At 39.0% G+C, this 72,089-nt stretch overlaps 1 protein-coding gene across 1 annotated transcript; it reads left to right on the plus strand.

Moving 5' to 3' along the window:
* The first annotated feature begins 24,274 nt into the window (after positions 1–24,274).
* PI15 (peptidase inhibitor 15) lies at positions 24,275–52,676 on the plus strand. The gene is made up of 6 exons (XM_069854243.1): positions 24,275–24,449; positions 24,994–25,335; positions 42,777–42,895; positions 43,177–43,309; positions 43,463–43,578; positions 46,567–52,676. The coding sequence occupies exons 2-6, from the start codon at positions 25,063–25,065 to the stop codon at positions 46,700–46,702; spliced, it is 777 nt and encodes a 258-aa protein (XP_069710344.1). The 5' UTR covers positions 24,275–24,449; positions 24,994–25,062; the 3' UTR covers positions 46,703–52,676.
* Positions 52,677–72,089: the final 19,413 nt, after the last annotated feature.

Genomic DNA, 72,089 nt, shown 5'->3' on the forward strand with positions numbered 1-72,089 from the left:
GCCCTTGGAAAATTCCTTTTCCTTTCTCCAGTTTTCATTTTCCTTTCCTCTGTTCCCTTCAGCTACCCATCTTTTCTGACTACTGTATCCCTACTTACTGATTTTATGAACCTATATTTCTTACCCTGCAGTCCATTTCTGCAAGTCCTTCACTCTCTTTCTCAAACATGGGTTTGAGAACACTCTCTTTCTCAAAATGGGGTGTCATGAGGTGCTTCTTTTGATGTAGGCAAAACATGTAGGCAAACTTCTTGAGTAATCACGACACATCAGAAGACATACACTGATGGACCAGAAAGTACTATGCTACCTCACAGAAATGTTTTACTAAAAAATACAAGGAAAAATAATGATGTAGGTGGAGTGTGCAGAATTGGATAGATGATACTTATCAACACTGTCTGGCTTTAACTAAACAAGGGTTAAAAACTTCATCACCTAGTGGCCTTGCTAGCAGCCTGTGCACTAGGAGTAAATACTCTCAAGTCATGTTCTGTGCCTTTGGGCTGACTTTGCTGGTGTCTTCCAAAAGAATCCATTTAACTCCCCATCCCAAAAACTGGCGTGTAACATATGCCCTAAGTTGCAGGAACTGTCACAAACAATCCTTGTTTGTTTAAAGAGGATTTTTTCTTGAAAAATATTTCTTCCACGAAGGGGGCTGATGTGTATTTTTATAAACTTTAACTAAACGATGCATTCTGAAAGTACATTTTCAATAAAAATAGTTTACTTTGGATTGACACAGCATTCATGTTTTTTTAGCATATTAACAAAGTGATCTAATATTTCTGAGTCCTTGAGCATGCCTCTGTTATTTTTTTCTGTTGCAGAGAACATATTGAGACAAGACCATTTAAAAAGACATTTAAATGACCTGAGGGTATGAAAAATTCCTTATTCCCATTTGCAACTTCTGTTTCTTTCTCCTCTCCAAACCAGGAGACCTTGACTCTATGTGATGATGAATTCCCTAACTGCCTGCTTCTTGTTCACTTACTTACCTCTGGCTGATCCTCTTCTCTAGTCCTAAGCCAAAAGTATAAGTCTGGTTATGGCCATCTTCCAGCGGGCCCTGGAGAGCAGGAAGAGTCACTAGCACATAAGCAATGTATAAGCAATGAAGCACATTTGAAACCTTACACAGAAGTAAAGACACTGCTGCTGCAGCACATGCCTAAGGCTTTGAAATGTGTGCTTTCTTCGTGACAAGTGTACCATAGCGTGAGAACCTCTGGTCTGAAAGTGCAGCTACAGTAGCTGCTCTGAATACAATAACAGCAATTGCAGTGCGGAGAAGTAAGAATGTGAGTGGAATAGCAAATAAACGTATACAGAAAACAAGATGTATGCTTTTATATTGTAAGGGGATTTATTTTCTTCCAAAGCATTTCCTGAAAACAAAATTAGGCTGTATCACAGCCGGCATATTTCTGTAATCTATTTTTATCACTGTAGACACTAGAGAAACACAAAAACTGTCTAACATTCCCGGCTCTATTGACTCAGCCTGAGCCTTTTGGAACCACTTTGTAGACTCATGCAATGGGTGATACTTGATTTGATGCAATGTTTCTTTTGACCAAGAAATCATAGATCTAAATCCAATCCTGGCCACAGAAAACAACATGTGCTGTTACTGTTCAGATCTCAGTTGCTGAACAACAACAGGACAGGTTATTTTCCATGTAACCGAGACATGAACAGGCTCACATGTGGAGAGCTCTACATGCCTGGTATGTAGGCATTAACTTACCTATAGTTTACTGAAATAAGATTTATTTGATTAATTCTCAGGACAATAACTAAAGCATTTTGAACTTGTCATATAAGAAGATTCATGCATATGTGAAATATTTTTTACGAAACAGCAATAATTAGCTACAGAATTGTATCAGTAACACTTCAGCACTTATTCCTACAGTTTATCAGTTCTTTAACTGTGAGTGTATCAGCAATAAATATAAAACTGAAGCCAGTAATTTTTTAACATGCATCCTAATCAGAATTGTATTTAGCTTTTCAAATAAAATCTAACTATTGCTACTTAAAATAATTAAAAACAAACAAAACCCAAGACAGACATGGAGCCATTTTGTTTCATCATATAAAAACAACTGCAAAATATAAAAGTAGTTCATGAAACAGAGCGTTTAGTTAGCTTCACATCTTTCCTGGGCCTGGTACTACTGAGAAATGTCATGTTCCCATCCTCAGATTCTCTTTCATTCACTTGGCTTTGAAACAGCATATTGATGAAATGGCAATGTGACCTGATTAGGCAGGCTTTATTTCATAAAAATAGTAAGTTATATATGTGAATTTAGAGAAATAAGAAGGCACCTCCCTTTCCCAGTATTGTTGTATGCTTTCACAAGCACAACTTCTGGAGAGGTAATAAAATAAATAGATTGTTTTTAAACAGATGTTCTTGTGCTGGTCTGCATGGGAACAGCTGATCTATGAGGGAATAGTCTAAGACCCAGTACAAAAATAATATTTAAGTTGGAACAAGTAGTCTTGTGATTTACACCTAATGTTGCTCTTACTCTGACAGACAGCCAAATGTTACAGAGAAAATATCCAATATGTGTTCTCATTTTGAAGCAGCACAGAAGATTTGTAGCAAGAAAAGCATGAAGGGTGAAAGACACCTTACAGGGTTACCTTTAAGACACAGTTCAGTGAGATATAATGGGCTTGTTGACTACTGTTTGTACAAACTACTCTCAAACTTTTTAAAAATCATATATATTTTTAGTAACTAATCTGGCTTTAAGGTTAGGAGTTTCAAGGGTGTCTAAGAGAGCTAACTATTAAATTCCTTCTGAGTTTGATTCCTGAAGTACCATTCAAAGAACATGACCCAACATGACTCCTAGGAGCTAAGAGCACAGAGCATACTGCTGGATCAAATTTTACATCAGCTTCTAAATCTCTCCTATACCGTGCTAACTGCTAAAGCTGCACTCCAAAGAGAGAACACCTTCTCTGCTAAAAGCACTCTTTCAGTATTCAAAGAGTAGAATGACAATCTACCAGAGGGAAAATCGAAATGGGGGGCCATTCTCTGAAATGGTGAATCAGTGATGGAGGATGTTGTGAGCACAGAGGACAGAAGTGCAAGTGAGCACAGGACGTGTATGGGAATTTAGAGGAAAGGTAGGACAGTTGATTCTGTGGGTCTTCTGTAAAACTGGAGGAAGAAAATGTGTCCCAGCTAGGGCCATGCTAAATGGAGGGACAGACCTGTTCTCCACTGGCTCCAGTCTGTAATGCTGTGGGGCTGCCAGTCAGCATGCAGAGAACCTTATTCAAGGCAGCAAGCATGATGTTCCGATTGGGAATAGGCTATGGACTAAATGTGATATGAGATTTCACAGAATTATTCAGACTAGCCCACAGAGCAAAGTAGTAGAAAGGAGTTAAATTCCCCAAACAGACCCTCAGTTAGGGACAATCTATAAAATTCCATCTCAGAGCTGGTCATTAGAGTACTAATATATAAATGAAGGTGTAACTATGGAAGCATTTACAACTTTCATTTCATTTCTGAACACCCTGCCATGTGGTACACATATGAGCTCAAAGCTTGACGTGATGCATGTTAGTATAAGGGCCTAGAATGAAAAAAGAAAGAAATAGCCTGCATTGAAGCAAAGGAGAGAAACTCTTAGCTTTATTTTATGAAGTCACACATTTCTTAGAGCTCTGCAAGGAGCTTCTGCAGAGGTTGACTTAGAGATCAGGTCTGGTGGCAGGTCCTAATTTAATTGTCTAACTACTGCCAAATCCCTCTGGGGGTCACATCATACAGTGACAGTACCTTGGACTCTAAGGAAATATTTTGATAGTGTTTCTGGAGTGGCTAGTGCAGTGCATGACAAAAATGCCTATGCCCCTGCCAGTATGGAGCCAAATCAAACATACATAAGCCTATATAAACCTCTAGGGATACCCTAGACTTGATCTTATTATCAAACTTCCAAAAACTCAAAATATTACAACTTCCATTTTCCTTCCTTTTAAAAAAATTGAATAAAGTTTTTAGAAGAGAGAGGGGAAATTATAAGTGGAGAGAAAATGTCTTGTGATCCTTTAGCTAGACGTCTGGAAATCAGTTAGCCCTTGAGACAATCTTGGACTAGAAATCTGATTCCATTATCTCCTTTGTCCACAAGTCTAGTTCATATAAATACAGATCAAAACCCAAATTCTACCTTTGAAGACACAGAAATATATTCCAAATATTTTCAGCTGCCTTTCTTGTTTGGCAGGAGATGATAACCTTGGATGGAATTATCTTTCCAGTCTGCACTAGTTTGCAGTTTGCAACAGAATGGATTTTTTTTTGTTTGTTTTGTTTTTCTTTTTAAAGCAAGGATATTTCAGGAATGTTGGTGATTTGAATGGCAAAATGCTTGGGACCACTTTGCTTCCTGTTTCCTCCTCCTTCGTCTATAATTCCATAAGATTGCCACCAGATGGCCAAAACATCCAAATGCTCTCTGGGCACTGTTGTCCAAAGTGCTCACAAGAATGAGAGAGAAGTTAGAATTTGCCATTTGAGTTCTGTGTCATAGGCTTTGTCATAACCTAGGGTACAGTACAGGACATTTCTCATACTTCTAGCACTCAGGATTTAAGTAACGATCCCATCTATAAAGATTGAGGGCAAAAATGTTGATGATTTATGTCTTTCAAATGAACAAAACTTTTCCACAACTTCATCTAGAGGACAAAAAATGCTACCATATTCTTATACTCATTCACAATTCTTTCTCTGATCTAACTTGGTAATCCAAGTGTTGTTTGTCATCTCAGGTCAATTGCTTTTATGTTATTCAACATGTCAAGTGCCAAGAAGATATTAAATAAAAACAATCCTTTAAAGTCATGTAGTATACCAAAATACTTATGCCTACATTCTCATACAAAAAGTGTAAAGTCCTTTAGGTAAAGTTACGAAATACAAAAGAAACAGTATTTGAAGCTAAATTTTATTTGTACAATGAAATACCTAATCGTTAGTATTGGCTGAGATAATACCTCCAGTGAGAATCCAGTAAGAATTGTTCTCGAAAAACGCTCTTTTGGATTAATCAATAATAACAAAAATACAGAAAAAACAAAGTAGCAGACTAGGAAGAAATTTGCCAACACAAAGAGGTCTTAGCAGAATTCAGGTCTACTAACATTCTCAGATCATCTTCATCCAGAGTTGTGACCAGAAAAAGTGTGAGTACATGCCACAGTTCACACTGGGGCCTGAGCTCCTGAATCACCCCCACTAGGGACTTGGGCACAGTATGCTACAAGTTTATTCCAAACCACTTGCCCAGTGGTCTTATAGGGTTAGGGAAGGCTGGTGAGCTTCTGAGTCTCACCCTTTCCTGGGATCAACAGAAGAAGAGAACATGATGGCTGACGAAGGCCCATTATCTGCTGCTTCAAAAATCTATCTTTTTCTACTGAATACACAAGGAGACTCAGGAGACTGAGGAGATGGGGGAATTTGACAAAAGTTCCCTCTCAAATCACTGGTGATAAACCAGAGTCCTCTTCTGAAATGCTCTTCTCTATCCACTAACTAGCAAGGGAAACTAGGGCAAAGAGCTTCACTAGACCATGATATCTTATGTCAATCTCCTAAGATCCTAGCACGGATATATAAAGTACAAACTAAAATTGGGTGATGTAACCTCATGTTGATATGTTGATGTTATATATGATATTCTTTCTCAATCACCCTTCCCTCACGGCAAAATAGTATTTAGAGTCTTATGTTTTTAAGATCAAAGACGTGTCTTGTTCTCCTGTTAGAATTTACTGAGGTACGTAAGAGTGATGATAAGGCTAGTTCTCAGGGGGGTTTCACTCCCAAGTTTTTGGACTAGACCCCAGGAAAATATTGCATCCGGTGCATATGAAGAAAAGCAATAAAATAATAAAGTTTCAATTAAAATACTATCTTTCTTTGAGTTTAAAAATGGTGTCTTAGTCATAGGTCTGATTCCTGTGTTTACATTTTGAATCATTTCTGCTTGGTTTATTGACAAAAATAACATTTTGCTACACTTTATTTTCTCCTGAGCCAGAAAAATACAAAAGATAGAGCTGCACATTTGGTTCTGTCTTTTCCTTCCCGAATCTGAGATCCTGAAGATTTTATTTTGTTTCATTATAATAAGCAGCAGTGTAGGCACTTTTTAAAGAAAGTGCAAGATTTACCCCTTGCTTTCCTACAACAAAACTTAAGTGGTAGAAAAGTGTCTCTGATCTCTTAATTTCATGTAGAAAGTTTCATTACCAATGATGGCACTGCAAGAAAACCCGAATAAATTGTGGAGTACATCTAGAGTCTAGGGAGTATCAAGAGTGACAGAGACAGTATTTCTGCTCACTTTGGAAGTCATTGTTATCCAATAAACAGGAGTCTCATGCTGTCTTTTGCAGCAGTAAACTTTTGAGTAAAGTATACTTGAAATGAAAGCATGAATTTCAGAAAAAGTCCTTAGAAACAGGTCTCAGGATTACTCAGAAGATTCATGAACTGTTTGATTAATAAAATCCCAGTTTAAGGCTAGTGATTGTGCAACAGTGGCTTTACAGAACTCTGGTTATTATTGCCTACTACCTCTACACTTTAAGCTATATTACAGTATAGGGACAAAATTCACCTGAGATATGAATTTTGACAGTACAGTAGCATTCAGTAGTTTTTTTGGATGAAGCTTACAGTACTTTGGTAAGAAGTTGCAATTTTGTGATAAGGCCACTACACTTTAATAAACAGCCCAAAAGATGGACCAGTCAAAAATATCCACATATAGATGGAAAATGCTTCTTCCATAATAATTACCTGGATTTTAGCAGGTAATTTTAAACAAGGAAATTTAGTAGTCATTTAAAATGGCTTTCAGCAGAGAATTAAATGTCGTTTTTGTCACACTGATATCCAGCTTTGGAAACTGTCACTTCAGACTGCTTTTGCCACACGGTTTCTCCTTGTAGATGGAGTTTGAGCAGCGCAAACCTCCTTCTAGTTGTCACTTGGGAATGTTACTTTAGTGCAATAATTTTCAAGTGATTACTTTACTTCATATTTATGTAATTTACATCTGAATATGGCCCTGAGTGCTGTTATTAGTTTGGGATTATACTTTTTTAGATTTTAGTAAATGCATGTGCTAAACTCGTACAGAGTGTGTTTAAACTGTCTTCTCAAGTATTTTTCAACTTCTGAAGGTGCAAAGTTGCAATTAAGTGCCAAAAGAAGAGCAAAAAGTCCTGTTTCTTACAGTTGCTAACCCAGATGTGAAAGCAACAGCACTGAACTCCAACACAGTAAACTGATGAGCTTGGAACTCCAATATAGTAAACTGATGAGTCTTAGTAAAAGACACAGGTTTCAACTGGTTCAAAAAGAGATTAAAACATGAAAGAATAGAAATGATAATTTTCAGTGCAAAATTTGGTGTGATATAAATGACATTTATTTCTTTTTCAACTTGTTAACACCATCTTATTATTTAAAATTATCTATTTAGAAACATTTTAGGATTAAATGACAAGGGTATTTCCAGTTAGTCTTAGTAAAACGTTGGTGCTTCTCCTTAAGCCAGTTCATGCGTCACACTGCTTTCATTTGTCCAGCTGTTAATATAAATGATGATCTGTTGAAGTGTATCTCTCTTGGCAATACATAAAGCTGACAAAGATTTCTGGAGTGTTGCATGCATTTACTTTATGAACAAGTACACCATTCTGTGTACCAGCACTCATTGCATTGCATTAGACAGTCTTGCAAATACCGAGTGGCCTTCTGAGAGATAACTGATTTCGTTACAAGGATCTAAAGCTTGCAGTGATTGCAGCTTCTGCTTTGTCAAGGCTCAAAAGCTTCTTTAAAATTTTTGAGATGGAGAAATTAAGGCAATCTGAGAAACAACATGGGAATGAATGGCTTCCATCTTCTTTGTCCTTTGAACTGTATCAAGACTTACTGTAAATATCTGGAATAAAAATATAGTCACATTTAACAACAGACATTCTTTGATTTCAGTGTCACCCAGAAAACATCATTAGCATGCGGTCTTCTCTGCTCTTTGAGCAAAATTTGGCTACCATTGGTTAGTAACCAATTTCAGAATAATGTCTGGTGAGCATGGCTGGGGGCCAGAAGTATGTTTTATGGAAAAACTTTTGGAACTGCTAATTTACCCTGGCTGATGATCAGCTCCACAGGGTAGAGGTGGATGCAAGATCAGTTCCTGACTGATAAAGACTGAGGCCAGTACCAGGAAGGTGCTATTTATATGTGGGTTGGAGTACCGTGTTTTCACTCTCTTTTTAAATCTTTGAATTGATTGAAGACTCTTCTGTTATATTGGACACTTTTTCATGTCTTAGAATCATAGAATATTTAGGGTTGGAAGGGTGAAAGATGAAAGATCATCTAGTTCCAACCCCCCTGCCATGGGCGGGTACATCCCACTAGATCAGGTTACCCAAGGCCCCTTCCAACCTGGCCTTGAACACCTCCAGGGATGGGGCAGCCACAACTTCCCCTGGCAACCTATTCCAGTGTCTCACCACTCTCATGGTGAAGAAATTCTTCCTAACGTCTAGTCTAAATCTGCCCCATTTATACCCATTCTCCCTTGTCCTATCACCACAAGCCTTTATGAATAGTCTCTCTCCAGCTTTCTTGTAGGTCTCTTTCAGTTACTGGAAGGTCACTCTAAGATCTCCTCAGAGCCTTCTCTTCTCCAGGTTGAACAAGCCCAATTCTCTCAGCCTGTCCTCATAGCAGATGTGCTCCAGCCCTCGGATCATCTTCGTAGCCCTCCTCTGGACCAGCTCCAACAGCTCCATATCCTTTTTATGCTGAGGGTTCCAGAACTGGACACAGTACTCCAGATGAGGTTTCACAAGGGAGGATTAGAGGGACAGAATCACTTCCATCAACCTGTTGGTCATGCTTCTTCTAATGCAGCCCAGGATACAGCTGGCCTTCTAGGCTGTGAGCACATTGCCGGCTCATGTCAATCTTCTCATCAATCAGCACCCCCAAGTCCTTCTCTGCAGGGCTGCTCTCAGTCATGTCATCCCCCATCGTGTACTGAAAATGGGGATTGCCCCAACCCTACTGTAGGACCTTGCACTTGGCCTTCTTGAACTGCACCAGGTTCTCACAGGCCCACTTCTCCAGCCTGTCCAGGTCCCTCTGGATGACAATCCCATCCTTCCGGTGTGGCAATTCCACCACTCAGCTTGATGCCATTTCCAGACTTGCTGAGGGTGCAGTCAATCTCGCTGTCAATATAACTGATAAAGGTTTTAAACAGTATGGACCCCTGAGGGACACCACTTGTCACAGATCTCCATCTGGACTTTGAGCCATTGACCCAGACTCTTTGAATACGTTCATCCAACCAGTTTCTTATCCACTGTACCGTCCACCCATCAAATCTACATCTCACCAATTTAGAGAAAAGGATGTTGTGGGGGACCATGTCAAAGGCTTTACAGAAGTCGAGACAGATCACATCCGTTGGTTTACCCGTGTCCACTACTGTGGTTACCTTATCATAGAAAGCCACTAAGTTGGTCATACAGTACTTGCCCTGTCTTGGAAGCCAAGACATTACAGCATATACTTCAATAGTCTGTGTTTGCTTGTACGGATGATTTTCTTAAAGGAGAACACTAAGACTAGAAAGAAAGAAAATGCTTACTTTTGCATTCTTATGACATGTTTCCCCAGTTGCCAGTCCATCCTGTTCTGTAACTATGCCACAGCAATTTTATTTATATAGCCTTACAGAATCATGCTGAAAATCTAGAAAAACTTTTTTTTGAATATGAACATCATTTCAAATAATGCTTTGGAATGGAAAATGTTGTAAGAAAAATACCCATAACTTCACATTTTCTATGTCACTGTATTTATGGCACCACAATTCACTGATGGCAATTTTAGAGAGATTATAAACACAGCAGTCAGAGCTTAATCATTCCCATCAGCAGTTTTTTCACTCATCCTCAAGTGTCTTTAAATGTACCATCTTTGAGCTGACACAATGAAATCTATCAGTATTGTGCCTATTTGTAGACGAATAAGGCCCTTGACTCTAAAATCGGATGAAAAGCAACATGCAACACTAGAATTTAAAATAACTAGAGGAATGTACATGATCATCACATAGTAGGTGATAACGTATAATGATTTTTGACTGAGAGAGAAAGTGCACAGGCATGAGGAAAGGTTCAAAGTATGATTAATTAGAACATGAAACGGTGGTTCAGCCAGTTGTATTTGTTCCTGTAGGTCAGCAATGAATCACTAATCCAGCAGAATTTTGGAGGATCAGATTTTCCCGAAAAAATGAAAATGGAGTACCTGACTAAGTATAGCCATTAGAGATCACACTGAGCACTACAGAAGACTGCGGAACCATAAGCAGGAAAAGGAGACTGTTAGCCTCATGTTTCCTCTGATGTTTAAGCTGTGTTTCCTGGATGTTTTTGTTGTATTCTAGCTTGGGTAGTTGTATTTAGCTTTCTTATATTTCCCTGATGACTGACAGGAAATGTTCTAGGTTTTGATTTATTTGGGTTTATTTTGGTTTTGGATTTTTTTCCTGCTGTTTTCTGCTGAAAGTATTTTGTGCTGATGGGGACACAGTTGGCTTTGGCACAAAGAGATGGAAAAACAGTTGAAAATTATGGTGGTGGATTGTCAGGTTTGTATTTGAGTTTGGCAGTCTAAGAAAAATAAGATGCTCAACCTCCTATTTGTATCTGGAGTTTGCACTTGAAGTAACTGCTGATCAATAGCTGACTTTCTGGCAGATCTAGCTGCTATGATTTACACTGGTATCTGACTTACGAGATTTTCAGCGTGACTTAGGTGATGTAGACACCTTTGATGGTCAGTTAACTGAAACTGCGAACAAAATTGTAGGCAAAACTTGTCCGGGATCCACCAATTGAGATGACTCTTTCAGACTGAACAATATGCCTTATCCCTGTTCTTCTGAAAACTTTCTTTCATTCCTGTTGGCTAGAATATAGTTCATTTTGTGATATGTTGTGTATTACTGAAATTCCATCCCAGTCGATGTAGAATATGAAATTTGCTTAAATAAATCCTCTGTCTTCTCTCTAGTGCATTGACACTGACTGTGATTCATCACACTTGTAGATTTTGAAGAACCGGTAAAGTCAAGTTGTAAAACATTTTTAAGGTGAACCTTTCTGATCTGGGGCTCTTCTTTCCAAAAAAACTTCTGTCAAAACAAAATTACCATTCTTAACATACATTGAGATACATCATATCATCCTAACTTCAGTGTTCCTTCCCAGTCTTAAACATCTCTTGAGGGTCAAAGTAGATGAGAGCCAATACCATTTGTCTTATATAGGTACAAATTAAGTTACAATTTCAGCTAGTCTTGGAGCTGCATTAGAACATTTTGAGATCATGAATGGTGCCTATAGCTTTACCTTTCTCCATGAGTACAAGTGGTATCTCCCCATAGGTTACAGCAGCACTGATTCTCTAACTTCTGCATCAATGATGATCAGGTTTTTTTTCTAGCATTCAGGATATATTTGCTCTGCTTTCTCATTCAGAATTGAAAAGATGTACTGTAAGACATAACAAGCTCATTAAAGGGTTATGACCTCTGTAATTAAGGAAATTCAAGGTGCAGTTCCAGGTACAAATATAAGCTGATGTTATATATGGATTAAACTACTTCAGTTATTTAATATACCAACATAACTTTCAGACTTAATTAGGTATTTTAGATGTACCCCTCTACGTTTCTTTACATCACTGTTTTCTTTAACTCATGCAGTGTTGGCTATTAAAAGTCTAGGGTTTTGCAGTTGGTAGAAACACCTGATTTCAGGGGTTAAAAATCCCAACAGGAGGATGACTGAAATAAGAGTGGCAGTTTCTTAGTGTATTCCTGTATATGACTTGTAAAAGACTTCTTAATCTTCCTAGATTATGGTCATTATGCAGTATAAAATAGTTATTAGCAAATTAATAAAAAGAACACACACAGTAACCATGAACTGAGGCCAAATGAAACCCCAGTGTAATCAGTGGAATTTAATTGGTTTCATACGACCTATTCCTACCTCCACTTTAGCTGAACTTAATCATTTATGTAAGCACTTGAAATAATTTTGTGAAATCACACTGATTAGCACTACATCAAAACGTCTGATAAAACAATGGCTTTGCTTTATTATATTAAAGGATTTTAACATCAGAATTGACTATATTTTATGAACTTTAACTTTGATCAAGAAACGAATGTAATTTTCTTACCAAAAGATCAGCATTGCTGTATACAGCTGGAAAAAAGCTTTCAGAAGGGCATCAAAGAATAATATTGTTCTCTGTCTCTTGTTAATACAGAATGTGGAATTCCAATTTGCATTTGCATCACTTGGCAAACCTGCTGTAAAAACAAACTCAACACTACCATTCCCCTTTTTTAAAATATTTTGTCTAGTTGTATTATGAGAGATCTTTGTCAGAGATCTTTGCCTGAGGTCAAAGAGGCCATTGTATTGCCTGTATTCATAGAAGTGTAAATAATCTAAGAGAACACAGAAGATTGACATGAGTTGAAGGTGTCTCCTTTAGTCTTTGCCAGTGTTTTCCAAATTGAATGCAGATGTGTTTAGAGGAAAACTACTGATGACAGGACTGATCTCAAAATTAAACTGTATAAGAGTTAGTCTTACAGTGACAATGTTTTCAATTCAGGTGATATAAATATTTGACATGCATCTCTTCAAATCTTATAGCCCCAAGGAATAAGTGCTATGAAATCAGTTGTAACAAATCAACAATAAAACCCCCACATTTGCTCAAGTCCAAGATTTTTATTCAGGATCAAGGTCAATACAAATGTTGCCATAATTTCTGTTTAGCAGTAGAAAATGCCTTTTATCCATTCTGCCTGCCTCATAAGGTACGTTTTCCTGAGAGTCCCTTCAGTTAGTGGTTCACTGACAACTAATAAGTGCCATTCATCCTTCTTCCCTAATGAACATTTACATTAAGATGCTGCAAATTTTCTAACAGCTGGAGTCCCACATGCCTTGCCTGAAACGGACCTAGTTCACTGCAGTTTTCCAAGCAGATCACAGGACTGAGTTTCACTTCTTCTATTGATTTTAATAAGAAACATAGAAACAGATGTGAAAATTCTTTATATGAAAGAACGCTCAGTTTAAACGCAGCATTAGACATTGTTTGCTTTTTACATAGTGTAATTTCCACCTCTTTGTTGAAAGTAAGAGCTTTTATATATTGTTTAAGAAAACATTTTTTGAACCACATTTGGTCCGTGGGCTGCACGTTTCAATTTATATAGAAAATACAAAACAAATGAAGAAAGTTGATTTACCCAGGATCCAAATTGACTAGGGTTTCTTCTCCAAAATGTCAACACTCAGGAACAAATCTATGTAAAAGGCAAAAATTCCAGAGGTAACTAGCATCAAACATATGTCTGATGCTAATGGCTTTCTCTTCATGTCATTATAGAACTTGCTTGAAATGCTTATAGCAGCTTTACTTAACAGAAAACAGTATATAACCATAAGCAGGAAAAAGAGAATGCAAGACTCTTGTTTCCTCTGATGTACATCTGATACCTTGCTGAATATTGTTATAATTTTCACTCCACAATGACTTGAACCATAGGGAAGCAGATGGAATGAAAAGTGAAAAGTCCATAGAGCCCAAGCTCTATCCTTCACACATCTGCAAAGGGGGATTCCTCAACTGAAAGGCTTGTGATTGCAGGGACAATATCATCTCAAAAGCATACAAAAAAATTGAAAACCTTTTGATTACTAATCCCTCCTTAGAAGGAGAGAGTGAAGAAAATTACCCAGTTTTTTTCAGAGTGAAGAAATATTACCCAACTTACATGAATCTGCTCTTTACCACAGGATATAGGGTATTCTGTAAAATCTGAGTGTTCACATTTCTAACCATCTTTGTTACACTCACAACAAACTAAATCATAGTCACAGGACTCAGAGAAAACCTTAACAGTTGCTCTTTCTTCTATAAAAAAAGTCATCTAGATAGCAACTTTGTGGAATATAACTGTAGCTGGATAAGTAGTCTATGATTTTTATTGACAACTAGAAAATGAGAGTGGTGTTTTAAACCTAGAGCGGTTCAAATTAATGGGTTTTAATGTCATTTGCCTACTTCGCCTATTGGCAAATCTAAACTATACCACATAGTGAACAAATAATTTTACTTAGTCTAATGCATAGCCCTGAAAGCATAGCATAGCAGGGTCTTCAAGTTTTGGGAACCAAAACATGAAACATTGCTAGAAATAAGAGTAACATGACCTAAGTACAAAGACAGTTAATGAGTTCTTCCTAAAATGGAAAACAAGCATTCTGTAGATAGAGGGTTCTTTCCCCTGGTTTCTAGTGTCATATATCACAGGGTTGAGATGAAGTTCAAACTCAGACAAAGTCAATATCTTTGACCTTCTCTTAGCAAAACAAACACTTATGCTGAGTGTCAGTAACAGCTCTAGCAATGAATATTTTTTTTTAAAGGGTAAAGTCAGGGACCTTGCTCTTCCTTGCTTTCTGAGGGTGAGTTTGTTCCACTGCTGGAAAACGGCACTTTCAGTCAGCTCAGAAACTGAAGGATGTCAACATATAAGTGTGGTGAAAGCAGCTCCATGGCAGCTGAAGAAGGAAGGGTTTGGATCACAACAACCTTGTAGGTAACTGAAAATATAAGCCGAGTTCTTGACTAATGACTGTACATCCTGAAGGAGGAGAATCTTCCAAGAAGATAACATTCCACCTATGCTTTATATTATGCTTAAATAAATATTCCTGTATCGTGAAGGTTTCTTCTGAGTTTGTACAAAAATTTAACATTGACATTTTTGTAGAATTTCTTCTATGGCAAATGTCCTTTTGGCTCTTCATTTGCTACTTTAATTGCTCCCTATCTTCTCATCTTTTTATTATAAACCTGTCAGGTAGACCTTCTGGGACAATTCTAAGCCTTATCTTTCTAAGACTTTGATTCACCTTTACCTTTAGTAAAGAGAAATCATCTTTCTCACAAATCACTGAACTTTACCTGTGTTACAGGATTTGGGATTTATCTCAACCTGTTTTTTAAAAAAAACCCCACATATGGCAGTGCATCTCACTTATAATGAATAAAGGATTCATCAAAGGGTTGTTCCAATCTCAGGTGGTAATAATCTCTGCAATAATTCTTGACTGTTGCAGAAGAAATGACATTGGTTGCTGCTGCATTAGGTTCTGTACAGTGTTGCAAATACTGTCTGGATGTTTACAGCATTTCTAACCTATTTTTCTTTACAGCTGCAGTCTAGCATTTTCCAAAATAAAACCTCTGTCCTAAAGCAGGACACCATTTAGGATTATAGGTGATTCTACACTATATGTAGTCTTTGGTGTTTCTTGAAAAGAAGAATTGTTTCCTTCTTCACTTTGTTTTTGCCTTACAGTCTTTGTGAAGCTGTCACTCGACTTGATGCTGGATACTTCTGTAGCGTTATGCTTTACAATTCCAGTCTACAGTAGTATTTCCTTCCTTTTCTTACAAGAAATTGATCTGGCTTTGTTCTGCAATCATAGAATAACTCAGATCGGAAGGAATCTCAGATTTGAACTCAGGCTATGTTGCTTAAAGTTTTGCCCAGGTGGGTCTTAAAGCTCCCCAAGAATGGGGATTGTCTACACTCCCTGGGCAACCTGTTTTGCTGCTGGACTATCTACATGACAGCTTCTTAATAAATTCTGTTTCAATTTATATCCATTTCTTCTTCAGAGACTCAGAGAATCATAGAATATGTTTGGATGGAAGGGACCATGAAGGTCATCTAGTCCAACCCCCCTGCAGTGAGCAGGGACATCTTCAACTAGATCAGGTTGCTCAGAGCCCCATCCAATCTGATTTTGAATGCTTCCAGGAGTGGGGCATCTACTACATCTCTGGGCAACCTGTTCCAGTGTTTCCCTATCCTCAGGGTAAAAAATTTCTTCCTTATATCTAGTCTGAACCTCTCCTCTTTTAGTTTAAAGCCACTACCCCTTGTCCTATTGCTACAGACTCTCCTAAAAACTTTTCCCCCATCTGTCTTATAAGCCCCCTTTAAGTACTGAAATGCCTCACTAAGATTCCCTTGCAGTCTTTTCCAAGTTGAACAACCCTGAATCTCCCAGCCCCTCTTCAAAGGTGCTCCAGGTCTTTGATCATTTTTATGGCCCTCCTCTGGACCTGCTCCAACAGCTCCATGTCTTTACTGTGCTGAGGACTGTTGTTCTGCTGTGTACTACTGTGAAGATAATAGCTTCATCTGCTCTGTTACGTCCTTATAGGTTCTGCCAAACTACTATTAGGTGTCCCCTAAAGTCACCTCTCCTCCAGGCTGAACAAGGCCTACTTTTAGGCTCTTCTCAGGGCAAATGCTCTAGCCCCTGATCATCTTTGTGGCCCTCTGCTGAAGTCATTCCACCTTACTGGTGTCATTCTTGGATTGGGTGGGATGTATGTGCAGAAATGAATACACTACAGTATTCTAGACGCTGTCTAAAAACTGCCAAGTAAAAGTGAATAAATACTTCTGTTAATACATCCCAGAAACCTGTCAACCTTTCATGCAAGAACACGCTGCTGGCATACATTAATTTTGCCTACCAATAACCCAGTCCTTTTCTACAGAGCACCCTGACAGAATCCCAATGGGCCCAGCTTGTATCAAGAGTGTCTTCCCAGCTGAAGAATTTGGCATTTGTCCTTGCAGAGTTCCTGCTGCCCCATTCCTACATTCTGTTTGTCATTTTTCCAGCGTTTTCCAACTTCTTCACTTCCAACCAGTCAAACATAGTAAGGCTCCTCCTCATTCTGCGTAGTTGGGATTCAGTCCCTCATCTCTACTGTCACTCCATCATCTTCCTAGATGCAGTGTAGTCTGCTCTTTGTCCCACACCTCCTTAGTGTGGTGATCTGACTTCTCATCCAGTGCATGACTCCTGCAAATGAGGACATGGTCTCCTACCATGTCAGACTGCAGGCTAGGGTGTGGATGGCCACATCCTCTCTTCAGAGCTCTGCCTGGGTCAAGACCACTGCTATGCCAGAGGAAGCTGCTTCAGACAGCGTTGGGGACAGTGCCCTACGTTTTTTTTTACCACTGTCACGCTGTCTTCAGTTGCCAGCTTCCCTCCACTTGTCCAGCTGCACAAACTTTTGTTCTAGGAGCTACAGCCAGGCCCTGACAATCATATGGGTCTCTTCCTAGCACTAGTTGGCTACTTGACACTCCCAAATCGGAAGGCAGCTGAAGATAAAAGATATATGCACCTTTTGGCTACAAACAGCTACCAGAAGGATTTAGAAACTGCTAGATATGGTAGAAGAAAGCATGGAGTAACTACCTTTTCCCCAGCAACATCACTTACTCCAGATTTCCCATACGATTTCTTAGAAGTGCCCAAAGATACTAGAAGATTAGTCAGAAGATCTAGAAGAACCTGGAAACTACTTTACAAAGTAACATGTTGGCTAGGTTCAGTTTGGCATATTTTAATTAGTTATCATTTATGTTAAAGACATTCTCCTCTAGCAATCTTGTTCTCCATTTTGGGTCTCTGATTCTTATTGCAATTTAGTCTTGTACTAGGGATTCCATAAAGCCTCATAATCACACGTTTAACTTAATAGTGTCAAATTTGTTGGAAATGTTTGAAAAGTTTCATCCTCTCTTTGAGTTTTAACAGCAAAAAGAGTTTTCAAAAGCCTTGTTCTCTCTAGAAGTTCTGTTTTCCTAAAGTACTTGTAGTACAGCCTGAATAACTGCCACACACCATTTCATTTTGTTAGAGTAATAGGTGTTCCTTGTGCCTCTTGCCCAAGTGTATACATATAAAAATTCCAAATTCTCTGCTTATCTTTTTTTTATTTTTAAGTTCATTTATTCATCCTTAAGAAGAGATCAAATCCATGCTTAAGTTTTCTGCTGCATTTCTGGGGAATTTTTACTGCATTGACATGTTTAGCTTATTAGCTTATCACCTATTAGTCATTTAATAACTCACCTCTTCGGCTGTCAAGTTTTGAGAAACTGCTTTTTCCTCTATTTCCTTAGATGGCAGTCTGTATGAAAATTACGTCAGAATGTCTTCCTTGTAATGCTGAGCAAGTTAGTAACAAAAAAATAAAAAGGTAGTGAAATTGAAAGAGATGGTTAAAAATCACAAGACTGTGTTCTACTGTTTAGTACAAATAGATGAGATACAAGAAAGACAGACAGATAGACACACTTAGACACACAGATAAAGAAACTTGCCTGAAGTTATAAGCAGGAAATTACACTGCCCAGAGTGGCAAAGAAGGTCAGCAACTCATCCAGAAATTGATGTTACATTTTCTGCCTTGAACTGGTCACAAAACCATATTGTCTTCAAAGTAAATATTTAGAAACTTCTTAAGGTTTAAATTTAATTTCCTTATGTACTGATTTTGGCTGGGACAGAGTTAATTTTCTTCATAGTAACCAGCATGGGGCTATGTTTTGGATTTGTGCTGAAAACAGTGTTGATAACACAGGGATGTTTTAGTTACCGCTGAGCAGTGCTTATACAGAGTCAAGGACTTTTCTGCTTCCTACAACAACCCACTAGCAATTGTGATGAGGATGCAAAAGAACTAGGAGGGGACACAGCTGGGAGAGCTAACCCCAACTAATCAAAGGGATATTCCATACCATATGATGTCATCCTCAGCATATAGAGCTGAGGAAAGAAGAAGGAAGGGGGGGACATTCAAAGTGATGGTATTTGCCTTCCCAAATTATGATTACACATGATGGAGCCCTGCTTTCCCACATATAAGACTGAACACCTTCCTGCCAATGGGAAGTAGTTAATGAATTCCTTATTTTGTTTTGCTTCCGTGTGTAACTTTTGCTTTACCTGTTAAAACATCTTTATCTCAGCCCACAAGTGTTCTCACTTTTACCCTTCTGATTATCTCTCAAATCCCATACAGGGGAGTGAGCAAGTGGCTGTGTGGATCTTAGTTGCTGGCTGGAGTTAAACAGCAACATTTAAACAAAGTTTATTTGGGCATATTCAGGCCAAACATCACTTAGAAGGTTCTTTTACTCACAAAAGTTGCATATGAAAGAATATGAATCCTCTAAAGGTCAGGGAAAATACTGCAGAACACACATACTCATTCTTCAAAACCAGTGCCAAGTTGCTACGTATCTTTCCATTCAGAAAAGAATTATTGGAAGTTTTGAAAATGTCACAATACTACAATCGGAACCCGATCTGCAGTCAACAGATGTTGAACACACATCCAAATAGCGTTCTTCTTTACTTCAGTATTTATCAAAGTTCTAAAAAGGATGCTTCAGTTCTGCAGAAATGAAAGTGAGCTTCTGCACTTGAAATAAGAAATGTTGCCTTTTTTAGTATTGGTACATATTGGATTTTTCAACTGCATTTTCAATTATAAATACACTTAAAGCACCATATAAAGGAACTACAGTATCAAGCAGCTATGACAGAACAGAAAAGAATGCTTAGCTTTGGTCATGATGAGCCCCTAAGACAAGCACTGCAGAGACTACATCTAATGGTTAGGGAGATTTTATTTTATAATTTATCTATCCAAAGAAGTTAAGCACCGATGCATTCATCTGTTTTCATTATGATGGTTATAATGAGATCCCTAAAAGAACACCATAGTGATACCCAGAGTAGTGAAATCTAACAAGAAAATCAAAAGAAAATCTGGAAAGTGTATGCTTAATTTGACAAGTATGCTTAGCTAGTAAATTCTTAACCCTCCTGCTTCTCTTCTCTTTGGCCAGTGGTTTTTGCTGATGTATTAGCGAGAAGAATACTGATTTTATCATTGTTTCAAAGTGTGCTAATTACCTCATTTCTAAGAAATGTTCTATTATGCCTGGCATAGTTCTTTAGCATCCACTCTACTCAGCAGTAATTTCTTGGCAAAGCAGGTTCTTGTTACATGTAATTAGCATTTCCTCCCATTATAAATAATTGTTCCTCATCTTCTACTAATTCTTTTCCAGGCTGTAGATATGTTTCCAGTAACAACAGACAAACTTGAGCAAATTGTTTCATGGGCGTTCCATATGTCGATTTTGCTACAGTTGCCACCAATGCTGTGCCATTGGCTCCACTGTATATCAAGAACATTAATGCTTGTGCTTGTTGGAAGTTATATTTTAAACTTACTTGGAGATCCTGGAAAAAATTTTAATGCTGAGAAAATGGTTGCCCATATTGTATTTGTTGTATCTTCTTTGTTTAAAGCTTCTATTTCTCAGTGGAATTTGGATCTAGCACATGTTGTTATATTGGATAGGATTCAGTTTGAGATGAAGACACTAAAAGTAGTGCCTATATGTAAGCTGGGTGCTTAAGCCTCCAGCGCAGTCACAAAGATATGGTAAATACAATCAATGATGTTGAAAGAGTTATTCAAGTAACCTGCCCAGGGTTTTCTGATGCAACTTGAGATGTCCTCATCTGGTCATCCATTGTACTTCAAAAAGGCACAGATTCATGTCATAGAATCATTAGATTTAGATTAGATAGAATTTAGCTTGGATATTAGAAAAAAAATCTTTACCAAAAGAGTGCTCAAGCTTTGGAACAGGCTGCCGAGGGAAGTGCTGGAGTCTCCAACCCTGTGTGTGTTCAAAAAGTGTGTGGATGTGGCACTTTGGGATGTGGTATAGTAGGCATAATGGTACTGGGCTAACATTTGGACTTAATCACCCTAGAGGTCTTCTCCAATCTTAATGATTTTATGATTCTATGAAAAGTATCTGGAATCCCAGACAGGTATTCCTAAGGTAGTTAGAAGTAACACAAATGAAACTATATGTTTCAGTCTTAACTGTCTGATGTAAGCAACCAGCATAAATTTAATTTGGTGTAAATACGCTATTCTTAAATGATGAAAATTCAGCTTTTATACAGTCACGATTTATTTACTAAAATAAATCTCAAGCAAAATGATGAAGTTCATGCTACTTTGTTGTTGAGTAATGGATGGTTAAGAGATCAGAATTCATATTCTTAATCCAAGGAATACACTGCAGAAGAAACATAAGTGTTGTGAGTCATCACTTTTATTGTGCAATGAGGTTAAAGATGGTGTATTTCATAAACTTATATCCTGTTTTCTTTGATCCGTGCCTCTGTACAGCCTATCTCCCAGATAAAATCTAGACTTAATGCTAATATATTGTATTGGCATTTCTGCTTTTTCCCTATGTGTGAACATTGTTTCTGAAAAAGTAGATATTTTCTAGTCAAACCTTAAAAACTAGTCCATTTCCTAGAATTGAGAGAGTCTTTCAGAAGATAAATGGAGTTATTTTTCTTTCCTAGTTTCTTCTACATTCTGTCTCATTCTTGATTGTATAACTTTCTTCATTGGTAACATTTGTCGACATTAAGTACAAGAATTATTGCCTTTTTTTTTTTCCAGGCTGCTCAGTAACTGTGTTGTGGCCGCCTGGCTGGCACATTCTGTTCTTAATTAGGTTTACAGATATTTTGATTCATTCCACGGTCTCACTAATGTCTCACTCTGGCCTGTAATCGCCTTTTGTCACTGGTCTGATTGTTCTCTTTCTGGCTTTTCTGAGTGGGCTGAAGAGTCGGGAAATAGTTCTTTTTGCGTATATTGCAGATGGTTCCATCCACTTCTCATTTTTCTCCTTCCGAGCCTGCAGACATCTTTGATGTTTTTCTTCATTCTTCCTCATTTTATCCATTCCTCTCCTTGGTGTGGACTTTCATGAGGACTTTAGTGTGGCTTTATTTGTCTTGCTTCCTAATTTTCATTGCATATCAATGTGTAATAGAATCATAGAATCATAGAATAACCAGGTTGGAAGAGACCCACCGGATCATCAAGTCCAACCATTCCTATCAAACACTAAACCATTCCCCTTGGCACCTCGTCCACCCGTAAATGTGTCATTGACACATTTCTTTCAGAAAAAAAAAATCAATGTACATATGCCTGCAGATTGTCTAAGGTGCCTTAGTTGTCAAGCTTGAGAGTTACTATTGCTTTTTTACTATGTTCCACTGCTTCTTCTTTGAGAACTTATCAGTACAACAGGCTTGGGTCAAGGCACTCTCACACCCTAAGGCCTTTGATGTTCACAATATACTTTTTGCTATTGTGCTTGTTAGCGTTGCTCATAACTTTTTTTTTCTACATTTAGATGAGTCGTTACACTGACTGACTGCTAGACACGGAAACAAATAATTAGGCAATAACGACAAGCAATGGCAATAAAAGAAATCACATAAGCTGGCCTGTTCTTAGGTAAGCACCACTCAGTTTTACAGCTGTCAATATTATGCTTCTTTTACAACACTTCCTTTATATCCTAGCTGTTCTGTGTCAAAACAGCCTCCAAGTGTTGCCACAGGGTGAGTATGAGGAAATAATTATAGCAATCTAAAATGTGACTAAATAATAAAGTCTACCCTCTGAACTTCCTGAGATGTTAAGCTGGTGTCTTCCCTTTGATAACTTATTGCAACTCAGATGAAACCGAAGGACCTGCGGCAATTCAAAGGGGATAAGAATTCTTTCAGTTGTATTCAAACAATGGGAGGATAGTTCTTGACATTAAGATAAACAAATACGTGTTTCATTACAGAAGAAAGAAAATTAGATAAAACTGATCATCCAACATCCAGTCCTGCAAATACAAATGACGTGTTGAAGTTTCTTGTATAATCACGTAAAAGAAAACCTGCAGCTACATTGTAAGCAGCAGTTTGGGGCAGGCTGGGTATACGCAGAGTAACATAACTAGTGATGATGCTTTCTACTTACTTAACACCTTTCATCACAAAGTACTTTACCAAACATTAGTTATTTGAGCCTTACAACATGTAAAAGACTATCATAGCATTGTAGAGATTGCACACAGAGATTAAATGGCTCGGGTTAGGCCACACAGTGAGTGAGAAGCAAAGCCAGAAGGAGAGCATAAGTGTTGGCTTCCAGCCCCGTGCTCTGACTACTGGACTTCACTTCCTTAATACTTAATTCCCATATTGCTTCTCTAACAGAGCTACTGAAACTCTCGAGCACTCGGTAAGGTTTGGGGTAATACCAAAACCATTGCATTTCTCTCTCCTCACTCCCTTATGACATCACAAAATATTGTAATTACACGTTTAAGGGTCTCATTTTATGGGTCGCCCCAGGTCGCTAGGCCCTGGTGGGAGATCAGGCTGACATTGTGTTGCTCCCATCTCCTACACCAAGCACACAATTGCTGGCGGGGGCTGCTGCTTCTCTCTGCTGGCTTTCGTCATGGCCTCAGTGTTATGCCCTCAGCTCTGCTGTGTGAGTGGCTGGACCATTCTGTGCCTAAGTAATTCCAGCTACACGCCAGTTAACGCGAAACAGATGTCTCCCGGGCACTGGAGGAAGCTCTCGGTCCCGCTGCTCCCGTAGTTTCTCATGGCAGACGTTCAGGTAACCGATACCGGCTAGCCACAACCTGCCTGGAGCGTTGTCCCGCGTTCCCTGAGCGGGAGGGAGGGAGGCGAAGGGGGTGGGAGGCGTGCGGCGCGGAGGGAGGGGCCGCCCCCGGCGCATCCAGCGCGCCCGGCGATGAATGGAGGGTCGGCCGCCCGCGGGCCCTCCCGCTGCCGGGCGCGGCTCGGGGCGCGGAGCCCTCGCTTCGCCGGGGGTGTCCGGCCCACGGCGGGGGGGTGGGGGGGGAGCCTCCTGCCAGCGGGTCCGTTTCCTAGGACCGAGGCGACAGCGGTTTGCAAGCTCCCTGCGCTTCGTGCTGCTCCTCCCGTGCTCCAGGAGTCGCGTAAAGGAACGTTTGCCAAGGGAGCGTGATGCAAACAAACAAACAAACAAGCAGAAGGCAAAAAAAGACCCCAAACCCCCAAAACCCAAAACAAAACAGAAAGGTAGGAAGTACCGAAAAAAAGAGCGCTTTGCAGGTTGCCTCTTTGTACTACAGAAACTGGGGGAGTGACTGCACAGCCAAACCACCTACACTGCAGTGATGCCGCCCAATCGCTGCCCCTGCTTCGCAGAGCTCCGCCCCTCTCGCCTGGGCCAAGCGGGGACCTTGAGAGAAGCTGCCTGTTCTGGCTCATACAGACTGTAACATATAAAAGCCGTTAGCAGCGCCTGTGGCCAGAAGCTTCTAAACCAGCAGAGTTGTTCTTTGGGGGTTTGTAATAAGAGGCACTCCTTCTTAGAGGTTCATACCATCATATAGGAGAGTGCTATATATACTGGGAGAACAATAGACTGTATACTTTTTTTTTTTTCTTGGTATTATCCAGAGGTAAGCCATTCAGTTCAATAAGTTTGCTTTGCATGCAATTTTATCAATGCTTATCACATTTTGCTGAAGTTAAGATTTGACTTCTGTTTCTGAGTTGTCCTGCTTTCATGCTTTGTTTTGCCTTTTGCCTACTAGTTTGTCTGTGCCACATTGTGTTAAAGCAGTCCATGCATGGGGACAGGCGTAGCCTAGGATGTATTTTTAATTTTCAGTATAAAATATTCTGTGAGGTTTCTTGGAGTCTCCCCATTTAAGATTTATAGTGTGGTTTATGGACTGATCTGGTGTCATAGCACTGTCACTATTTCAGGAATACCAGCTCTGGTCATTCATGGTATATTGATACTTGATGTGGTGTGTTTGTAGTAAGAATGTATTATCACTTTAATAGTTGTTGAAAATTGCTCAGTAACATGTTCTCACTGGATTGTTTTTATGATTGAGCTGACAGACAGAAGCATTTTTCGAATCACAGCCTGCCAGTTCACTTTGTCTTGCTATTCAAATGTAGAGAATTACATCTTTGACATCTTCTCTTCTACAGATCTGTTTTCTACTGCCCTGACTTAAAGCAGAGTACCTCTGTGGCCTATCTTTCTCCTTTGGCCCCAAAATGACAGTAATTGCTGCAATCAGTTGTGCTTTCTTATTTTCCATTCTCTGTGAAACAAGTGCCTTAGTATTACCCAACTCCACTGACCTACTCCTGTCAGACGATAATTTCACTGACATTGAGACAGCTTTGGCAGCTCATCTGGACTCTGCAAATATTCCCAAAGCCAGGCGGAAGCGCTACATTTCACAGAATGACATGATTGCCATTCTTGATTACCATAATCAAGTCAGAGGCAAAGTCTTCCCACCTGCTTCCAACATGGAATATATGGTAAGTGATCTTTTGTTTATTTCAGAGGACAGTAAACTGTAAGGCAGTGATTTCAATTTGTTTAAATGTTTAGCTAAGTAGGCAAATGATTTTTAACTATTATTGCTTACTATTACTTTTCTTACTTTTTTTAAGTTGCATTAAATTAAGCAAGCAAAAGCTAAGTACTGAACTCTGAACCTCTTGCCCTGTTGAATTGCCATTTACATGAGTAGTCCCAATGAAGCTTCTGGAATGCAAGTAAATGAAGTTGTGGGCTAACTCTTGCTGGCCTGAAGAATGGTATATAATCATAACTTGTGATTGCATGTCTTTAAAATGCTAATCATTAGTGATCCCATTGCTTTTGTAGAGTAAACTGAAAGTCATTGCGTTGATGTATGCAAAAAGGTGACCCATGACCATTTCAAATTTTTTCCACACATAGTACTTTCAGAGACAATATGGTAAAACTGTGTTTGGAAAGTAATTCATCTGATACACTTCTTATCCTATGCTCATGTGTTTTATTTACTGCATATTTTTTGTGTGCACTTTATACTTTTCCATCAAATACAACACTGCTTTAAATGTTTCTCTAATATGTAGGATTTCAATATACTCAAAATGTTGTGTTTGTGGCAGACACCTTTCCCTCTTTTTGGCAAATACTCGTTATGTGAATTATCTGTTCCTGCAGGTATGATAGAACTTATTCATTCACTGTGATATCATGCTTGGCATGACTAGCTAAAGCAGTATGTTTGCTATTTTGCGTTCCAACTCTGAATGCATGCATAACTCTTAATGTTAAACATAGGTTGGCCAAACAATTTTTTTTTCTCCTTCTAAGTAAGATATTCACACTGTTTTAAACTGACAAGTTGTCTCACAACCATAATAGCTGCTTAAATCACTGAGTTTCTCATGTGACAACAGGGAGTTAACAGGTCTGATAAACAGGACACCATCGGCTTGACATAAAAAGGGGATAATAGTAATAACAGCTCCTCCTTTTTAGCAGCTAATGACTAACAGCTTGGACATCATTCTATCACAGATGTTACCTAAATCTGGATTTGATCATATAATCCTCTTAGCAAATCCCAGCAGCACCTCAATATGCTGAGTACACTCAAAATGTTGCAGGATGAAGGCCTGGTGCCATACCGTAGGCTGAGTTTGAAGTTTGGTTAAGTGGAAAGGTCAGAGACAGAAAAAAGAGAGGTCAGAAGTCAAGCTCAGTCATCATTTTCATTGCTGTGCTCTCCACTGATGTTTCCTTTGGTTCTGGATAAATAAACTTTGTTCTAATGTCTGAGGGAATGGCAGCCTACCATGCCCTTCCTTGGCTTATGTGTTTTAGAAATGTACTCCTGCAGTTTGCTTAAGTGAAGTCAGCACCCTGTCATATTACTAATAGTTTTGTAAGTGCAATGTTCTTAGCCTGTTCAGTAAAAAAACCCAGACAAATAAGACTTCAAAAAAGAAAGCAATCTTCCATGATTGAACCTATTTTAATGCCCTCATATGCATAAACTTCCAAGATTTTACCTATATTGTTTGATATTCTGTAGCAGCTTTGCTCTGCAAGGATACTGTGTAATGTACTACACAAAATCAAGACTGAAACCAGATTACATGCTCTTCTTTTCCTTGTCCTTCTCACTATTGCTTTTACCCATACCAGCCAGCCATAGGATATAGCTGTGTTCCCATCAGCATTAAACCCATCAGTCTTACCCAAGGGTAAGGCTTTCTTTACATTTGATTTTCCAGTCTGAAAGAACTTTGTGATTTCATGCTGCAGAACTTGTAGCAGCACCTCAAGCTACATAGGTAATCATCTGGAGTGCAAGTTGAACTTGGATCCCCCAGTGACAGGAAGCACCTTTGCAATCAGTTGTGTTTCAGAGTTTAGGCAGTCTGCATGTTTCCTATGTAATTTTATAGAGGAAAAAAAAATCCCGTTGAACAGCATCACACATCTGCTTTGCTTTGGTGGCAGCATCTATTTAACTTCTTACCTCCGTGGCTACAGAAAGGTTTTGGTAGGAATATCTTGAAGATGACAGGGTGCTGACAAGGGACCTCTGTACCAGTAATGTTCATTTGAATTTGCTTGGCCCAATCTTTAGTCTCTCTATAGTTTCAGTGAATGAACAACATCCGTTGTGTCTTATGGGGATGTAAGGTTGCTGCTGTTACATGTAGAAGGTGTTGTATCACTCAGTACTCATTTTGATAAATAAGACTACGAACACATTGTTATTACCACTACACAACATGCTCTGTGCTTGAAAGAGCCTTACAGAATGTGTGTTCCTGTCCTGAATACTATGGAAAAGCACAATGCTAGTGATGTCACATGTTAAAGAGGTGAAATTACTCACATATTCAGTAGATTGTGGAAATCTCTTGTAAGTATGTTGAAGTAGAGAAAGACTAAGCAATTTGGAAGTACAAGAAGAGGCTTTCTCATCTTTTCTCTGTCCACACTTATGTTAAATCATGTTTTGTTCTTTTTTCCTAATTTTGTTAGGAACTCTTCTCATGAAATCCTGTATCACATCTCTCTCCTGTACAGTTATGTTTGCTTTTCCTCCTCCACTGGTAAGAAATCAGGGTTTAGCTGTATGAGGTGGTTCTCGTAATTCCAATCCTGAACACCCAACCTTTTTATTAGCTTTTCTCCTTGACACATTCTGTTCCTTCCCCTAATGTAGTCTGCTTCTCACATGGTCAGTGCATTTGTAGATACTTTGAGCTCCTTGGGCTTTATTCTGTCTACCCGTACTGTGTGGAAAGTTTGTATATTGTAGGACTTTGGGTGAGAAGTCTTGAAGAATAGCTTTGTATGCACATGTGTTAGGCAGGGCAGATTCATATGTACACTGCAGTAACAGAGCTGAGCAGTGTTATAATTCTCTTTAGGAAAGGTGGTTCTGAGTGCCTCCCCAGCCTGTTGATGTATGCAGCCCCCAGTGAAAGCAGACAGCTGAGGAGTAAAAAGCAACAATGGGAGGCATTGTTCTATTATCAGTCCCTAGTGCAAAAAAAAACCAAACAAACCAAAGATGTGTTTTATTTTGGGAAATTTTTCTTTTGGGACATTAGTACCTTACGTATCAGTCCTCCCTTTGATTCTAGTTCTGGTATTGCTGATGCCTTCAACTGGAAGTTTTTCTGCAAGAACAAATCTAAAGTCAGTGATTATGTGAAGGAAAGTGAAAGAGAAAGGAAACAAGAATTTTCAGGTCTATAATGGAGAAGTAATGCTATTTTTTTTTTCATTTGGATCTTCTTTTGATATCTTTTATTATTCTTCATCCTGTGACTGTCATGCTCCCGTCTTTTCTTGTGCTCTAAAAGCTGATGCCATACCTGTAGAAAGAAAGATAACACCGCCCTTTTCACCTGGGAAAGGGCAAAAATCATACACTTGGCTTTTCTTACTTTTTCTGGATAAAGCAGAAAGGTTCTGTAAAATTCATTATTCAGGAGTAGTGAGGTAGAATTGCTTGCATCGTTCTGTGTAAAAGATATGTAAAACTGCAAATACATTGTCTGTGAACAAGCACTGAATACTAATTCTGTACTACAGAGGCCTGTGTTGCCTTTATGGAACATCTCAGAGACTTGATAGGCCAGTAAAGATTGGCAATATATTGTCAGCTAAAACCTGAGTCTCAAAAAGCAAGTAACTTAGTATGCATTGGTAATATATTTAGACGCCCAAGACATTAATTAACAAAATATCTGTTCCTATAAGAATCAAATGTTACTTTTACCTTCTATACAATCATCCTCACTAAAGGTTTTCTTTTAAATGTTCATATTGTCTTTGTTGTAAACCATGTCACTGGGCATGCAAAGCCTATTTGAGCGGTTGCTTACATACAGCTATGCTCGTTACTGTTTTGCATATACCAACCAGAAACAGTAACTTTGACAGAGCTGGACCTTAGTGGATATAGAATACTGTCCTCCATGACATTTCCATAGGCAAAGTGGGAAAATCTGTTCTAGTTAAGAATACTGTAAGGTGATCTGAATAACTTGATAAAAAGTGGTAATGAAGGACAAGCTGTGAGAGTAGGTCACTGCTGACTTGCAGAGTCGGGTTCTGCAAGGGTGAGTCCTGAGCCCAGTACTGATCAACACAGTCGTTGCTAGACTGGTGGTAGGATGTCTGAAGTATAATAGATGGAACAAGATTGCAGACTAAAAACCATGAAGCAGAATGTTTTGGAATGCTGTCTGAAGATTTTAAGAGCAGAAAAATGCTCTACATAAACTTGATCCCGCTTATGTTTAGAAGTTGTTCTGATATAGTTTCAGTTATTTTTTGATCAATGATTGCATAAATGCACTTTCATATTTGGGATAGAGAATCATAGAATCATGGAATGGTTTGGGTTGGAAGATCATCTAGTTTCAATCCCCTGCCGTGGGCTGGGACACCTCCCACTAGATCAGGCTGCCCAAGGCCCCATCCAACCCGGCCTTGAACACTTCTAGGGAGGGGGCATCCAAAACTTCCCTGGCCAACCTGTTCCAGTCTCTCACCACCCTCATCATAAAGAATTTCTTCCTAACATCTAGCCTAAATCTTCCCCCTTCCAATTTATAGCTGTTCTCCCTCATCCTATCACTACATGATTTTGTAAAAAGTCCCTCCCCAGCTTTCTTGTAAATCCCCTTCAGTTACTGGAGGGTCACTATAAGGTCTGCCCAGAGCCTTCTCTTCTTCAGCCTGAACAACTCCAGTTCTCTCAGTCTGTCCTTGTATGGGACTTGCTCCAGGCTTCTGATTACCGTCATAGTCCTCCTCTGCACCCATTCCAACAGCTCCATATCATTCTCATGTTGGGGATTCCAAAACTGGACACACTACTCCCCTAAGTCCTTCTCCGCAGGTCAGCTCTCAATCACATCGTCCCCTATCCTTTATTGAAACCATGGATTTCCCCATCCTAGGTGTTGCACCTTACACTTGGCCTTGGTGAACCTCATGAGTATCACACAGGCCCACTTCTCCAGCTTGTATAGGCCCCTCTGGATAGCATCCTGTCCTTCTGATGTGACAATTGCACCACTCAGCTTGGTGTCATTTGCAAACTTGCTGAGGGTCCAGTTGATCTAGCTGTCAATATCATTGATGAAAACATTAAACAGCACTGGTCCCAGTACAGACCCTTGAGGGATACCACTTGTCATGGATCTCCACCTGGACATCGAGGCATTGACCACTACTCTGTGAATACAACCATCCAACCAAGTCCTTATCCACCGAACAGTCCACCCATCAAATCCATATCTCTCTAATTTAGAAAGAAGGGTATTGTGGGGGATCATGTCAAAGTTTTTGCGGAAGTCCAGATAGATTAGATCTGTTGGTTTTCCCATGTCCATTAATGTGGTTACCCCATCACGGAAAGCCCCTTGTTGAACATGTCACTCTTTAGGACTCAAAATAGTAAAAGATGCCCAGACTAGCCTGCAATGAGGTAGTTTGGATGCCCAGGATTTATTTCATGGCAACATAAAGATTATTTCTCATGGTCTAGTGGCAGAGGAGCTGGAAGGGAATGGTGAATCTGAGCCTATTCATTTCTAGTAAATCCACATGAAAGACTGATAAAATAGATGCAGGAAATGAACTGTTGTTCATTAAAAATAAAGTAATTATATTCTAAAAGAAGCTCTTATAGTCCTTATAAGAGGGAGTATATGTGAGTCATGGGGAAATCTGTGCACTCTGTATAGCCCAGGAATGACACTCTTTGCCGAGGTAATGAATTTGGAGACTTTGCTTCCTGTCCATGAAGATTTGCAGACAACTTGTAAAGTCAGGTCAGAGAAGCAAAAAAATATCCTGCTTAGTATTCACAAATGTAAATAACTGCATTATTATTTCACTCCTAAATTTGAAAGGCTATAAAATTTTCTTCCTGTCAAGGTGATCTTAAAAGTTCTCTGTGAATATGCAGTAGGTGGTGGGTAAGACAAAATGGAAAAAAAGCCTACTTCAAGTTTTCCAAAGTCCTATTTAACACCTGAAGTCTTTTATATGGAGATTGAAAAACTGAGTTATTTTGATTTTCTCTAAATTAAAAAACATTTCTAACAAATAAACTTCTCAACATGTTTACCTGGTTTTTGCTGTTGTCAACATGGTTTCTCACAGACCACTTTAAATCCTAAGGACATTTTGTTCTTCAGTTGTTTGCCCTGGCTCATCTGCATGGTCCCACTGAAATCATCCATGTCTGGGAGTAAGAACTGTAGGGCTAGTTCATGATTTATGCCTAATGAGTTGGATAGGATCTCTTAATTCATATAGTTTATCCCTGCCCTGTTGCAGGACTTCCTTCTGCATTATATACATATGGTTTTCATCTTCTCTGCTCCCGAACACAGAGAATGATGCTGTCTCAGTCACATCTCTTGGCAAATATTTTACCTTAGGAATAGAAATGATTTCCAAATGTTTAACCTAAATATTTCACTCTAAACCCCAGATAATTAATCTTTATATTCACTTTTTAACTGCCCAGTAGCATTTCTTCTTTCCTTTCAAGCCTTACCCTTTACATATTTACTGACAGGTTTCTTGGCTCTAATTGAGATGCATGCATGTATATAACATTTCCCTAATTTCCATGTGCATATCTTACAATACTTCTACATATTGGAGTGAATTACAGTTGCACTCCATTTACATTGTGTTAAATCAGTGAACAGCATCCTTAAATGTCAAAGCACATGAGGCCCATCATTTTAACTATGCATGTTTAAAGGCCCAAGTGCTATAATGCAATGTAGAATTTACTCTCGAATTTAATGGCAGCCTACTTTTCCCATTGAATATCCCTGTTCCCTTAATTCCTATATACATGGTGAAGGTTGAAGTAAAGTAGTCAAATGATGAGTCAGGGTACAAAGATCTTAAGCTGCTGTTCATCATGCCAGAGCATCTAAGTATAGTCCATCCCAGGTCTCCTGGGAGGAGATCAGGGATCCTGGAGATTCCCCAGTGTGGTTCACCTATCCCAGTTTGCTATGGCTTTTTGATTGCTCAGTGCTGGGAATTCACAAGGGTGGTCAGAACAAGTGAGAAGGGGGGTAATATTGAAATGTGTTCACAGGTTCTAGTTTCTTCCTCCTATCACTTGTGTTTCTGTTTAGCGAATGGAGTACGTCCCTTCTGCCTGGTGCGATAATCCGGCATCAGCAATGTCTGAAGATCATGTGCTAATGAAATCTGGAATATCAATCATCTCAGAAAAATTAGAAGAAAACTGAAAGAACTGTTGTGGTTTACGTGAGTGCAATTAGGTCTGCCTGTCTGCATGACAACTTTGAAAGGAGGAAGTCATTTTACAGCATACTCGGCTTTTTTCTGCAGTGGAGACAAAACATGGCAACTCACAGTAAGCTTAAAGAAAGCAAGAGCAGATGGATCTTACTTTTTGCTAATTTTGGCACAGTAGAGTTACCTAGCTCTGTTTTGGTTCACAAGTGAGTTTATCCACTCACCTGTTTCCTACCACACCCCAGTCCTACTCGTTGGCTATCACAGAGATGCAGGATGCTGCTCATTTTTCTAGCAGAGTTTCATTTACAAAAGGCTAGGAACCCTTGTTCAGTCTCAGTGACTAAACTGGTGTTAATCTAGGGTCAAATCCAAGTGGATACTAGCTATATGAAGGGAAAAAGGCATGAGCTATGTTCAGAGTGAAAGATGCAAAACCCATGTAATAGTTGAACAGAAAGGATATTTCCTGGAAAGCACTCCTTGAAAAATCCAAAGTTCCCCCAAAATGCTATTGCTGATAAATATTGTGATAAAGAATGACTGTATTAAACTTGCTGTGGTATTAGAGCTCTCTTCCAGTGTTTTATACATAAGAATTTTAAAACATCCATCTCGCTGGTCTTTTAGGAGAGATTTACGTTATTTAAATTTAATATTAGCAGAAAGCCTTCTAGGAGTTTAAGCAAACAAAAAGCAACCTAGTAAAGTCTCAGATAGAGAAGGAGCCTGCCCAGAGCCCTCAGAATTAGACATTCCTTTATTATTAAATGTAGCACCTCTTGAACCTCTTGGCTAAAAATGGAGACAGGGCATTTTTCACAAGAATCTTGATCCAAAGTACACAGTAGATCGTTTCATACATGAATGGAGATGATAGTAACATTAAACCTGTCAATATTTTTATCCTCTTCATACCTGGAAAGAAAATCTGTAAAGAAGAGTAGTCTATCTGGGTCTGTGAAACATGTATCCTAAAGACAGCAAAAGATGGAAAGCCCAGCATAACCACTTGTTTGCGTTTTGTACATAGAATATTAAAACTTTCGTGGTTAGTAACAAAAAGTGAAACTTTTTTTTCATATAGAAGATAAACAAAATGCTACAGAAGAAATATTTTTTTTTATTCGCATTTTGTGGTTTTGAGAAAAGATGATTTGTGCTGATCATATTTAAAATTATAGAGGTCAGACACTTTCCTCGTCAGACTTATGACCAATTGTCAGGGTGACATGGAGCTAGACAAAGTTTGGTCCATTTTGTTACCACTTCTGAGATAAACTCTTGCCAACTGAAATATGCCTTGCAGTAGGTTAGAAAAGCACTGAATATTTTAAGATATGTTGCTCTGATATTTAACTTTTCCAAAAGCTAAACAAATAGCATATCAGGAAAGCTTATTGTTATTAAATCTGACAGCCTACCCATTTTCTTTGTTTCTTATTGTTTAAAAGCCTGGTGCCAAACATGAAAATAAATGCAAACAACCTTTAGAAGAAACAAATTTGCTATTAGCAGCGGTCAAGCTTCAAATGATAAGAGATTGAATTTGGACCAGATAGACACCGGGGAATAAAAACTTCTGTATAAAATATAGACTTGATTTTTCATAAGAAAACAATTTCTGGCAATGAGATTTATTGGACATCTGTCTAGTGATGCCCTATTACTATAAGACAGACCTCCTAATACTGAGCCCTTTAGAAGTGTAAGTTAATTGTTTGGTTATATGAGAGTAAATTGACTACAAAACTGCAGAATTTTACTTTGAGTTGCAGTGGAATATTGGATAAGCAGTTTGATGGATTTGCCCTCTATTTATTTGCAAAAAAATAAAGTACAGAACTGTAATTCCCATCAAGATTTTTTTCTCTAGAGGCTAGACTTTAGGCAATTTTATCTGTAAACTTTCTAATCAGTACCTAATGCAGTTGGGAAAGGATTTGCACATGTGGTAGGCACCAGTTACAGTGTACACACAAATTTCTAACAGGTGGCAGTTGAGAGCAAGAAGTATTCGTATTCTTAGAGAGAGAGAGAGAGAGAAGAGGCAGCCTAGGGTCCAAATGATCTCAGAGCCCAAATAAATATATGCAGTTTGCCAAATCTGTCTATAAATTCCAATGAGCTCATATGATTTCATCACACAGTATATATTGGAAAAAAAGTGAAGGCAAAGAGACGAGGCTCTTTCAGTCACTCTGCTGAAACAGTATGCAAGCAGAAGGGCTGGTGGGTTGTTTTACTAAGCTCTGTGCCAGATTTGGGGTAGTGGATGTGGTGGGGGGTTCTACAGAAAGTCTCTGAACCCGAAAATGCTACAGGTTCAGCTGCACAAAAGAGAAAGTTAGAAGTTGTGCAAGGAACTCCTGCATGTCCTGCATGCTGCTGTGGGATTTCTGAGAAATGGCCACTGCATGTGCAAGTGGTATGGCTGGTGCAAGGCTGCGTGGCTGAATGACCCATGGGGACAAGAACTGCGCGCTGGAGAGCAGCAGCGTACATCTGCTAATCTGCTCTGGGACTTGTACTAGCAGCTGTGGAGTGCAGCTGCACAGATGGGCTGGAGATGTCAGATTTCATCCCTCAGCTTCCCAATGTTTTTCTCACAGGAAGAAATGGAGATTTTCTTGTTTCCCACTTGTCATTAGTCTGGGAGTAAGAGCTTCTGATCTTCAGCTGAGCAAACAAGTAAGAAGCACAGGGCTATTGGAGAATAAAATCAGAAGTATGAGGTAGAAAGGGTAACTTTTTGACTGATTACTGCTAAAAGAAGGTCTTACTGGCCACCTTTCTGAAGTGCCTAGGAGCCGCTGTGGATTTGTTTGTGCCAAATAACAATCTGAAGATGCTAATATGAGTCACCTGTAAACATGTATTAATAACAAGATGCCAAAACTTTCTATTACTGCAATATGTGAAAGTGTTGCCGTGCAACTGTATTCAAACCACATATCCCAACATTTCATTTGCAATCTCAGCATGAAACTGTAGTTGTAAAAGGAAGATGTTGAAGAGGAGAGCAATTAAACCAGCATATTTCACCTTTTTACTCTGGATTTGTCCTCAAATCTGTGTCTGGTCCTTTTCACTCCCACTGTACAGTCAGTCACAGCCAGCTGATAGGCTAGTTGCACCGTGGCTGTCATGGCATTATGAAGTACCTGTTGCCTGATGGGCACTCAGGGAATTCGTAGAGGGTTAGTGACTGATCAAGATGTGTATGTTTACTTTGCCACTTTGAAATATGCAGAATGTTATACTAGCTGATATGTCATATTGAAAAAAAAAAAAAAAAGCACAAGCAAACCAAACAGTAAAGTACTGAGAGCCACTGTTAGTATTTAATAGTCAGAGCAATACCCTGCTGAGGTTCTTTTGTACTTCTGTGCAAGTGAGGGAAGCTTCCCTGCTACTAGCAAAAAAACTGAGCCAGGAAAGATTAAGGATTATGATGGCAAGAGAAGAATGGAGGCTCAGTTATGTATTGCTTGAATGCTTTAAAATGATTATTAGCAGATCCCAGAGGCTCCCAAGTTAAAAATATGTCTTTATGGATTCTCCAGTTAGCTTGTCTCTCCTAGCTACACAGTTGTCAAATGGCAATCTCAGGGAAAGAGTACTCCTACTTCCCAAACTTTCAGCTTTCCCATGGTATGTCATCCTTGGCTAAATGGGTCATTCCCATTTGAATAACAATTCTTTCTCCAAACATTTCATAATGCAAAATCAGACTACCAAAGGGTAAGTTCATTTTTCTCTCACTTCCCGTGTATAGGTATAATGGTTCTTAACTTTCTTTTCTTCCATGTTCTGAATTTTAAGACGAACTTACAAAGAGATACAATTTCAGGTGACAGCCATTCTTCCTCAGGCATGGCACCTCTAGTGGGGGGCAACTAAAACGTTAGTTTTCAATTTACCTTTTCATCTCTAAAGATATTACTTGTTTAAGTATCTGTTTTACTAGGGAGATAACCTACTGCTCAAATCAGTCGTTTTTATCTGCCTGTAAGAAAGATGAAATAAATATTTTATCTGCATGTACTATATTTTTACTTTTGAAGAAGAGAGTCATCAGAAAAGACAATGTAATATCACTCTTAAGGAAAGTGAATACAGTAAAGTGTTGACAGATCTTACTTATGACTTTGGAAGAAGCCAGTAATTTCTTTCTTTGGTTAAAATATATCACAGCATGCTTTGCAGAATTTATCAATCAGATCATGAATCTGAGGACAGGTATCAGCACCATGGAAAGTGAAAATTATGAATTGTCTTTCTTTTTATCTTGAAGCCTGTGTTGAAGAGATGGAATAGAAGTAGATGACTTACTGTTATATCTATATATCAGTGTTGTGGTTTGAGCTAAGATTTTTTTCCATTTTAAAATGACAAAATCTTGACATTCTGGTTATTTTTCAAATAGTGAGGATATATCCTTGCAGAAATCAGAAACAAGTCTTTAACATAGAATCATAGACTCCCTTGGTTGGAAAAGACCTCTAGAATCATCGAGTCCAACCATTCCTATCAATCACTAAACCACACTGCTGAGCACCTCATCCACCTGTCTTTTAAATACCTCCAGGGATGCTGACCCAACCACTTCCCTGGGCAGCCTTTTCCAGTGCCTGATTGCCCTTTCTGTGAAAAATTTTTGCTGACGTCCAGCCTAAAACCCCCCTGGTGGAGCTTGAGGCCATTCCCCCTTGTCCTGTCCCCTGCCACTTGGAAGAAGAGGCCAGCTCCCTCCTCTCTACAACCTCCTTTCAGGTAGTTGTAGAGAGCAATAAGGCCTCCCCTCAGTCTCCTCTTCTCCAGGCTAAACAACCCCAGTTCCCTCAGCCGCTCCTCATAAGACTTGTTCTCCAGCCCCTTCACCAGCTTCGTTGCTCTTCTCTGGACTCGCTCCAGAGCCTCAATATCCGTCTTGTAGCGAGGGGCCCAGAACTGAACACAATATTCAAGGTGAGGTCTCTCCAGTGCTGAGTAAGGGGTATAATAACCTCCCTGGACCTGCTGGTCACACCATTTCTGATACAAGTGAAGATGCCATTGGCCTTCTTGGGCACCTGGGCACACTGCTGGCTTATGTTTAGTCAGCTGTCATAACATACATAAAAGCAATTTTGGAATATAACATTTAACCATTTATCTATACATCATTCACAGATGTTCTCAGCAAAGTTTCATGTTCAAGCTGTGCTAATAGATGTTGCAGTAGTACATTTAAAACTAGTAATATGAAACTTTTAACTTTTCAAGTAAAATTACCACCAGGTAAATGTATCCATAGTAGCAATATGTTTGCAGTAATGCAACAGTCCTTTGGAAAGTTTGCAGTAAGAACAAGTGATTCAGATTAATAGAGCTCTGTTTAATTTCTCTTGTGTACACTTGTTCAATGTTTTCTGCTTACAGATAAAGGAGTTAGATTACTGCCTGAAGTATATTGTTGTTTTCAGCTTTATTTGTTCTGCAACAGGGTTTGCCCCTAGGACACGTTGAGCAGGGTTTCAAAAGAAAGCCACTCCATTAAAACACTTAATTTGAGGAGTACAATTCTGACCATAATGAGAATGAGAAGAACCTTGTTTCTAAGTTCAAATTACAGTTAAAAATGGTTATGTACACCATTCCTCAAATTAAAGCATACCTATCAGTGTAGGAAGGGAAGAGCCAATTACTGTTCAATGAATTTTGCAGACAGACTTTTGTAATATTCTAGATGCTTCTCTTCTTTTTCAGCTTCACTATTGTTATAATACCTAAGAGGATAGTTGAGAGCAGGACCTTGTGTTTCAACAAAGCTGTTCCAACAAAGAACAAAAGGGCAACTCCATCCCTTCTAATATAAATTATCTAAGAACAATTGAGTGACAGCTATAGAAAGGCAGAGTATGAGGGAATGTGACCCTCAACATTAAGAGGCTTCCTTTGGGGAAGGAAGCTTGCTCTTTGGCTTCAAGAAATTTTATTCAGTATTAAATAGATATTGTTTTTTACACTCCATTGCTTATTATACATTATGGGAATAACAGATTTTATTTTAGTATTTATCTACAGAATGAAACAAAAAAAACCCCAAACAAACCCAAACCAAACCCCAGCCATCTTGGGTGACATTCTGGCCTCACTAGCAAAATTCCTGCTGACTTTATTAATGCTAAGATTTTATTCCTGTCTTTCAACCAACATGTGCTGTGTAAGGGCAGAGGACACCCCAGAGCTCCCTCATAAAGCCTCAGAAAGTGATCTCTGGTGTTGAAACTCCCCTTATAGAAGCACTGACCTATTCCCTGTACTCAGTCTGCTTGATAATATTCAAGTGAAGTGTAGTTTGGAAGTGTTGTTTTGCAGAGAGCAGTGCAGAGAACACAGCCTGACAGCTTTCTAGGAAACTAATCTTTGACTGAGGAAAACAAAATAAATTGGCCAAAGGATGTTCACTTGAAGTTGCCAGTGGAAGTGTGGTAAGATGATTTAACACTATTGCAGCTCAGTAAGACTTGGTTGAGAGGTGGGGAAGGTTTCCATGCTGGACCAAATCAGTAGTCTGGAAAGTTTGGAGAAAAACTTTATACTGGGTGGAAGTGAGGTGACTGCTTCTCCAACTAGTAACAGTCCAGCAAATGAAGATTTGCTGTCTCCAGGGAGAGAATGAGTATAGTTTGGAACTGGGAGTCTGCATGATCAGCATTTGAGGGTGAGTCACCTCCTCAGATCTTGATCCACTGAATATGCAATTCTTTCTCCGTTTTCATTTTTTTTCTTTAAATAGCAATTTTGTGTTCATGTCAAGCAGCTTTCTCTAACATGTTTAGTAAAAACACTACATTTGTCATCATTTCAGAGATTATAATATTGTTAATCACATTGTTTTTTTAAGCTCTTCACTAAATACATTGAGCTTTTTAATTTCTCCACGTACAGAAACTGCCCCTCTGGCTTTCAAGTTACTTTGGTTTCTCTTTTTAGGATATTTTCTATTTCTTTAAATGCTGTTTATCTTTATACAACAATGAAGTCCCATGGGTTCAAAAATCTAAAAGTCTTTGATTTGTTCTTTTATATGCCCCAAAGGGGGACCGAGCTGAGAAATGAAATAATACAACCATAGACTCAGAATCAGACTACTTTTGAAAGGGTGAACTAACAGTATATTCTCTTACAGTTTAGAAGGGTTTAGATCATTGTGAGATAATTTTTTTGCTTCAGCTTCTATTAATTATTTGCCTGTTCTTGTGGAGGTGATCTAGAGTTAGTCCTATAGGGACTGAGACCACCTTTTCTTGTAGGAAAAAGAAAAATAAGGAAGGTGAAGCACTTAATCTTCTCCGATGAAATACAAATGGTTTACATAGCAGGAAGGGACTCTGTACAAAGGCTTTTCACCAGTCTGCTAATGAAGATGAAAAGGAAATTAAAAGATGCTGCCTATGCTCCCTTCCCCTTATTCCTTATTCAGTGGCTATTTTCTTTCTCTTCCTTTTTTATGTTTGCCAAAAATTCTGTATGCCTAGAAAGAAGTTTAGAGTGAATAGATAATGGAAAGCAGAGCACACTGTATATCACAGTAGTGCTTACCTGCCAAACCCACAGCTTTTTAAGTGAGTTTGAAACAACCCGCTGAAACCTTCTCATTCAAATCCTGTAGATGATTTCTCAAAACCAGCAAATAAAGCTGAAGAGAAATTAAAGTGGGCTAGCAATGCTCTCACTGTCCAAGGTGAGGGCTGTGCCTAGTTTAGCGAGGCATTAATAGTGAAAACCTAGTCCAGTCTTCACATTTCTTTCAAACACCTAACATGTTATTTTGCAAGGCAATTTAGTAAGCAAAAATATGCTGGGTGGAAATTAGGAGCTTGGTGCTATTTGTGCAAATACAGTACACATTTAGATTAATGTGGGACTGCAGCCAGGTCACTTGGGAGCAAGCACGCAAACCTCATGTTCAGTCTCTTGGCAGGGAGCACTCGTGCCAGAAGCGTGATTAATCCCAGCAAAGGAGGGTGTTTATGGGGTGTTACAGTCCTGGCAGAGCTGCCCCTTATGGATGTGCACCAGGCAGCTGTGTTTGGAACCATGTGCTGGATCCATGTTCTCCTCTGTTCCCCTGGGCCTGGACAGTCTCCACACGCCTATTGTAGCTCCACTCTCAGGCACACTTCCTAGGCATACTTTTATGCTCATATCTACTGTTGCCCTCTTTAAGCCCTCTTTTTAGGACCACAGATATACCACAGAGATTATAAAGGGTCAGTTATACACTGGCCACATGCAGCTAATTTACTTAATGTCAGGATTGCAAATCAGGAGAAATGTCTGTACACAGTTTTCTTCCTCTTGTGCCCTGGAACATTTCCTAGGTTTTGGACGGTGCTGTAACAGCCCCAGGTGCCCTCTCTTGTACCCTAGTGATCCAGCTTAGCCTTCTCTTCCAAGGTCATGGGCTTATCTCTTACTCCTCTGATAAACTCCCTTCATTTTTTCAAAGCTGAAATAAGGTATTTCCTGGCTTGAAGACCATTCCTTCTTATCATGGTTCTTCTTAACATTTGTGTTTTGTCCTTTTACTGGCAATTTGCTTTGACTTTGTTCTCGGACCTTTTATGAACAGGTGTAAATATGCTCTGCTGTAAGCACCATCCATCGTACTTTCCATAAGGTTGTTTCAATTGACTGGAAAATCATTTGTATTAAGAGTTCATATTGATCTCTGCTATAGTTCTTCAGCTTTAATCTAGGAAGTACCTTACTCACTCCATATTAACAAAAGCTTGGTTCAATGATACAGTTTCAGACAATTTACTGAATTTGTCCTTTTCAGTTTGAGAAATTTCACAAACTACCAGACAGAGTCAGGATGTTAATTACTGTCCTAGTCCATCATCGATGTCAGTCTTTTCACTGCAGCTTTATGAAATTAAAACTATGGATTCAGTTTTAGAAATCATTATTAGCTCATAGAACAGAAAATATTTGTGATGTGGGCCACCTTATCCTTTGGTAAGTTTATTCCTGAATTTGCTTCTTATTTCATACGTTAGAGGGCATATTCTGCATTTTGTAGCTGCTCAAGATTTATGAGTTTGAGTTTGCGTTTAAAAAGCTGCAATGGGCTGCGTAGGCAATTTTACCACATTCTGTTTCTGCCTTTCTACTTGCAATTCACTAAAACTGTCCTGCACCAAAATACTCCATGTGGAGTATTCAATATACACATCTAATTCCAGGATGCAGGGCCTACTTAAGAATCACTGAAACACTAAGTTACTCTAGGATTTGTGTGTACTTGTAACATAACAGTGAGATTTTCCTCTTCTGGAGCTCCAGTGGTGCTGTAGGTTCTGTTGCTGCTATCTCCATTATTGCAAACCTAATTGCTGTGGAGAAAACAATGGAGTTACAAGTCAAGCATGCAAGTGAGCAGGAAAAGCATATAAAGGAGACAGTGTTTAAGTTCACTTGTCATGTTCGTGCCTTTGGAGGAGAACTAAAGAAGTCAACATGTCTGTTCTTACAGTGCTGTTATCTTTTTATCCTAGGCAAGGAGCAGTGTCAGCTCCCATGCAGAATAAAATGATGAAACTCATGCTACACCTGGAAACTATCCATAGCCTTTGTGGAATCCCTTTTCTTCACATTGTGGCCTCAAACATGAAAAGCGGCCGTACACACTCTCTCTGGCTATAGATGCTCCTGAGATCCTATTTCAAATGTGTTGGGGTTTTGTGGGATATGTAATACCTGTGCTGTGCTGTTCTTTTCTGTGTGCCTCTCTCTCGCTATAACTTCCATCTGAGTGCTATCTAATGTTTCACGCCTCTCCACACATGGATCTCAGTGGTAGGAAAATGCCTGTTCAGGGAAGGGCTTTTTCAGAAAAAAAGAAGAGATCTGAATACTTGGCTTCCTCTGATGATATGGGTAGGAATTCTGTCCAGCATCAGGGCAAATCCTGCTAGATCCTGTACCTGCTGCCCCACAATTTTCTGAATTCAAAACCTCTCTGCCTAGGTTACAGATCTCATGTGCTATCATAGTATATTTGTGACTTAAGATACTTGCTTCTTGTGTTCTTGCACCATGATTGCTGTTTTTTTTCTGTTCTGTTGCTAAGGATATTTTATTTTGTCAGGTTTGGGATGAAACTCTTGCTAAATCTGCAGAGGCCTGGGCTGCCACATGTATTTGGGACCATGGTCCTTCCTACTTACTGAGATTCTTGGGCCAGAACCTGTCTGTAAGAACTGGAAGGTAGGCAGATGCACTATACAAAATAGTTATTTTGTCAGCCTTCAAACACCCGTTGAGATCCATGTCTTAGACTGATGCAAGTGTCATCTAGTATTCTACCAATAATTTATATCCATCTATGTTCACTTGTCTTAGGAGTATTATTGCTTACTACTTACCCAAGTGATGCATGGAGAAGTGTATATTTAGGTGACATGCATTAGAGGGATTAGCAGCAGAAAGTTCCCGAATACCTAATCTAAAATGATATATTTTTCTTTCTGTGTTTTAAACAAACCTAGGTATCGATCTATTCTCCAGCTGGTAAAGCCATGGTATGATGAGGTGAAGGATTATGCTTTCCCTTATCCTCAGGATTGCAACCCCAGGTGCCCCATGCGATGTTATGGACCCATGTGCACCCATTACACACAGGTTATATAAATTACTTTCTTCTATTCAAAATCTACCATTCAAAGCGGGACTTTTCTGTGATGTATTTATAGCTTTCTCAAATAAATGTGTGTATGTGTATATATATATATTTCTTTTCAATTTGAACTTCACCAATAATAAATATTTATTCAGATGGTTTGGGCCACTTCCAATCGTATAGGCTGCGCAATCCACACATGCCACAATATGAACGTCTGGGGATCTGTTTGGCGACGAGCGGTTTACTTGGTATGCAACTATGCCCCAAAGTGAGTTGCTTTCTTTTAATATTGTTTAATATTATTCTTATGCATGTTTTGGTCCTTTCTGCAGTTTGACATTGATTTGTTTTTTTTCTGTGGGCTGCTCCTTCATTCTAACTTTACACATTAACATGTAGCAAATGCATGACTTTGTTATGGAAGGATGAAAAGGAAAAAACAATGTGTATGGAACAAAACCGAAAATTTGTTTTCTCTATTTTTTTATATTATTGTTTTAGTTCTTTTTGTCTTCTTTCTTTAGGCTGATTTGACTTTACTTTCAATTACTTACTTCTTCACTTTCTTATATATAATCAGGGAGAGCTGTTACACTGTATACCACTTACGATGCTATGCAATTCCACTGTAGATCAGACCTTTGATATACCGTGAACACATGTTGTTGCCCATGAGATACCTTTGCTTATGACCATGGTGCGCAATGACGTTCATAGCACAGGTTTCCTATAAAGTCCATCTACGTAAGCTTAATGTCTAAAAATCTCATCTAGCCTTCCATGTTAGGGTTCTTTAAAGTATAGACACCTGTAGGTGGCCCTGGATCAGGTAGCTTTGCAGAGGTCTGTGTTAGATTGAAATGAAGCAATGAATTTTCTCCCAGCGTTTCCTGGATATAATCTCAATCTTACATCTGGGTGAAGAATGAATAAATAAAGTGTGGCTCTGGAAGAGCTTCAGTTTGAGGTCTGGTTTGGATGAGTGTATCAAAAGCAGCATGGACAGCGTAGATGGCTGGTTTCTCTGACTGTATAATATTAGGCAAGGCCATAGTTCTGTATAGGAATTGAAGTATAATTAATAGAGTATGTTTTCCATAAACTCTCTGGCACAGGTCCGTTTGTGGTAAAGAATATGCAATACTATGTCATTATTCTAGCTAGTACATGAGTAAAAGAATTTTTAAAGACTTTGCAACTCAAAAAAGATAGGATTTAGTAAGAAAACTGACTTGGGAAAAAATGTACCTTTGAAAATCAAGGAGATTTCTCTGTCCTTTTGTCTTTAGTATCCACTAGAAAGGATGGTAAGAAATGAATGTGAGGAGTATCAGGCAGCAAAAACTGTATCTGACTTTAATTCCACAACATGGACAAGGTGAAGTCAAATTTTATAAGAGGAACCCAAATTCTTTTTTTTATGTATCTGGATTTGAAAAAAAAAATAGAATATACAGACTTTCTAAAATGCACCTGTTATGTTCATATATAGGAAAAGAATGATTTTATACATTAGGCATTATTGCGAACTGATGCATTGTTTGTGTATCAGTTAACAATATATTAACGACATTTTAAATTTTCTCAGTCTAAAATCCTACTTTGTCAAACAGTGAGCCAAAGCCTAGAGTTACAACTTCTTTTCTGGATGAAATTTTGAGTAGAACTTTGATTCACAGGCAGTGGAATTGGGATTTTCAGACCTACTTCTTGCACAGTCACAAAAAGGATATTGAGTGGTCTTGCCTGGCTTAAGTTTGTATTCCTAATTATTAATTAAGTTGAGTTAAGGACATTGGGCACACATGCAGAAGTCTGTCTCCCTGTCAATAAAGGCTGTGTCCTTCTAAGTAACCAGCACATCAGAAACTCCTCTGAAGATGAAAGAGATAAATACTACAGCCTGCATATTATGGGTTATTAAGTTTTCAATTTGGCAAAGATTAAAGATTTAAAACTCCAATAATTTTCACTGATGCCATGCTGAGATGCTGGAAAATATCTATGCTTCTGAAATCAGGAAAAAAAGAGTTAAGGAGAATAATTACAAGTTTAGAAAGGTCCTGCCCCTGGTTATCTAATGGGTTCACAAAAATCAGCCATGCATTGCATAGCAAATGAAGCAGAAATCAGCTTTCAGCAAACTCTTTCTGGATTTCCGTATCTGTTATCAAACTAAATATATTTCCTGAGCATTCAGTCAGCTGTACCCATTTGGAAGAGAAGTAGGAATGAGCAAAATATTTGTGAGATTCCGACTTTTTTCCAAGGCACACCCCCAACCAAGGCTTTTAATCCAGTGTTATTGGCTGGGAGATGGGGGATGAGAAAATGTTTCATAAATAATTGCATTACTCACTTCTATACTACATCACATGCAAACTAGAGGAAAGTTCTTTGCTCAGTGAGACATAACATTTAAATAAAAACCCTAATTTTAACTTTCTTTCTGCTTACATCATGAGTGTTGCATGAATCTCTAAAAGCCTGGGGTTTATATCAGCTCCTAAAAGTCTGGATGAGTTTTTCAGATGTTCCTAGATCTTTTAGAGTTACCTCTTTTCTCATCATCTCTCTTCAGACTTGTACCCCTTTCCTCCTCAAGTTCTATTGCATAACTCTATTCACTGGAAGGGAGCCCTCTTTCTCCTCTTATTAACATCTATGAGACCCCCTGCAAATGCCCAAATGTGGTTCTTTTTAATAGATTACTGGTAAGAATAGTTTTCACCTTCCCTTTTCTCTAACCACAAATTCAGCCTCGGAGTGTCACAATGTGGACCCAGGGCAGTGCAGCTTGAGAGTAAGATTTCACTTAGTTCATTTTTCCACATTCTAAAAACAAGCTTTTGAGATAACTGCCAAACAAAAAATTGCTTATGGGCCATGCACCAATGCTTATTTTGCTAATTTCACATAAATATAGCCCTCCAGTAAAAAAACACTCTGTCCCAGGCTCTGAGAGTAAAAAAGTCACTTGGCTGTAACAATAACAAGAGGACTGAGACTTCGCCACAGGCACTAAATGATATGGAATGGACCAATGGTGTGAGGTGACATGGTTATTCTGCTGCTTTTTAGGAATTGGTAGATCAATGTTTGTCAGAAAACTGCAGAATTATATTAATGTAAGTTTTCAGTAGCAGGATATTTATAAAATATCACTGAAGATATTAACAATAACTCAAAACAAGTTTTATTGCATGATTTCTCTCTGAAATTTCTAAGCATTCTTCTTCTATTTTTTTATTTTCAGGGGGAATTGGATTGGAGAAGCACCATATAAAGTAGGAGTCCCATGTTCTGCTTGTCCTCCAAGCTATGGAGGCTCTTGTACTGACAATCTTTGTTTCCCAGGAGTAACATCAAACTACTTATATTGGTTTAAATAAGTTAAGGTTTACATTATTTTTTTTAAAAAAATGGATGAGCAACAAGAAGCCTGTATAATGAATTTTGCACATGTTATATATATATATAGATATTATAATAATACTCTGATGTTTTCATTTTTGTATGCTTTTGTGTAATTGACTTTCAAAGTATAGTATAATTTGGTTTTAACACTTTGGGATTTAAGACTCAAATTAAACCTTCTATAGATTAACATTTTGTTAGTGGAGAGGAAACTAATTTTCACCTTAGCAAGTGTACCTTCCTGAAGATTAAGTTCTGTTAAAAGCACATTAAAAGATAGAATATTATTTCCTTTTAAAAATAATAGCTCCAGATAGAGAAGGGTCATTGATTAATGTTGTGATTTAAAAACGGAGTGTGACATGCTAAGCACCAACTTGTCCTCGCACTCCAAATGGTTCCTTGCATTTACACCTGTGCTTTCACCTGCAACGTCAATGGGACTCTGAGCAGAGGAAAACATAAGTGCAAGAGAAACTGCAGGACATTACCTACCTCATGCACAACACCGATTTGTTTATGGCATTCCAAGAGTTCAGCACACGGCTGCTGCTATCATCAACAATGTCTGTGTGCAGGCAGGAAAATTGGAGAGAATGAGGAACGACACTGGCCGAGATGCAGTGGCTGTTAACTCACATGCCTAATGTCTTAACTAGATAGAAAACTACATCACTTTAAATATACTGATGTAATAACACAGCCCAACTCAACCTTCCTGTGTTTCTGTATGCAGTCTTAATGGTATAATGGTGTTTTGCAGCGCTATATTTATTCTTGTACAGGAAGGTAGAGAAATACATTGCTACAAAGCAATGTATATCAATACATGATATCCGTACTGTCTCTTACACTACAAGTTTGCCAGCATATGGGCTGTCCCCTTGACTGAAACTCAGGTGAAATTTACACAGAGAGATCAGACATAAAATTAGATAAGAGGACATCCAAATAAAAGACATCAGGCAAGTTTAAGACTTCATACCTCCAGATTTCTAAAGAAATTGGTAATATCCTTTAAAATATATTGAACTATTTCCTGAAAATATCTGTACGAATTAATAAAAAACCAAATTTGTTTATTCATACCTTTTCTGCCCAAAACTGAACACCTTCTGGGTGCTTACTAGAACATTTATAAAGCGGGCCTTCAGTGTAACTTAAGAGTATTATATAGGTAGTTTTCTTGAAAAATAGACTATAAAAAGGAGGAAATCAAACGTCTGCCACAACTACTACGTCATTGAAATAGCCTTGAGTTTTGGCTTTATGTTACAGGGCAGAATGTATTGCCCTTTAAATATATGTGTTTAGGCTGCTTTCACTGCTACATTGTGATCTCTGAAATGTATGGACTTTGAAAAGCAATACTGAGTAGAGCAAGCAGAACAACAGAGGTTAATTTCACTGGTGCTACATATGTATATATCTTTAAGTCACTAGTTCAGTCTATTTGAAGGTGTTTGAGACAGTCTGTTACCAGAATATGAAGTATCATATTGATGATATAAAAAGAAAGATCAGTCTTTGAATTCTTCACGTTAGTAAATTTTTTTTCTTTAGCAAGATAGTTGGGGGGCGGGGAATGGGCTCTACCGTGTATGAAACGTAACAGGCCCTCTCCATTGATCTATAATGTGATCCCTCAGAGAAAATCAGCAACAGATCTGTGGCTCTTCAGACATTTCTGGTTAGTAACAATCCTGTATCTGACAAGACAATGACTAGACAAGTATGTTGTCTTAAAATATATTCCATCTTTTGGAATAAAAACCCTTGTAATATTCGATTAACTTTTATCCTAACAGTTGCAATATAAATGATTTTTCTTCTCGTTTCAAAGGGACTTGGATTTAGACAGTGCTCAATCAGTCAAGCAATTTGGCTGAGTAAAATCCAGTTTTGATTTGGGAGCAAAACATGACTTCTTTGCATTATCTATGTATGTGTTGAGAGAATTCAGTTAGACAAAACTACTAAGTGGTTCACTAGTCCTCAGCCAACCCAGTTTTTGACACAGATGCATGGGACAAATACGTTTTTTGTTCTCCATTAGAAATCTCTAGAAGTAAAGGCAGCACAGTTAAAACAGTGCATCTAGACATTATCAGTATTTCTCGTTTTTAACACAAAACAGTAAGCAGAGCAAAAGTAAAAGTTCAGGTTAAGCATGGAACCTACAACAGTAGCTCTGACAATAAATGACTATGCACTTTGGAACTTGCAACTTGTATGCTGTATGGTACATTTTCCAAACAGGACTAGACATTGTAAATTAATTTATAATTCTGTAATTCAGCTGAAGGTGTATATGTATACAGGTATATATATGTATACATATATATACACACACATATATATATATGTATACGGGTATATAAAGTGTATATATATATACATGGGTGTATATGTTACATTTTAAGTTGCTACAAATACCTTGATTTTGTGGAATATTTTGGTTTCTGTGGACATAAAAAGCTTTCCTTTTAACAAATAGGTATGCAGGTTTTTTCACAACATCTGATAATGGTGCTAGGGATTAACTGTTGTAATCACACTGTAACTGACAGCAGCAGAAAACTGATCTGGGTATAAGCTATTTCATACAAGCAGCTCCTGATAAAACTGACCACTAGTACTCAAGCATTAGGTCAATGTTTTTCATTGAACAGAGCAGATTGCAGCTCATCAGATTTTGATTACACATGAAATTTGTCCTTTCAACTTACTTAAGAAAGTAGTTTACTGAAGGCTTTTCTATATTACCTACTTGAGTTGCCTCAATTTCTATTGTCTTTTTTTCTCTTGAGTTGGGTAATGAAAACGCTAGTGAAGTTCTGCTCTGATTGCTAGTGTCAGTGCTGCCTGAGCGATTACCTGACATCACGTGCTGATAGAACAGAAGTACTGAAATGCGTGCAAGACTTCAGGTGTCTTTGGCAGTGTATCTGCTCTGATACATACTGAAAATTCTTGATGAGTTATTATGAGTCTTGAGGTTATGCTGAGGCAAACTACCCCCAGCTGCTCTTCTGCTAGCCTTGAAGATTTGTATTAATTCGTTCCAAGAAGCACGATATGCTTTTAAAAGACAGAGAAATTAGCTGAGACTTCTGTTCAATTCTAATATAAAATTATGAAAGTATACACACACTAAAATAAGGCTAAAAATGTTTTTAGTCAAAATACTGTGAGAAGCATAAGAGTAAAAATGAATTGATATTGTTAGATATTGAGTGCAGCTGTTTATAATACCTGCTTGTGATTTTTTTGCCTCATTTAAACATCTAAGATGATGGGTAGCAATTGATAACTTTTGGTGCTAACCTGTATGTTCTGGTGCTGATGTTACACATTGTTTTTGTGGAAAATGAGGTTTGCTTCCAATATTACCATATACACTCCAGTGCTAAAGAGATCTTTTTCAGCTAAACATATAATTTACTACCACTAGGCCAGATTTGCTTTCAAAGTTCCTTTTTATGGTTGTTTCAGTCTCTAATGAGAGTTTTATGTGCATCAGAGAGGAAAATTATTCCTGTTCATAACCAAAGCAAACAGCACCCTCCCCTCATCACAACAGTGAAGTGCCTGTGGAACAAATTGTGAGGAGAGTAAGATCTCTGACAGTCATGACTTCAGTTTGATGCTGAGTAGGTTTTAGTGATCCTGAATCGTCTCTCTGGCATAATGAATGACTTCAGAACATCTAGGTTTGACCTTGCACAGTTCTCCCTGGGAAGCTGTGTATTCGTCTTCTTTGAGGAAGTTTGTTCCCCTCTGAATTCAAGATGAGTTGGATCAGGCCTCGGTGAAAACCGAGTTTTAATAAAACTTTTGCAGGAGTGACAATGTTGGGATTCCACAAGAGCTTTATGGACGGCCGAATTACATTTCACATGCTAATCCTACAAACACTAGGAAATAGCATATGACTCTGAAAGATGGAGGCTCCCTGAGCAATTATGTTCTAAACCACAGCTTAGACCCAACAGAAATAAATATATTTGTATCTATATCCATATCTATATCTGTAGATAGATGGATAAATAGGTAGAGATACATCTATTCATATAGGTTCCTCAAGGATCAGGTTGCAGTCGTGGATGCCCTCTTGTGGTTAAAAATGCCAATAAATTCATTTAATTTAAAAAAAAATCCAAAAGGTTTTAGGATTTTTTTAAAAAATACACGCAAATTTACTTTGTTTACTTTAAAATTTTTGGCCTTGATTTTAAAGACAGATGACTGTCTATTTGCTTTGAGAAATGAGATCCATTGCATAACTCCTTCATTTCTTAGTTTTACATGATTTGGAAATGCAGAACTCAGTCACAATTATATTAGCTATTTGTTACCTACCATACAAAGCTTTAGTGAATATAAAGTAAAACAGGAATTCAGATGTCAGAAGAATTTTTAGAGGTGTTCAATCAGATATAGTTCTTTAAAAGCAGGAGGTAAGAAGACTCATTACTCAGATACTAAATTCTAACGACCCCTAATAAAATAAGAGTATTAAAGACCCAAATTACTGTTGAATTTACCCATTATTGCTAAGGTTTCAAGACAAAACTGTTGTTTTCTCTTAGGAGAAAAGCTTTTTGATCTCATAGGGTCCAAGCACACAGCATCTTTATGGTGCTTTTTAAAACTCAGCGAAATAGAAAATGCATATTCATGAGGAGAACATTAAACTTCTATCAATAGTGACCTCAAAAACCCACAGCCTTCTCAAACAGCTTTCTTTCAACAGAAAATAAATTGAAAATCTCAAAAAATTAGCAATGATCCATCTTGTTAATTCAAGAAAAGAAAAAAAGAAAGTCTTCACTATTGGTAATTTCAAGAGTTCTTGCTGCTTAAGTTTCATTTACTGATTTCCCCTCAGGATATAATTATTTTCTATTGGAGAAGAAATTTTTGCTCATATTACAAGGCAATGCGTTTTTAAATTCACAAAAATCAGTGGAACAAACTTTTGACATTTATCTCCACTGTGCTGAGCTACCCTGAGTGTGAAATGTAAGAAAAACAGACTGAAATGGTTTCAATTCAGTATTATCTCCTTGTCTGCTGCCAAAAGATTTAACTCAGAAGATTTTAGCATCTTATCATTTGGCAATCAGGTTGTAAATTCTTTAAAAATCCCTCATACTGACAATACATATAATTTACACTTGGGTTTTGGGTTTTTTTTTTGCCAGCAGAAGAGAGAGAATCTCCCTCAGGTTGTATGTTTAGCTCACAACAGCAATCGTTACTCAAATCACTGGGCTGTTCATCATGTTGCAAACTTGCTAGAGCTTCAGTAGATCAACATGTAAGTCAAGAAGTATCTTAGATGCAATATTTAAGGTAATAAACGTGTTCACTGAGAGTGAATGGTAATATTGGAATTTAACACTTCCGAGGAGTTAAATATCTTCGTTTCATCTAGGGTGCTGTAATATAATTGAAATGGTGCTTAAAGGCAGGGTTCATTAAAGAAGCAGACAGTTGCTTGTTTCCATATGCAATAAGGAATTTTTTTTCTGATGTTGAGGATCAGAATATGATGATATTTCTACACTTTCTATCTGAACCCAAGCCAAAAAAATGTTTAGTGTTTATACAGTGAAATGTAATTTCCCACTTCTTATTATATATTTTCATCATTTCTTGTTCAGATTTTTTTTATAATTGTGTGGGTGGGGTTGTATCTGTTTTTTCAGAGAAGAAAGCTTGTTGTGTAACACATCTTCAAGTGAACTTACCAATATAAGTTTTCTTTCATATTGTCATATAATGCTATACACGTTATGCCAGAGATGTTTGTATCCTTGTTTCAACATCTAATGCTATGAAACTATAAAGAAATGTACATCATTTTGATCTATTTTGTAACATCTATGCATTTAAATAAATAAGTAAAACTATCACTATTTAGACTTGATGTTCTTTTGGGGCATGTTTTGTTGTTTCTTTTGTTCATTTGTTCCTTGAATAAGGCAAGTTTTCAGGGAGATAGTAAAGGACGGGAGCGTGGATGTTGTTGGGGTGTGTGACCTTACACGTGGGAAACTGAAATCAGTTCCAGAGTCCACAATTCAGACATAGCACAAGGTGCTCTAAACTGTGACTTCAACAGGAGGAATGGTGTCACTTGTCAGGTGACAGCAAATGCACATGCTGTAGTAGTATCATAGTTTGGAGTTGTGGCATAGTGGTTATTTAGGTCCTGAGAACCTCTGATGTAAACTAGGAAATTCAGTTTCCATTATATTTTTGAGAAAATATCTAGCATGCCAACAGAGTATATGTCCACATGGTGGCAACCCCATAAATGCACAGGTAATCAGCGTGGCAACCCAGCCATTTAAAACCTAGGAGAGAGGCAGACAGCTTCCTTCTCATGAAAACACTCAGTGTGTGAGAGCCCAGTTACACCAAGCTTTTGGGTTTGTCTCAATCTCTAATTCCCCATGACTCCAGTGACTTTGACATCAGACACATTAATTTGATATTCTTTGATTTTTTTTTCTATTTTTTTTTCTCTGTTTGTTTTCTTTCATGTTAGTAACACAATAACCTGAAAATTACTTGGTCATCCAGACAAATTTTTGCTGTGTCCTTAGCATATTCCCTTATGTTTGACTGAAGGAGCATTGTAGTAACTGCATTCCTCACACATATGACAGGCCTTTACAGCAACATCATGAAAATATGTATTTGAATGTTACATAAAGAGTTCTCCTTAGTGGGTAATACAGACTGAAAACATATTTTCTCTACTTGGCAATACTTATACAATTTTACATTTAATACGGGATTTCATCCTGAGCTTTTGCTCCATCATTTTGTATCCCCTTTTTATGTGAGGCAAGACAGGTTTATTTGCATTTGCCTGTGAAACCTAGTACTGGACTTACTCCACTGCATTTTTCATCGAAAAGGTTTGAAAGTATGCCTGTAAGCCCAAGATTCTCTGAGGTCTCAGTCAATTTGCAGTCCATGCATCTGCAGCTACAGCCTTACAGTGCTGGTTTGCAGTCTTTTGTAGACATTGGCAACAGTGAGGTGATTGTAGCTTCAACCAACAAGGGCCTTGCGTAATGGTGGGAGATATTTTCACCCAGATCACATCCAAAGTCTCCTCTGTAAATGAATGTACTGAAATTCACATTTGTTAGCAGCTGCAGCAGATGAGTCTGCACTTGACCATACTGTTGCACGAGAATGTGTAACAGAGTAAAGAGAGGGATGTGCTAACATCCATGTAGAAGGTGAACACATAATTTGCATTATCTAAGTACTCTTTTGTCTTCTCTAAACTTTTAATATCCCTGTGTCCATTTAGACGCTGTAAGACCCTTGACTTGCTCCTTTAAGTTGGATTTAATCTTGGCACCATTTTTTCTGCATCATTCTTCAAAGAATATTTCCTCCTTGTTTGCCAGATCAGATGTGTTGATAAATTCTTGAAACTTACTGTAACCTACCTGCAGATCTTGCCATATAAACTCTGGCCCATGTTTGCTATTTTAATTACACAGACTTTATGGTTTAACTTTTTTAGCTTTACTCAAAATCTTCAGCTCTTTCCATAGCTGGATGAGCTTCTAGTCATCCTTTCCTTTACTCCTCCCGAGTAAAAGGTGAACTTTGTATTTAGTATGCTGTATACCACCAACATTTTCTATTTTCCAGTGGAAAACATGTGCCAAACATAACTGAGATGGCAGTCTGCAAAGAAACAGTGTCTCCCTATAGGTGGGTCAAATGTGCACAGACATGTGGTCTTTTTTCCTATAGGTAATGCCAGAATCCTGCTGATATATCAGACAACGAAAAAATATTTGGCATTAGCCAACTCGTGAAGGATTTTTTCCTCTTGCAGGTAGTGGAAAATATTCCTCTTTTACATATCTGATTATTTCATCTATTCTTCTAACCCCAGTGCAGTCACCCAGAGCTGTATACTAAAATATAATGCCCGAGAACAGTTCAGTGGCCTGGGGTCAAGGGATGCTCCAAGAGTGGCTCAAATAGAAGATGTCTTTGGCAGTCCCAGAATACTTTTATTTCCTTGCTGAGCAAAGCCATGTGGGCCCCGCAACTGGACCTCATGATGATGTTGCAACATTTACATCTCCAAAGTCTGGAGGTTCTATTAAAGCTTCTATAATGTTCATTATTTATTTACCCAGGCACGCAATTAATCTACTCCTCTGTGGGAATAAACTCAACCTGAATGGTATTCACTTCTGTTCTGTTACTTGTAGCTTTTTTGATAAAGTTGTGAGGAATGTTTCTGGAAAAAACAAAGCTAACTTTTTGATAACCTTTCCTTTTACTTGTATCCATTTATTGTCTTTCCATGTCATAATAATGTCTTAGCTGCAGTCTGAAATCTTTGATGTGTACATAGATTTTCACCTTTGCTCGCTCTTTTCAGATTTTTATTCCTCCATATAGCTTTTTACCTTTATGGAACTTTTCTTCGGCTGTTTTCCAGGGGTTTATAGTAGTCAATACAGCTTTTCATGCAAATAATTCCCCTCTGTCCCAACCAGATTAAATACTTGGCCTCAGAAATCATATCTCCTTTGCGCCATTTTTACAGTGTGTCACTCATGCTTTGTTGCTCTGTGGATGCTGGTGGCGTTGCACCATCTTCATATTTGAGTCAAACAGCATCCCTTTGAAGTCAATTAAAGTTTTATTCATGCCATTGGAGCTGGAATTTCTTCTCCGTTAAGCTGAGGACTTTTGCTTTCACAGACTTTTTAAAGTAGTATCACTTTACCTCAGCTAAATAGAGAAGGAACATTAAAGATACCTGCAAGCTCTATCCATTACTCCAGAAGGTGCATGAGCATATAATAGAGAAAGGGGGGATTACAAAAAGGAGAAAATATGTCAGAAGGAGCAAAGGACCAGCTGGATGAAACTGAGAAACTGGAAAATATAATTTTAACTTTGATTCTTGAGATATTTCCACTTTTAACGTGCTATTTTTCAAGACTTTGTGCAAGGAAGACATCATATGGAGCTCACTTTAAATGTGAAGACTTTTATTTCCAACAGCTGCATTTACCCAAGAAACAGGGACAATATAATTCTTTAAATTGGAAAGGACAGAATAAGCAAAATATTTGATTTGGGTAAAAAAAAATTAACTGCCATTAAGGGTCCGTATTTTCTAAATATACATATGTTTGTGTACTGAAACCCTTTGGCTCCTCACTGGTGGTATCAGACATTAGTTTCTACTCTGAAGTCCAACAATCACATTTGCTTTGTTTCATATAATTTCCCCAAGCGCATTTTAAAATATTTTCCTCCTCCTCAACTAGTTTTATTGTATATCCTTGTCAATAGTATCCTTGTGATTTTTAAAACAGTCTTTTGGAGCCTACACCAATTAAAAAATGCTTGTTCTAAAAACTATAACACATGTTTTACAATTTATTATCATAGAAATTATAGAATCAGAGAATCATAAAGTTGGAAAAGACCTTTTAAGATCATCAAGTGCAACCACCAGCCCAACACCACCTTGGCTACTAAACCATGTCCTGAAGTGCCATATCTACACATATTTTGAACACTTCCAGGTTTTGAGGCTCCAGCACTTCCCTGGGCAGATTGTTCCAATACTTTACCGCTCTTTTTATTATATACTTCAAACCAATATGAATTAAATTAGTTTTATCTAGTAGGTAAATATTTTATATGATATGTATTTTCAAAATTTCTCACCACTATGTCAAGGTAAACCTTATTCTTTCTCACAAAGAGTGAGAAGTATTAAAATAATAGTCCATGCACCATGTGGTAGAGCACCTGAGTAAAAAATGATGATCCAAAAAGTCACTTGTTTATTTCACAAGCCTCTTACTTAGACAGAATATATGTTCCAAGAAAGTGATAAATAAACCTTTCTTCTTACCAACAATATTTTCATAAGCTAGTGTAGAATCAGAGTCTGTCCACCTCTTTCCAATGTTGAAAGGGAGACTGAGTTCTGACATGCTAAGCGTGAAGAACTGGAGCTTTCTTCCCAGAAAGAACCAGAGGGCTAAGAGCTTTATAGAATGGAGTTTACTGGAAGGAAGAAGAAAAGAGACTAAAATGGTAGCAGTAAGTGCTGCTTCTATAAATGTTTCGTTCTTTTCCATACCGTCTATTTATTATATAACTCATACAGGAAGCAGAAATCTTACAGTTAGTTTCTTCCTCACCCTGAGGGTTTCCAACCCCTCTTTCCACATTTTCAGTAGACTCCCAGATCAAATAGTTTACAGGTACAGAAGAGCTTTATTAAAAGGCATGTAGGGAAGCAATAAGAAGCCACTGCTGTGCAGCAAAGTATGCAGGAGTCATGCAAGAGTCCTGAGGGAAAATGAAAGTGGTGGTTTGGACACCTAACTAGAAGAGTTACAAATCCCAACATCTCATCTCAGGACTGTGGCTACTGTAGGCCCTGATTATGGCATGCAAAATGTATAACTATGCATTTCTTTTTAAACATAGAATATAAAATGCAGCATTTCCAGGAAGAGAGTCTAGAACCCACTCACAATGGAACAATATGTGGCTCATCCAAGAGTAGGGCTATCATTTTCTTTCTAACATCACATAGTCTGGGCAAGCCCCCAAAAGAGCTAGGTAAAAGCTAGCTCTGAGGTGTGTTTACTTTATTCATTCATAAATAACAATTAAAAAAAGGAAGTAGAAATAAACTGTAATATTTGCTAAATGTTATAATGAGCATTATCCCTTGGGTATTTTTAAATTTTAAAATGAAGAAATGCCTCATCAGATAAGCATGAGTCAACTATATATAAGGTGGGGGAAGCAGGGAAGTGAGCTCTCGAGTGCTAGGGCCACTGAAAGCCAGAATTTGTTACTTTTATTCCAGCTGTGAAGCTGAAAGTGTTACTGACTGTATTTAATGGAGTTAATGGCAAAATAAGATAATACAATAATAAAATGATGGTAGCAAAACAAAGACTGTTCTATTTATCTGTGTGTGTAAAAGTATAGGCAGATCTGCGTATATCCCTAAGCTTCACATTCCTCATCCACGAGAAGTCTGGCAAATGTTAACATCACTAGAAAGAGAATATATCAATCTATAGAATTTATTTCATAACTTTTTTTCCCTACTCCCTAGCCAAACCTCACCATGTGTGTGCATTAGAAATCCTTGACAAAAGCCAGCTGAGGGCTGAAATGTTGGGAATTTGCCCTCTTCACCCTTATAAATCAATCTTTTTTTAAAAAGCAAGTAAAAAATCCTCTTGGCTTGAAATATTTCAGCATGCTGACTGTGCAAAACCCAAGGTTGGAATAATCACGCATTACTCTGATTTGTTTCTTTATTGACTCCTTGTCATGTTTTAAAAAAGGAATATAAGTACTACCATTTCTTATTGCTGTGCACGAGGTTCTTGCCAGATAGCTAAGGAGGGCCAGCTGTTAGATTTCAGGAGGTGCCAGTGGAAAGCCTGATTGACTTTTTTTAACCAATATATTCAGAAACATTTAACATTTCTGCAAGTAGTAGTACACCGTTAGCTTGCCTTGAGAAGCAGCACTAGGAAAGCAGCACTCAATGCATTTTTCATTGTCTTTTTTTTAGAAAAGAGGACAAAGACAGCAAAATATACACTATGTGATGAGCTGATTTTTCATGGACCACCAGTGGGTGGTCTTCAAGCTACACTTTGAGAATTGTTTCTGTAAATTATGCCAAATGAATGCATGATTTGAGAAAACCAAAGAAAATGCTTCTGTCTGTCTACCTATAAGCTATGAAATGAATACACTGATTCTTGTTCCACAGCTACTTTTGGCACCAAGGTTTATAAAAGCTGCAGGTCCATGAAGACAGTTTAGAGTGAAAAGAACTTGTCATCAGAAAATCTAAGTGCAAGTGCTATCAGTGTTGCTGTTAAAGCAACTATTGCAACAGAATGATAAAACTAGTCAAAAGACTAATTCTCATTATCTGCCTCTTAATTTATAACACCAGCTGAGCTTTCTGCTGTTTGTGCAAAAGTTTTAATAACCAGAGGTGTTCTTTCTTGTTCTATTCCATTCCTCAAATTAAAAGGCCTTCAATTAGATGCAACTCCATTGAACTGATCTGGCACTATCCCAAACAGCAAAGTTTGCCAGTGGCTCCAAGTGGAAGATGGTTCAGCTCTGCCCAGCGGTTGTGTAGTGGGAGCAGCACTGCAAGTTTCTCCCTTTCCTGTCATGCCATGCCACCACGGCCAGGGTCTGTGAGAACTGACCAGAAGGAAGAACATGGATGGAGAAGGCCACAGCTTCATTAATAAAAATCTTGTAATATCTGAGGAGGTCCAGAGAAAATTTCAGGAAAGTAAACATCCAGCTCTTCAAGGAGTTAGTCAGTAGGACCCCCTGGGATATGGTCCTCAGTGGCAAAGGAGCAGAACAGAGCTGGCAAATATTTAAGGATGTTTTCCATAAAGCACAGGAGATTTCAGTCCCCAGTTGCAGGAAATTGGGCAGGAAAGAAAAGAGACCAGCATGGCTGAGTCGAGAGCTGCTGGTCAAAGTGAAGACCAAGAGGGAACTGCACAGTGCAAGCAGGGACAGGGAATCTGGGAAGAGTATAGGGATGCTGGCCTGTTGTGCAGGGATGAGGTCAGGAAGGCCAACGTTTTTGCCTTAGTCTTTTCTACAACAACCACTCTCCTCACCCCTCCTGTGTCAATGGACTATAAGAAGGGGAGGATCAAGTTCATGACCACCTGAGGAACATGAACATCTATAAGTCTAGGGGACCTGATGAGATGCATCCCAGAGTCCTGAGGGAATTGGCTGATGTGATTGCCAAGCCACTGTCCACGATATTTGAAAAGTCATGGCAGTCACGAGAAGTCCCTGGAAGAATGGTAACATTTTGCCCATATTTAAAAAGCATAGAAAAGGTGACCCTGGGAAGTACTGACCTCTCAGCCTCACCTCAGTACCTGGGAAGATCATGGAACAGATCCTCCTAGAATCCGTGCTAAAGCACATGGAGGACAGGGAGGTGATTAGAGACAGACAGCATGGCTTCACCAAGTTGAAGTCCTGCCTAACCAACCTAGTGGCTTTCTATGATGGGGTAACCACAGCAGTGGACATGGGTAAACCAACGGATGTAGTCCATCTGGAATTCTGCAAAGCCTTTGACACAGTCCCCAACAACATGTTTATCTCTAAACTGGACAGATATAGATTTGATGGGTGGACTGTTTGGTGGATAAGGACTTGGTTGGACGGTCGCATTCACAGAGTAGTGGTCAATGCCTCAATGTCCAGGTGAAGATCCGTGACAAGAGGTGTCCCTTAGGGGTCTGTACTGGGACCAGTGCTGTTTAACATTTTCACCAGTGATACAGACAGTGAGATTGAGTGCACCCTCAGCAAGTTTGTAAATGACACCAAGCTGAGTGGTGCAATCATCACACCAGAAGGATGGAATGTCATGCAGAGGGGCCTGGGCAAGGTGGAGAAGTGGGCCTGTGTGAAACTCATGAGGTTCACCAAGGCCAAGTGCAAGGTGCTACACCTGGGTTGGGGCAATCCATGGTTTCAATACAGGATGGGGGAAGATTTGATTGAGAGAGGCCTGCAGAGAAGGACTTGGGGGTGCTGAGCTGGCAATGTGCAGTTGCATCCCAGAAGGCCAATTGTATCCTGGGCTGCATCAAAAGAATCAGGTCCAGCAGGTTGAGGGAGGTGATTCTGCCCCTCTACTCCACTCTTGTGAGACCTCACCTGGAGTATTGCGTCCAGTTCTGTAATCCCCAAGAAGGATATGGAGCTGTTGGAACAGGTCCAAGAGAGGGCTACAAAGATGATGCGAGGGCTGGAGCACTTTCCTTATGAGGACAGGCTGAGACAGTTGGGGCTGTTCAGGCTGGAGAAAAGAAGGCTCTGAGGAGACCTTATAGTGGCCTTCCGGTACCTGAAGGAGGCATACAAGAAAGCTGAAGAGGGACTTTTTACAGAGGCTTGTAGTGATAGGATGAGCGGAAATGGCTATAAATTAGAGGGTGGGGAGATTTAGACTAGACATTAGGGAGAAATTCTTTATGATGAGGGTGGTGCACTGACTTTTCTTTTTTTTTAATTTAATGTAGCCTGGACTTTACCTGCATATGCACATGCTCAGAATTGTTCTGGTAGGCTGATCATGTATCACCTCTTCAGCTTGGATCCTGTTGTGGATTTATTTACGAACATCAAATGCCTTCAAGCCAATCCTTCTTGCTGTATGTTTTGCAGCCTACTGTAGTAGATAAGCAACAGATGTGGGGATGAACACCCTGCAGGTGTTCCAAGGCCAGGTTGGCTGGGGCCTTGGGCAGCCTGGTCTAGTGGGGTATGTCCCTGCCCATGGCAGGGGAGTTGGAACTAGATGATCTTTTAGGGTCCCTTCCAACTCAAACTATTGTATGATTGTGTGATTCTGTATGGTGAGGCATTGTCACAGGTTTCCCAGGGAAGTTTTGGATGGCCCCTCCCTGGAACTGTTCAAGGCCAGGTTGGATGGAGCCTTGAGCAGCCTGGTCTAGTGGGATGTCCCTGCCCATAGAAGGTGGGTTGGAACTAGATGATTTTTAAGGTCCCTTCCATCTCAAACCAGTCTATGATTCTATGATTCTAAGAATACAATGCTGCTTCTACTGTGTAATGACAAAATATTTTTTCCACAATGTCTAACACAGTGATTCTCCTCCCCTCTTGTTTTTTAGAAAATGTAGTGGAATAGAAATTTCACAAGGCCACATGTCAGGACTTGTACTTCTTTAGGTTTAAGATCCACTAGCAAGGTTCTTGTTTTCTTTTTCTCCTGGTACTTGGTTCTTTTATTTATTTATTATTTAAATCTGTAACACAGAATGACCTAAAACATTCCTACAGAAGTGAACAGCATTCAGGTCTAAATCCTCCACCAATCTTACTTTGCCTGACATTGTGAAGAAGATGAAAAATATTCCCAATGTACCTCCCACACAAAATCAACTGCTGGCCAAAAAATTAACCACTAGTCAGAATCAAGTGTATTTTTAAAAACTGTATTGTACCTATAATCTGCTGCAAAGAGAGAAATAATAATTTCAAGAAGTCAGAGTCTAAAACCTGATGCAACAATTTTACTGAGGGGATAGCAAAGACCAAAACACTTGCTCTTTGTCTGAAGCACAGGAGGCAGGGATGTGCTAGAAGAGATGAGATTGAAACTAAGTTCTCTGTCTTGTGCTTTTTTCTTTTCCTTCTAAATCGGGGCAAGGGATAGCAAATTTCTTCAACTTAAAAATCAAGTTTATAGCAGTCATTTCACTTTGAATTAGGCCATAGGCTGACTGTGAATATAGTCAACCACATAAAGGGAATATTAGGAGCTGAAATATTTAGCAAAGATGCACATTCACAAAGAAAGCATCAGAAAAAAATCTTGCTTAAATCAGCTGGATAAAAAACTTACATAGATAAAGAGCAAAGAGATTACAGATCCTAGCATCTGGCCAATCTCATTCTTAACATGGTCCACTGAATCTATACCAAACAGGCTTCAGGTCCCTTTATTCCCCAGAACTGTCTTCCATATTTTCTTGAATTAGTTCTGAGACTCCACATGTACAGTTTCAGATATGTTTAAAATCCCCACTGGTCACTTCCATCATTGAACATCTTCCCTTATATTTCAGAAGGTTAAGATCAGCATACATCTGTACTGTGCAGCTAGACTCTATATATTCTAAAATGGGGAAAGTAAGATCCTACGGATTCTTTTCTTTGATTTCTCTCACTTCTTCCCTGAACCAAAAAGTTATTTTAAAGACAAAGGAAAAGATGTAAATCTGACTGGATACAGGGATTAGAACTTGGGGAAGAAATAAAAACTACAGTTTGGGAACTATTTGCACATAGGTAACCTTGTTGATAGATTTTGTGTGGAAAATTAACGTGGTAGATCAAGTAGAGTAAGGAGGAGTACAAGTAAGGATTCAAATGCAGGATTTGACCAACAAAGCACAATGAAAATGAAGCAGACGTAGCCTGGAAGGCAAGAGAAGACAGAAATCAGAGAAAGTGAGAGTAAAAGGAATTGCATAAAAAGTAGGAGGCAAAATAAAGATAAATATGATAGAAACATGACTATTAGATTTAACTGAAGTTAAAAGAAACCTCTAGCTTAGATTATCTGCTAGCAAAGATAAACCATTCTTTGGTAAAACCATTTTTAATCCCTGTAACTTGCAATTCTATGGCCCCTTTTTACATACCAAAATAAACTTTCTCCCACATTCCATATCACTCTATCATTAGCACTGTTATTTCAACTTTTCATTTTGAAAAACACTCAGTCCTCTAATATCCAGTCAAGGAAGATATATTTTATTCCTTTTTTAAAAGAAAATGGTCTTTGAAGCCAAAGTTTACAGAAGAAAAGTACAGCAGAGTAGTTCCAATACACACCACTTTTTCCAAATACAGTGAAGCTACAAGATAAGTTAGTCACATGAAGCACAAGACAGTACTGAACAAAAGAAACAAGTGATATGTTATTGAGACCAGTCCTGTCTTGGCTGAAAACAGCGTAGTAGTATCATGGGTCTTTCCCATTTTTAACTTCTACTTTATGATAGCTCTTCTGTCTGTGAGCAAATTAAAAGGAAAAAAAAAAAAGTGTGAAAACAAAGCCAGAGTTAGACTGATACATGTCCCCAGGGGGCAAAGGGTAAGGCATGGCTTCTCTTTCTTCCTATTTGCATGTTGGACAATTGCTGCCTAATTTCATCTTTAAGGCGTCTACCCTCTTTCCTGGGCAGCTGGCCTGCTTCCTTCCCCTAAAACCATCTGCTGTTGAAAAGAATGTAGGAGAATTTTAGAATTCTCATTTCAGGTTTTCACTGTTTTATCCCACTTTTATACCTCTGAGCTTTACTCAATTACTTTCAGCACAGAGGCCCCTAGTTTTCACACTTGTAGAAGAAGAAAACTAGAGGATCTAGGTCTTTTGTCTGCCTCTTTGCTTACTTGTCTTCTTACTGTCCTGCTGCAGAATTTAGGTTCAGCATCTATTCCTGGTAGCTGCGGATATTCAGTATCTTAGTCAAGCCTCAAAGGCTGGCGATCGGATTGGAGGGGTTTTTGTCAGTGGGACAAAGAGACCTCCTATGACCAATCTTCAGAAAACGAGAATGACAAACAGGAACAACCTCCAGCTTGTAGTTAACATGTGTAGGAATCATAGCAATTAGCTGCTAAAGGAGTTTTATTGAAGAAATGATTCATTCACACACTCAACCACTAATTCGATCAATCCTTGTTTTGGAAAAAAAATATTGGTCAAATTTCAACTTTCAGATGTTTAGCCTACCAGGGAAGAGTTTACAAGAAAGGCTGGGGAGTCATGGTCCTCTAGTTTCACCATGTGATGTCCATACGCTTTGTTTTACGCAGAAGGAAGAAGCTGACAGCTTTGTAATCAATATTACAGTGGCATCCAGCCATGGTCTGCCACTTATAAACTTCCCTTCACTGTCTACATTAACGTATGGAAAAAAAGAAAGTTATGTGATGCATTTCATATAGACAGAAGGAATTATATTTAGTAAGGAGAGCGTTAGTCTCTATAAACCACTGGAATCTGAATTCCACAAGTTAATAAAAAAACAGATTCAAATATTTTGGGAGACTATAGGAATGAGAGAGAGAGAGAGAGTGCTATAATGTTGGACAAGGGGATATCGACATGTTTGAAACAACTGTCATTAAAGCCTGTGTGACTAATGTTTTTTTCTATCCTGTATTTTCATATATGCCACTTTTAAACAAAAGAGCTGTTTATTAAATGACTTAAATTTAAAAGATTATCCAAGCTGATTTGGTGTGTTCTGGCTGCGGTCTCGTGCTCTGTTACTAACATGAGTCCATCTGTGGCAGCTTCAACACTGCACAGGAAAAAAAGTCCCCAACTGCCGAAACTGCCTGTAGGACAGTTAAACTGCCTAAATTAAATGTTAAACTGCCTAAACTGCCTGTAGTCCTCAACTGCCTAAACTGCTTTTAGGGCTTTAAACTAGATATGAAGGGGGAGGGGGATAGCTTCAAATCAGCCTGTAACGAGTGGTGGGAAGACAGGTGTCGGGGTCAAGTGTTGGGGAGGACATTTCCCTAAAACACCTTGTAGGTAATAAAGGGAAGGTGATGCAACCAGCAGCCCAGCTGAAGTGCCTTTACACTAACACACGAAGTGTTAACAAGCAGGAGGAGCTGAAAGCTACCATGCTACTAGAAAGCTATGATCTAGTTGCCACCATGGAAATGTGGGATGAAACCCATAACAACCCTATGCAGTGCTAACAACCCTATGCAGTGCTACAGACTAGGAGAAATCTGTCTAGAAAGCTGCCTGGAGGAGAAAGACCTGGGGGTGTTGGTTGACAACCGACTGAATATGAGCCAGCAGTGTGCCCAGGTGGCCAAGAAGGCCAATGGCATCTTGGCTTGTATCAGAAACGGCGTGACCAGCAGGTCCAGGGAGGTTATTCTCCCTCTGTACTCGGCACTGGTGAGACCGCTCCTCGAATCCTGTGTTCAGTTCTGGGGCCCTCACCACAAGAAGGATGTTGAGGCTCTGGAGCGAGTCCAGAGAAGTGCAACGAAGCTGGTGAAGGGGCTGGAGGACAGGCCTTATGAGGAATGGCTGAGAGAGCTGGAGTTGTTTAGCCTGGAGAAGAGGAGGCTGAGGGGAGACCTCATTGCTCTCTACAACTACCTGAAAGGAGGTTGTGGAGAGGAGGGTGTTGGCCTCTTCTCCCAAGTGACAGGGGACAGGACAAGAGGGAATGGCCTTAAGCTCGGCCAGGGGAGGTTTAGGCTGGACGTTAGGAAAAAATTTTTCACAGAAAGGGTCATTGGGCACTGGAACAGGCTGCCCAGGGAGGTGGTCGATTCACCTTCCCTGGAGGTGTTTAAGGCACGGGTGGACAAGGTGCTAATGGGTGTGGTTTAGTGTTTGATAGGAATGGTTGGACTCGAGGATCCAGTGGGTCTCTTCCAACCTAGTTATTCTATGATTCTGTGACTGGAGTGTGGCTATCAACAGCTACAGGCTGTTCAGAAGGGACAGACCGGGAAGGATGGGTGGAGGCATTGCCCTCTATCTCAGGAAAGGGATAGAATGTGAAGAGCTCTCGTTAAAGAGTAGCCACGAACAGGTTGAAAGCTTGTGGGTCAAAATTAAGGACAGAAGAACCAACAGGAACCTTGTGGTTGGTGTATACAATAGATCGCCCTATCAAGGAGGACCCTGGGATATGGTCCTTGGGGACAAGGGGGCAGAACAGAGCTGGAAAATATTCAAGGATGCTTTTCATAAAGTGCAAGAGCGCTTAGTCCCCAGATGTAGGAAATCAGACAGGAAAGGGAAGAGACCAGTGTGGCTGAGTCAATGCCAGCTGGTCAAACTGAAGAAGAAGCAGGAACTGCACAGGCAGTGCAAGCAGGAACAGGCAACCTGGGATGTGTACAGGGACACTGCCCAGTTGTGTAGAGATGAAGTAAGGAAGGCTAAGGCGCAGCTGGAGCTAAACTTGGCAAGGGAAGTAAAGACTAACAAGAAAGGTTTTTACAGGTACATCAATCAAAAGAGGGAGGTCAAAGAGAACATACCCCCACTGATGGTTGGAAATGGTGATCACCTATCAACAGACGAGGAGAAGGCTGAGGTACTCAACAACATTTTTGCCTCAGTCTTCACCGATAACTGCTTTCCTCACCCCTCCTGGGTCATGGGACAGCAAGACAGTGACCAGGGGGATAAACTCCCTCCTGCTGTAGAGGAGGATCTGGTTCGTGACCACCTGAGGAACATGAACATATATAAGTCTATGGGACCTGATGAGATGCGTCCCAGAGGCCTGAGGGAATTGGCTGACGTGGTTGCCAAGCCACTGTCCACAACATTTGACAACTCATGGCAGTCAGAAGAAGTTCCTGGTCATGGGAAGAAGGGTAACATTGTGTCCATTTTTAAAAAGCGTAGAAAAGACAATCCTGGGAACTACTGACCTGTCAGCCTCACATCTGTGCCTGGGAAGATCATGGAACAGATCCTCCTAGAAGCTGTGCTAAAGCACATGGAGGACATGGAGGTGATTAATGGCAGTCAGCATGGCTTAACCAGGGGCAAATCCTGTATGACCAACTTAGTGGCTTTCTATGATGGGGTAACCACAGCAGTGGACATGGGAAAACCAATGGATGTGCTCTATCTGGACTTCTGTAAAGCCTTTGACACTGTCCCCCACAACATCCTTCTGTCTAAATTGGAGAGATATGGATTTGATGGGTGGACTGTTTGGTGGATAAGAAACTGGTTGGATGGTCATATTCAAAGAGTAGTGATCAATGGCTCAAATCCAGATGGAGATCCGTGACAAGTGGTATCCCTCTGGGGTCTGTACTGGGACTGCTGCTGCCTAATATCTTCATCAATTACATTGACAGTGAGATTGAGTGCACCCTCAGCAAGTTTGCAGATGACACCAAGCTGAGTGGTGCAGTTGTCACACCTGAAGGACGAGATGGAGTCATCCAGAGGGACCTGGACAGGCTGGAGAAGTGGGACTGTGAGAACTTCATGAGGTTCAACAAGGCCAAGTGCAAGGTCCTACACTAGGGTTGGGGCAATCCCCAATTTCAGTACATGATGGGGGATGACGTGATTGAGATCAGCACTGCGAAGAAGAACTTGGGGGTGCTGGTTGAAGAGAAGGTCGACATGAACCAGCAATGTGTGCTCGCAGCCCAGAAGGCCAACTGTATCCTGGGCTGCATCAAAAGAAGTGTGGCCAGCAGGTTGAGGGAAGTGATTCTGCCCCTCTACTTGTCTCTCATGAGACCTCATCTAGAGTACTGTGTCCAGTTCTGGAGTTCTCAACGTAAGAAGGATATAGAGCTGTTGGAATGGGTCCAGAGGAGGGCTACAAATATGATCAGAAGGCCTTCCCTATGAGGACAGGCTAAGAGAGTTGGGGCTTGTTCAGCCTGGAGAAGAGAAGTCTCAGAGGAATTCTTAGAGTGACCTTCCAGTACCTAAAAGGGACATACAAGAAAGCTGGGGAGGGTTTATTCATAAAGGCTTGTGGTGATAGGATGAGGGATGGCAGGTATAAACTGGAGAAGAGCATATTTAGACTAGACATTGGAAAGAATTTCTTCACCATGAGAGTGGTGAGACACTGGAACAGGTTGCCAAGGGAAGTTGTGGATGCCCCCTCCCTGGAGGTGTTCGAGGCTAGGTTGGATGGGGCCTTGGGCAGCCTGATCGAATGGGATGTGTCCCTGCCCATGGCAGGGGGCTTGGAACTGGGTGATCTTTAATGTCCCTTCCAACCCTAACTATTCTATCATTCTATAATTCTCTTATTCTATGATTCTAAACTAGTGTTTCACCACATAACAAGCCTTCTTGTTCTCTGTCGGTTTAATGAGGCGTATCTTGAAGATCATGTGAAAATCAACATGACTAAACAAAGGTAATTTCACCACCCACTCTTTTTCCTTAAAACAAAGTGTTCTAGACAACTACTTGTAAATCCGTGGGATACAATATTACAGCTGTCATCACATGAAGTCAGACAATATAAGAATCCTCTTTTAAGAAGCTGTATTAGCCAAGATATATGTTATATGCTTTTTATTGCCTCTTAATTGTGCAATATTTGTGTTGAACTACCAGTACGAAGTGTTGAGATTATGCAATACATCTTATTTTACTCTGCCGTTGGAATGTTAATGATTGAGTTTCTTCCAATTATGTCATTCTAGCTGTGCAATCTTCAAATTTCACCAGTTTACATTTCTTATAATTTATTAGCATATTATAATCAGATATTACAAAATCCTATAAAGCAGCAGATCGTACAAAATGTAATTCTTATTCTCTAAGTGCCATGCCATTCTTCACAAAATAAACCCAGAGGCTATACTAATATGCGTCAGGGTTTAGCCTCCATCCTGGCGTATTCAGCAGCTAAATGTGAGCAGTTATGAACCCAGCCCCCTTCGCCACCAGGGAAAGGGGAAAGGGAAAAGAGAAAGAGACTTGTGGGTTGGAAAAACTAAATATAAAAAAAAATGTATATACAAAACCCCCTAAAATAAATATAATGAAACAATATAACAAAAAGAACAATAATATTAATAAGAAAATAATAAACTATGTATGAATATACAAAATTGACCCTCTTGGTAAATATACAACATAACTAATGCTGCAGAGCAGGCAAAGTGAAGTTTAATACTGAGTTTGATACATTTGGAATGGAATACTGAGTTGATCAGTTTTAGGTCACCTTTCCTGTCCATTCATCCCTGCAACACTTTTTTAACACTTTGACTTCTGGCATTCCTCCACCTTGAGGATAACTTTGGTCTCCACAGAAATTAGTATAAGCAATGGCCTTTCTGCACACCAATGCCTGGTTACTTTGATGACAATCATAACTTTTAACTTACCACTTCTAGAGACAGACACCGTCTGAAAAACATGCAGTTAACTTTCAGAAAATTAGGTTATTTAGATGAGGCTTAGCTGAAAAGTTAGAAAGTTAATTCAGCTTTAGCTCAAACCAGAACAATATGGCAGAAGAGTAAAGAGATACGATAATAGCTTTTGGAGTCCAGCCTGAGCGTCTCTGTCAACAAATTATAACAACAATTAGTCTGATGGCCCTCTGTAAAAGCCTAGGTAATCCTTCTGGAAGATGCAGTGAGCATACCAGGTTTCATAAGGTATAGAGGAAAAATAGTTAATTTTGCAAAACTTTCATCCATGAGTTTGATATTCGTGAAAAAAGAATTCCTGTTGGAACACCTTAGTCTAATTAATTAATTTCCTTCCTTCTGGAAAAAAAAAAAAAAGGCAATTTGGAATTTCAACACGAGGTTTCTTTGTTAGGTATTGTTTTATAAAACAAATGTATTGTCACAATAGATGAAGTAAAAGTCAGAACAAAATATTTTCACTGATTCAAATATAATTACTTTGTTTAAAACATCTTAAAATATTTTCATTTCATTAAAAGTTATAAAACATCAGATTTTCATTTTGGTTTAATCTCTATTAGCATAAAATTGTTTTCAAAATAGTCCAAAAATCATGTTTTGTAGTTTTTATGTGCAGCATGTGTGTTATGGATGGCACTGAATTTCTGTTATAATGTAACTTGTGTTTTTCAGGATCCTTGATAGCTGAGAATTTTATTAGAAAGTTGTCATTTTTCTGTTTCTGTTTCAAATATAATGCAGTTTTTACTAGGATGAAAAGTGACAGGAACAACTGTTAGTTTATCAATGTCTGTGACATGCTGTAGACAGTATAACTTTTATCTGCACTGGTCAGCTGTTCCATGTCTACTCTGCAGAAAAGAGAACAGCTTCAACCTGTTAACACATCTGAACTGTTGCTTCCCCTCTTTGTCCTACAATTATTAACACTGCTAGTTAGCTTGTTGGTTCTCATCTGCTAAGAGCCATGTGCTATGGGAGATACCAAACTCTGCTCTTATCAAAGAGGACCTTGGCTCTAAATCCCCTGTGCAGAATGGAAGCAAAGTGAGGTCAGCAGTGAGCAAGTATGTGGAGCGTAACAGAGTGTAACAGCTACTGCTGCCGGCTACTAGACATACCTACATGTCAGTATGGGAAGGGACTTTTGGTTTTTTCTCTCCTCTCTTCTTATATAATTTAGGAAATGCTGCTGGAATACTTCAGGTCTTTGGTCTGTGGACTCGGTGCCCTCACTTGCTGAAGGCCCACTTAAACAGCTGATCAAAAGGACTTAGCTATACTGAGGATGGACACTGTAGCATTTTTTAACTTTGTCCCTAGAAGAATCTATGGCCTTGGTTTCAGTCAGCTGATGGAGTGCATGGGGAGTATGAAACAGCTAGTACCGAGTGAGAAATTGCTGAAAGTATCCACTGGAAAATGATGAGGTAAGGTCATCCTAGAACATTCAGGAACAAAAGTTCTTACTGAGGATGCAAATTATCTTTAGAAAACAAGGTAAATTAAACCCTTACTAATAGTATTCCAGCTGACACTTTATTTATGGGACCTTTGGGACAAAATAAAAGCAAGGATACTCTTTTCTGTGACATCAGTGCTTTGTGCTAAGCTTTATCCTAGGAGTCTGATTACATAGATTCTCATTTGGTGAGTGGCTTGATTAAGTCCTTCACAAAATACAGAAGAAATGACCTTAAGAGCATCACAAGGACACTTAAGCATCTGACCAGCTCTGTCAAGAGGTGACTGCAGTTGAGCACATCTGGATTTATAGGGAATATACGCTGTACCATAGGGCTTATGGCAGAAGCCTGAAGCTCCTTGTTTTTGGTGTTGCTTCTAAAGGCCTCTGTTTTTTTGTGGATTAGCTGCAGGCACAGGACCTGAAGAGCTCTGAAGGAATAGTTTAAAAACCATGTGCAAGCTCAAAGCAAGTCTCCTACTGAGAAATGCAAAGAGATGTTTATTTTCAAAGGAAAATAGCAGTTGGTTTCAAAACTATCTTGTATTTCCAACAGAGTTATTTGTAGGGAAAAAAGTATGACAATATTGGAATGAAGTGCAATCACAAGAATGTAGGGTGAAGTTAACAACAGCAAGGTTGTCATTATGAAAAATTCTAGGATTCAGTCTCCTTTGCCAAAACATACATAAATACATAGAGTGCTGTTAATGAGACATATGCCTATAATACCAGACAGTATGTCTGAGCATTATTACAAAAGCTAAAAATGTGTTAATTGAACATTTCCTTTTTTTATTTTGCAGGCCTCTCCTTTTGTCTCCAAGATCATTAGCTCCTTGGCAGTTGTCTCGTCCCCTCACCACAAAGCTGGGGGCAACTCCAAGCACTCAAGAGATGGAAATGGCCCAGCAGTTCCATTGTGTGACTCCATTTGTAGTGCTGAATAGAAGACAGCCTCTTTTAATAATATTCCAGCACTCCTGTTTGAGATCATGCCATTAATCTGTAGCTATCGCATTCATCTGAAGCTGGCAGAAGAACATCATAAATGCGCTATTAATTAAAGAGAAAAAAAACCCTTCCTCCATCAACTAAGAAAAATTTATCCTTCATGCAGGGACAGGAAACCATCAGTGGAACCAAACCTCCCATGGAGCTGAACTAACTGTACCTCATTACAGAGGCATTAGCAAAGAGCTATATAATTATGTTTTTATGGCTTAACAGGTAGAAAAGCAAAATACAGTTCAATTAATTGTCTCTTAGAAAGACACAGTGACTGCTGCTGACTAACAAAC

Source organism: Phaenicophaeus curvirostris, chromosome 3, assembly GCF_032191515.1.
Source record: "Phaenicophaeus curvirostris isolate KB17595 chromosome 3, BPBGC_Pcur_1.0, whole genome shotgun sequence".
NCBI classification, from domain to species: domain Eukaryota; kingdom Metazoa; phylum Chordata; class Aves; order Cuculiformes; family Cuculidae; genus Phaenicophaeus; species Phaenicophaeus curvirostris.

Excerpts from the sequence above, each read along its gene's own strand:
- PI15 (XM_069854243.1), top strand. The coding sequence starts at position 25,063 with ATGACAGTAATTGCTGCAATCAGTTGTGCTTTCTTATTTTCCATTCTC. Across the intron at positions 42,896-43,176 it reads CTGTCTGTAAGAACTGGAAG|GTATCGATCTATTCTCCAGC; the intron begins GTAGGCAGATGC and ends AAACAAACCTAG. Across the intron at positions 43,310-43,462 it reads TGTGCACCCATTACACACAG|ATGGTTTGGGCCACTTCCAA; the intron begins GTTATATAAATT and ends ATATTTATTCAG.